At 32.3% G+C, this 72,089-nt stretch overlaps 1 protein-coding gene and 3 pseudogenes across 1 annotated transcript; 2 read left to right on the top strand and 2 right to left on the bottom strand.

The window, feature by feature from the left end:
- Nucleotides 1–8,006: 8,006 nt before the first annotated feature.
- On the bottom strand, nt 8,007–17,395 carry LOC114727167 (calmodulin-binding receptor kinase CaMRLK-like; annotated as a pseudogene).
- A 799-nt stretch (nt 17,396–18,194) lies between these two features.
- Nucleotides 18,195–20,639, top strand: LOC114727168 (CBL-interacting serine/threonine-protein kinase 12-like; annotated as a pseudogene).
- Nucleotides 20,640–24,392: 3,753 nt separating this feature from the next.
- Nucleotides 24,393–28,750, bottom strand: LOC114727169 (CBL-interacting serine/threonine-protein kinase 20-like; annotated as a pseudogene).
- Nucleotides 28,751–48,914: 20,164 nt separating this feature from the next.
- LOC114727171 (probable disease resistance protein At4g27220) lies at nt 48,915–64,740 on the top strand. Its single transcript, XM_028913887.1, has 7 exons — nt 48,915–49,506; nt 54,837–54,895; nt 58,201–60,672; nt 61,431–62,177; nt 62,870–63,589; nt 64,406–64,545; nt 64,665–64,740. The coding sequence occupies exons 1-7, from the start codon at nt 48,915–48,917 to the stop codon at nt 64,738–64,740; spliced, it is 4,806 nt and encodes a 1,601-aa protein (XP_028769720.1).
- Nucleotides 64,741–72,089: the final 7,349 nt, after the last annotated feature.

The raw sequence follows: 72,089 nt of genomic DNA on the forward strand, positions 1-72,089 counted from the left end.
AAATCTTCAAGTCTTTAGAAACATATAGAACGAAACCCCATTCCTCAATCTCAACGAGGTAGTGGCCGGTGAATTCTTCTTTTGCAACAGTTAGTAGTTGAAAAAAGACCAGTTTGCCATTGAATCACCCAATATTGCCACAGCTATGAATTGTCCAACTCACAACATTTAAGCACCATGCATACATATTAACCAAAAGAAAAAGACCAAAAAAAAAAAAACAGAAGAAATACTCAAAGAAAGAAAAAATTACCTCAAATACTTTATCATTTCTTGTACTAACTTTGGATCACACTTGTATTTGATTTGGTAGTGGACCTTCCTTTTCCATGACTTCTTTTCTTATATGTGGAAGATCATATTTATTAGAACCTCTGTCCTTCATGATTTCTACCATGTAACTTTGCAAGCAGGTCAGTTATCCTTACTAGCCAAGAACAAAAAGAAGATGACACAGATAGATAGAAAGAGAAAGAGGATATCCCCTTCCTTGCAAAGACGAAGCCAAACAAGCAGAACTCAGAGTAGGACACAACCTCTATATATATAGATATGATTACCACAAGAAGTTATAGTCTCAAAATTATAAAAGAAGCAGATAAAATTAAAACTCAACGATGGGGTAGCAGCCTATATATATATATATATATATATATATGCAAGTAATAATTGTATTGTATATAAAAAAAATACAGATACAAATATTCCAAGTCACGCGAATGCAATGTCAATCTAAAGATATAATTGGGTACCATTGTTTCGAGTGCATGAATTTGTTCCGTTTGTTGTTCAACATCATGTTCAAAGTTTAAAATTTCCATCGAATGAACTTCCACTTCCTGAAATTGACTAGGCAGTTTGTTCAGGTCCAAGAGAAACTTACCTGAAAGTGATCTCTCTCAAAGGCAACAAAATTAGTAACCAAATTAATGACATAAAAGCAAAGTGATTACGGAATTAGTAACAAACTATTGACTTATGCTCAAAAATTAAAGTTCTTAGTCTTTGATTAAGATAACATTTTTTATCTTTGTTGCGGTTTTAAGTGCAACCGCTACAAAGATGAAAACGGTTCACCTTCTACTTCTTGAGCAATCGCTAAAAAAAAAAAACTGCTGCAAACAATTTGTTGCGGTTATTATTACCGAACCGCAACTAATAAACCACTACAATTGTGGCGTCAATCTCTTGCCATGTGGAGCGAAGCTGGCACCAAATTTATAGTGGTTATTTGACCAAAAAACTGCTAGATTGTGTGACACAAAATGATAGTTAGGCAAACCGATGCAAATTTATAGCGATTTTGTTTAAAACCGCTACAATATTTGTGTTTTATAGTAGTTTAATGAAACCGCGCTGCAATTTTCAGTTTTTTTTTGTAGTGCAAGTTTATGGGCATTGAGTGATATTGATTCTCGGCAGCGACCATTTATAGCAAGCAAGTGGGATGCCACATGCACTTCTAGAGAGATAAGCTAGTAATCTTATCAGCAACACTAGACGCGATGATCAAGACAAAAATTTGTGAATGAATCTTAAACAAAACAATGAATCAATAAAAACACATTGAAGAACAGTAGAAGTTCCTAGATCAATGAAAATCTGAAATCACAAACCAGAAATTGAAAATCAAAAGTCCAGAATAAGAGATTGATATGTGCTATCAAGCGGAGGTTTGGAGCGGCTGGAAGAACGCAATGAATCCATAAAAACACTTAGAAATTCTTAAATCAAAGAAAATCTAAAATCACAAAGCAGAAATTAGAAATTGAAAATCTAGTGACATCAATTAGTGCTGTCAAACTAAGGTTTGGTGTGGCTGGAAAAATGGCACGGGAGATCAGGTATTGTGCAGGGCTATTTTTTAAAATTTTATAAGGGTATTTTTGGAAAATAGGTGATTTTTTTTTAGCCAGTAACTAGCTTAACTAAGTTTCTTAGTCTACCAAATTAGTCAACTGGATCTTATAATTAGAATCGGAGGTAATATTATATTAACTAATTTAACTAATATCCTTAATTTACTCAAATTAGTTCATTAGATTTTACATTAAAGATCGAAGAAGTATAATTTTTGAACTTAAAATTTGAGAATCTATTTTAGAGAAATTGCAAAAAGGCCATGACAATTACAAAATTGCAAATCAAGTATTTTATTAAAAAAAATACATTGTCATTTGCAATCTACTTATTGTCAGAACCTATGAAAACATTGTAACGATCCCAATTTGTGATTTTGTAATTTCCACGGTTTTTTTTTTTTTGCGATTTTCCCATCTATTTTCCCTCAAGAATAAGACATAATTATATAACTAATGTCCTAATCACAAAAATTACTAGAAAAATCCACTCATTCATAATTTTTTCAATCAAAAGATTAAGATTTAAAAATATAAATAATGAATATAAATAATTGTATAAAAATATGCACGTGGAACAAAAAGCAAAGACTAATTACACAATAAAAAGCCTAGCAAACCAAGTGGGCAACCAAGGTACCAAAAAGCTCAACTAAAGAAGCCCCTCAATCCTAGCAACAACTCATTTCTGAGTGGCTGTAAGCCAACCACACTCAAGTTCTCATTAAAAAAAAAAAAAAAAGGAGCCATTAGACCTTTAGATGATCGAGAATCGCTCGCAATTTCCATAACGTTCACTTTCCACCACTTTCTCAAGGATATTACACAGACTTCTGTTTCCCTGGAAATCTTCCCCTTCCCTTGCAATGCCACCCAGCTTCAAAGTCCCTGCCAACTCGAAAAAGATTGTTATTCCTCTAAACAGTTCCAAATAAGGAAACCAATCAACTTTTTTTTTAGTTTTATTTATATGTCAAACTTCTATACTTACAAGTAACTATGAGTTATATGTAATTGATTTTATTATTTAAAAACTTTGTGCAATTCTCCCGGGAATAGACGTGTGCATACATAACCTTTGATATCAACTTACACTACATAACATGAACTGGTTGATTAACCCTATATTGGCCAAGAAAAACCATTAACTCAACGACCTAAATAATAGTTGATCACTCCCATCTATCACTAAGAATGGAAGAAATTTTTAAGGTATTTTGTATTATAGTCTTCATGTACACTAAACGCAGATGTTCCAAAATTCTAACTGTTTGAGCATGAAATTTGTACACAACCAAACAATAATAATTTACTTAATTTCTTTTCGATCTGATCACTTTCTTATCTTTGAATTTGTCGATCCCCTTTTGTTCAGATGAACAGTCGAAGATGTGGGGATAAGTTACTGAAAAGCGAGGAATCAAAGCAAATCTTATTCATGTGTTAGAGAAAGCTTAAAGGCACTGGATCCCCTCATGAAGCTAGAAGTGGCCATTTTTTTAAGTAAGAGAAAGGGTTACATTAAAAAAAAAAAGTTGGAATCTATGAGTCAGATCTTGATGTTATGTTTTGAAACATGAAATAAAGCAAAAGAAAAGCAGTATAAATCCAATACTGAAACATTCCTGCATCAAGTGCCAGGGATCTTAGAATTGAATCTAGTTTTTTTTTTTAGCCAACTTAGTGTGAATATAATGGTGTGAGAAACGTAAAAATAAAATATTTTTGTGCATGTTATAGTTATAATACTATTGCAAAATATCCAAAAATAGTTGCAACTACTCAGTTCAAAATTCTTTTATTTAAGGAAGGATAATTTTCTGGATACTTATATTGTAACTCAATTTTCAATTCGGTACATGTAATTTTTTCATTCTTTATTTTTTGATATATTTTTCACTTTTCATCCTTTAATTTTATTCTATTAACATTGCTGATAGGAGTTAACGGTGTTAACAAAGTAAAGAAAGAAAAATATATAAATATCAAATTAAAAATTAAAAAAAATGAATAAGTACATGCAAGATTTAATAAGTACTCTTGAGCGGAATTAATTAATAAACAATTAAAAAAGAAGAGAGAAATAATTAAAGTCTTAAAAACTGTGAGGAAATCTCAATAATTTCGAACCAATAAATGATTCCACAATTACACGCAAGAGCTTATTAGCATGCCTGGGCAGGCAGACAAGCTAGGATAAAAGCTGAAAGTCGACAATGACACGCCCATGCAAGACGAACACCTTATGATGACTTATCCATTAATACAAAAGTAACCTGAAATTTTTGTAGCCACATAGTTATACGATATTGAGGAAAAAAAAGAAAAAATAAATAACAGGTCTTACGGTTTAAATAAAATTTCATATTACATTGAAGAATAATAAATAAATTGATTTATTATTCAAATGATGAAGTATAGTTTTTTGGTAAACTTTATTGACCTCACAATTATATTTTTTAAATTTATATTCAGAATTTATAACAAAGAAAAGTATAAAATTCTCTCATCGGGGCGGAATAGATCTAGAATCAGTATTTTTATTCAGGAATAATAATTATCTAAAAAGAAAAACAAAACAGAAACTCAAGCTTTAATTTAATTAAATTTAAAAATAAATAAAAATAAAAATGACTAAATAGTGCAAAACTGCTGAAGTGCTAATGCTACAGGTATATCTAACTGCTCCCCGAGTCCTCGAGGACAGGAATACTCTTCTCCAAGGAAGAGTTAACTAATTTAAAAGGGAACAAAGGAAGAAGGAAAAGGAAAAATGAAAAAAAAATACTCATTGAAATTGAAAAAGACAAAAAAGTGATCCAAATAAATAAAATGACCAAATGGCATGAGGTATGAATTTGGGATTTGCAGATTTTGGTAAAATAACTAATACGCCCCTAGAGTAAGACAGAAAAAACAGTTGAATATTTTCACATACTAACACTTTGATTAAAATAGGTTGCAAAACTCATTACATAAATGGTCACTTTCATTTTGTAAGTTGTTATTTTCATTATATATTTAGTAAAATTGTGGGTAAAATCATTAAAAATAGTTGCAAATAAACAAGTTGCAAATCCCTAATATAAATGGCAACTTTCATTACGCAAGTTGTGATTCTTTTTACTTGTTTTGCAAAAATGTCGGCAAATAGGTTATAACAAATTGTAAAACTCTTTAAACAAGTAATCACTTTTATTTCATAAGTTGTTAGTAAAATTATATACAAATAGATTAGAAATGGTTACAAATAAAGAGATTGTGAAACACATTATGGAAATTGGTATATTTATTTTGAAAGTTGTTAATCACTTCACAAATGCCATTAAAAGCTACCTTCATTATAATGAAACCTAAAGGAAAATTAAATCCAAGTTCCTCCAGTCACCGAAAAGGGTTTTTCAAAATCACATTGCCCTTGTCGCAGGAGTAGATTGCTGTCGCTGAAGTTGGTTACCATCGTTGAAGTACATTGCCCTATCTAAAATAACTCGTACTCTCTGAGATTGCCACCATCGAGGAGGTCGCTGAAGTAATGCCAACTATGATAAACAAATAGGAAGCTTGAATATTGTTCTTCATAAAGCATTTCTGATGTGTCCCCAAAACTTAAAATGTTATTGTTTAGCATTCCTCTTTCTAATTCCGTCTCTGTTCTTTGCATAAAATTGTTTTCAGGGAATATGAAGTTGTTTGATTTTCTAGTATTATTAAACTATTTGCATTGAATTTTACAAAACATACACTGGGATTTACAACTTTTGTAATGAAAGTGACCACTTTGTTAATGAGTTTTGCAACATGTGTTTCAGGAGATGGGTAACTTGTTTCTGAAAACCAATAAAATTCTGCGCTAAATTTGACAAAACATATAATGGGATCCACAACTTTTGTAGTAAAAATGACCACTTCTTCAATGGGTTTTGCAACTTGTTTCTAAAAACTAATAAAATTCCACACTGAATTTTACAAAACACATAGTGAGATTTACAACTTTAGTAGTGAAAATGACCACTTAAATGGATTTTACAACTTGTTTTCAAGGGATGGGCAACTTGTTTCTAAAAACCAACAAAATTTCACGCTAAATTTTACAAAACATATATTGAGATTTACAACTTTCATAGTGAAAGTGACCTCTTTGTTAATGGGTTTTGCAACCTATTCTTGGAAGATAGGTAACCTGTTTCTGACTACCAATAAAATTTCACGTTAAATTTTACAAAACACATAGTGGGATTTATAACTTTCATAGTGAAAGTAATCACTTCTTCAATGGATTTTGTAAACCTGTTTTCACCAAATAGGCAACTTGTAAGCATAAATAAACCATTTAATGGACGTGCACATGAAATACATCACAGTAAACATTGAACCATTAACTTTCATAATTAACTACATGTGCAATGAAATATACCATTCAAGTAATGGTATTTACCAAAAACCAGTAGACATATGACTGCAATTACATTACGTAATTGCTTGCCATCGGTCATTTTCTGATTTTTGCTACATTATTCACCAAATACTAAATATAAACCCTCAAACCCAATAATCCTGTCCCTATTTCACCATGAAGCAGCTACAAAAATGAACAACCCAAACCCCACCATCAACTTCTACTCACTTACGTAATCCTACAGGTTCACTCCCTCTCTTCTTCTCTCTCTCTCTTCCCTGTTTTTCTTTGCTTCTCTCTCTCCCTCCCTTATAGTGTTGGTGATGAGATTGAGAAGGGAAGACGAAAGACAAGAGGTACCAAGTCTCAAACCCCAAGCATAATGAAATATTCATTCGGAACATACCAGAACGCCGTAGGAGAGATCACATCTTCTTCTTCTTCATCGAACCCTTTGACAGTTCATGCCTAGCCTTCAGTTCTGCCGCCGTTCGAAGAAGAAAAGAACCTGAAGAGAGAGAAAAGAGCTCTCTGAACATGAAATGAAAGAGAAGACAAAAAAGGATGAGAAAAAGGGCATTGAGGTAATTGTTAAAATTTGTAAATCCTAAGTTAATACCTCTAGACCTATTTGTTCTTTGTGAAATTAGAATGACTAATCTGGAATTTCAAAATTCAAATGGTATTTATATGAGATTTTCCCAAGGAAAAAAGGCCAAAAAAAGGAGTAAACCAAAAATAGAAAATAAAAAGGAAAAAGCCAAAAAGGAAAGGCAAAAAGAGAATAATGTGAGTGGGATTATATGTACTGTGCCCACAGGAAAATATTGGGGAAATTTTGTTAAAATATCCTGTTTGAAAATTTAACTGACTAAAAAGACTTAAATTTAAGCAAATGTAATAATGATCCGTGAGTGTATATATTTTTTACTATATGTAGCATATCACCAATGATGTGCAACAATCATTAAAAAGAAAGTCATTTGCATGCAGCAAAAATATGTTAGACACAATAAAAAATATGTTACACTCATGAGTTATAGTTGCATTCGTTCAAATTTATGTCCTTTTAACCTGTTAAATTTTTAAATAAGGATTTTTTTTACCAAATTTCTGAAAATATTATCACCAAAAAAAAAACTCTATGCAAACACGACCTAGGGGCTTCTCCCCACTCATCAACATGGATATTATCCGAATTGTAAATATAAGAGGCAAATAATAATTTATTTTAGCTTTAAATATAAAATTTTAATTAATATTTTATTTAAATTTTGTAATTATTTTTATACTAATATTAAGAAAGTTTTCAATTAAAAAAGGTATTTTAAAAAATCAACACATATTCATTACAAATAATTAATTTAACTAATTATTCTATTCTTATCAATTAACTCTTTAATTCTCATGTTAAAAGCATAAGATGTAGTAATAAATTAGAGTGAGCATGTTGGATTAGTACTTTTGTATTTGTAAGAAATTTGATATAAAACGCATGTTACGCTATTTTTCTTTTTTAATACATAACGCATTGCAGGGTCTTTTCTTTTACTACTTCCATGTGCAGAATAAATCTCAATCGTCACAAGCATGCTCATCCAGGAGCAAGAATTTCCTTCACGCCACACGATGCCTACAACAAATTTTACAAAATGAAAAATGTATATTTGAGGATTAAACTGCGTATTTTTTAAGGGGGGAAAATAAAAGCAGAAAAAAGAAATTATGGAGAACAAGTTGTTCAGAATTCAGACTTGAGATTGATGGAGTCCACCGCAAGGATGAATGTCTTTGAGCAACCCCAAAACTTGTCGCATCGTGGGCCTCCTTGCTGGTGACTCCGCCGTACACAAGAAAGCCACTCGGAGGCTCTCCGCCATATCCCTCTCCGACTCGCTGCCCTCATCTCTCAACCTCTCCTCCAACACGCCCACCCCATTCCCTTCCCTCACCATCTTCCTCACCCACACAGTTGTCTTTGCCGTGCCGGCCCTCCTCGTCAAGAGCTCTATCAGCACGATGCCGAAGCAGTAAATGTCGTCTTTGTTATGCAATTTGGCTTATCTTGTTGCCTGATTTTCCGAAACCCAAAATCCACGATTTGGGGTTGGAAGTCATCGGCTAGTAAAATATTAGAGGTGACTAGCTGGCCATGTATGATGGGTTTTGATCAAGCATGGTGGAGATATGCCAGGCCACGTGTTATCCCGACGACGATACGATGTCGTGTTCGCCAACCCATGGTTTCTGATGACGACACCTGCGATCCAACATCGTTTTGAATCTCCCATGTGTTGCTACTCCAATCCTCCATGTTAGTAGTCCCCGTTGCCAACGCGTGAAGCCACCTTCCCAAATCACCGTTCAGCATGAACTCGTACAACACCAGCTTCTCTTTTCTTGAAATTGCAAGGAACATAATCAAATTCCAGTTTTAATTAAATTCACCACATTTAATTACGCTCATATTTAAGCAAATTTCTCATTTAGACCAAACATGAATCAAGTTTGGCAACTTCCATAATTTTTTCAAAAAAAAAAAGATTAATATTAACAGAAAAGTTTTGTTAGGCTAAAACCATTTGAAATATTTTGCTTATTTCCAGAAACAGAGATTTCAATTACGAAACCGAAATGTACGACAGGACGGACACGAATTCCTATACGTAATCATTACAAGAGCATAGATTTAGGAAAAATGGGTGCACAACAAGTTAGTGAGTGCGACGTCATAAGATTAAAACCCGTTAAGGCAGTTAATGCGAGCAGGTTCAATTCAATTTCAGAATGTGCTTTTGCCAAAAAAAGAGTTAAAAAAAAAAGTAAAACTTGGAAGAAAGCATTTGGATTTTGAGAGGGAAATGTTCAAGAAATGAAGGGTACAAAGACGAGGGAAATCACAAGGGAAAGTACCATTCAAATCGTTATTTGAGAGGTCCAAGTAATTTAGCGACTTCAAAACATAGATAGGTTTAACATTTCCTTTGATTTTACAGTTGGACAGGCCAAGGTAGTTCAGGTTGGTGAGCTTCTGAAACCTAGAAGGGAGGTATTTCAGATTGTTATGAGAAAGGTCAAGAATTTTCAACTTTGAAAACCCAGAAAGTTGAACGTGATTTGTGAACCAATTGTGTGATAGATTAAGCATTTGAAGAGAAGAAGCGAAGGAGCCATGAATGCTACCTCTGAACCTGTTATTGGAAAGACTGACCTCCAGTAAGCTCGAGCTTGCCCAGAACCAGCCAGGCACTTGACCTTGAAGAGAATTCCCAGAGAGATCAAGAACCTGCAAGTTTGAAACGTTCCTCAGAAACTTCCATGAAATAGGGCCACGGAGATTCTTGGAAGGAAGCCTTATGGCCCTAAACTGATTGCCGTCGGAGCAGTGGGATAACCAAGAAACGTTGAATCCGGAGACTGATTTGAAGGCCTTGGACAGAAGGTCGTCGTCTTCTTGATTAAGTTTGCAAGAGGAGGAAGAAGATACAACAAAAGCAAGTAGGGCCAGAAGAAAGAAGAATCTGAAAAAGGGTCTTGTTTTAGCTGGAGCAAGTGCGAGACTCGAATAATTTCTGTCATATATACTCTGTTTGTTTCAGTGAGAGGCTTTGAGGGGGGAAAGTTGGAGTTGAAGTTGAAGTGGGGCAGTTTGCGCGAATATAGAGAATCGACGACATCATGGTTGACAGAGAACTTAACGGCTCGGGAGAATGGAAAGAGGGTGAGGTGTTGACTGTTGACCATTGCACTTAACAAATTATTATAGCTTCTTCTCTCTCTCTCTCTCTTTTTTTGCCTCAAATTACTATAGCTTCTAATTACACGCTGATTGGTAATCATGTGAATCGGAAGGTATAAATGCGTGTGAAAAATAAATTATACTATTATTATATTACAAATAATATATTTTTATATATGTTTATTTATGATGTGTAGTAGTTGCAGTCCTGCAGAGTAGTTAATCCATTCAATATTTGTCATCTAAAAGAATAATTAATTACTACAAGACATGATGTCATGTGAATAAAAATGGTTACTTGTAGTCTACAAAGTTATGGATTTAAATCACAATCCATTGCGATAACTTTCTTCAATAGGTAATCTGTGACTATAATAATCTCTATAATAAGTATTATTTGAGCTGCAGGACACATCCTAACCCTACTAAATTTGTAAGATTAAACTTATTTTAAAAAAGTTTTATAAATTTTTTTTGAAAAAACGATGTTATATGTAACTTTTATAAAGGAATGGTGCTGTGTTTTTTTTTCTTCTGGAAAATAAGACATATGGTAGCGTTGAATTTAATTAGCAGAACTAACGAATAATGGAAAGAGAGTTGCGTTGCCGGAAATTGAAGTCCGAACGAACGTAGAAAGCAGGAAGGTCAAATAAGTAGCTGGGAAGTCAGATGGTCCCAAAATAGTTGTGAAGGCGACTTCTCAAGATTTCAAACTCAAGGGGTCCTACTTTTTATTTCTTATTCGTTCAGAGAGTTACAGGCATCATGTTCGGGTAGTACCGGCGGATGCAATCGTACGTGACCTTGTGATAGACGAGAACTTTTTTCAAATAGTCAAAACACAAAAATATTTTTAAAAAATAATTAAATCGGTAGTGATTTTTTTAAAATATCATTTTTAATCATATGTATTAGATTATTAAAATTATCCCCTTGGAAAAGCCTCTTACAATCAATAAGAATATTTTACAAAAAGATAGGAAAAATACAGTGAATTAAGATATTATATTTAGAATCAAATCTACCTCAAACTAATTTTTATATTAAAAATCAAAGGTAGTATATGGGATCATTAAAGGCCAAAAAAAATTCCATAATAAGTAAATAAACAAAGTTTCAGTACAAAAATGATAACAAGGTCCATGCAACTTCTTTATTATTGAGATTTTTTGGTGACATATTCTTTTCTTCGAATCTTATAATGAATTCCCCTAAATACTAGCTTCTAATTAAAAAGCTTTTATTGAATATAATGTTATATTTTATAAGAAATAATTAATTTTAATAAACTTTCTTGCGCAAAGCAATTAATTGAATATTATAAAAAAAGGGGATAAAGTATTTTTTTTCCCACATATATTTTTTCATCACTCTACTCTTCATCTATAAATATATTTTATGCTATTTTTTGTCATTTTTTTTTTGTGATAAGCAAGGGTGACGCTCTTTAATTTATATGTTGTATATTGACTCATATCGATATGTATTGTTGTTAACGGCATTGATGATTGATAATAATGATGGTAGGAGTCATTCTTTTAAGAGTAAATATTATCTCTACTAAATTGATAAATTAAAATAATAAAAAGAACAAGAGAAAGACACCATTGCACAAAGATTATGAAAAGACCAACGGAGGCGAGGAAAAAAGAATAGAAAGAAATAAAATATGTATATATGAATATGGCATTTTGGTCTGTAAGCAAAAAGTACATTAAAGACAATAATAGTTAGTTATTGTATAATAACAACAACAAAATAAAACGCATCTCATTTTATGCGACTTTGGAAGGCAAGTTTTCCCTTTATCATTATTAGTTTTAAATTTTAAGACCGTGCAATGTATGGACATATTCGCTCTAAATTAAATACTTAACAAACAATTCTTTATTGGTTGACTTTTGAAGAGCTCTGAGAAGCCATGAATCATGATGCCTTCACTTTAACTCCATTCGTTGGGTAAACCAATCTCTTCATATGTTCAGTTTGGTCTTTAATTAGAATGACGAATCATGTCTGAAGCTGAAAGTAGCAATAAATGGTTACACCAACTCTGTTGAACTTCTAGTAGCAGTTGACGTGAGTAGGGGCTATACGCCCACACATCTCCAGTTCCATTAATGATAATAAATAATACTTTAATAAAATATTGGGAAAAAAACTATGCATGCCGTGTAATATAGGTCAAATGCAATTAATTCATGCTTTCTAAGAAATACTTGGTCATTTATATTTCTTGTATAATAAAAAATATCATTCCTTTTCGATTTTCATTTAATGCAATAAATTACCAGCATTATATTAAGTGGGCAACTAAAAACAAACAATAATACAATTAAAACAAAAATTCTCAATTCAAACTAGTAATAATTGGATAAGGTTGGAAAAAAAATATAAATACTTCACCATAGGTTGCCCTAGATTTTGAACCAACCGTAGCTTAAAAGTTGTCTTGTATTTACTACGAGATATAGCAATGTGAGCGGCAAAAGGAAAAAAAACAGAGATAGATATAGTAGCGTGTGTGTGTGTGTATAAAGGAAAATTTCATCTAAGTTTCGCACATGAAATTTAATTTTCAATAAGTTCCAAAAAATTATGACCTTTCAATTTAGTAGTACATGATAAAAATAAAATCTTTTTTTTGGTTAATCACCAAGCCATCAAACTCATTTACTTATATTGTGTAAAAATCTATACAATACACTAAGTTTCCTAATTTACATCCTAATTCTCTTATGCATTATTGTTAATTTCCTTATCTATACTTGTTAATTTGCTAATTGTTGTTATTTCAGATTTCCAAAATTTCAAAAGAACAACTGCAATTAGCAAATTAAAACATACATTTAGAGGAATTAACAATAATCAACAATTCCTATTTTTTATATTCTCGAAATTTCACATGTTAATCGTTTTACATTAAAAAATAATAATTTTATGTTTATCCCTTATAAATAGCAGATTGAAATTTCAAAATCTTTTCCAACCCACTAAAAATTAAGCGGCATTTGCAGGACTCAAATGAAAATTTTCATTTGAGAGGAGTATATTCCATATCACAAAGTGACAATTTACATGCCAATGACGTATCAATTAATCAAATCAAATTAAAGCAAAAAAGCAGTAATACAAACAAAATGAGGTCAAAGAGACTAAAGACTGCACATAGTTGATAGCCAGTGGCGTCACCCCTGCTCTGCAGGTGATCTTGGCTTCTACCGGTTGCTCTTATTATCAGGTTCATATAATTTTACTATATTAATAGTAATATTATTATAATTATGTTTAAATTTAGTGGGGTAAGTTAAGTGGGTGGCATCACTTCACCACAAGCATACAAACCAAAGCTCCAAGAGAATGACACGTCAGCTTTAGTCTAGCAATAATATTCAACTTACAAAAACACTGAGTTTCTGATGTAAAATTATAGTAAGATCCCACCAACCCTCAATTGTGGGCATTATGAAATTGAAAACTACTCTACTTAATATACATATGAGAACATCTCGGAGGTAGTTATTTGTTCCCTTTAACTGGGACTGAAATGAGAGGCTATAATAAATAATACTTGTAGTATGTTGACCCAGTGATGTGGGTTAAGCCCGCCAAAACCGAACCCCCAGTGGGTTAACTCATAAAGTTGGCGGATCAGCCTATTTTACTTTCTTTTTTTTTTCCGTTTTGAAACCCTATCAATATTGAGTGATAGCTTATAATTGAACACTTGATAATGATTTGTGCAGTGATACATTGTGTTTATGACTTTGTGGTATTGTTGATTTGGATTTATGTTTTAATTTGGGATATTTGTTAAATTATTTAGGATGTATCATATAATTGTATGTTTAATATTTTGAAATATTTGAAAGTTAAAACTTTGGATTCCATGTTTTACTTATGATAATTTCTCTTTTCATATTTTATTTTAGATATTTAGGAATTTGAGTAGATTTTATTAAAAGAAAAAAAGTTTTAAAAAAAACCAGTGGGTTGGGTTGAAAAAATTTTAGCCTGCCAAAGATCGGTTCTAAAAAAACTGACTTGCTGGGCTTCAGGCTTTCTACGGGCCAGCCCATAGCCTGTAACTGGCGAGCTGGCCGATATCACCAGCTCTAAGTATGAGACTTAGCTCCCTTTTTGTTTAATTGTTCTATGAGCCCTCTTTTCTAACTGAAAAGAAAGAAAGAAACTAAGCAAACCCCCAAGGCAGAACATGGATGGAAATATGAGAAATTTCCTTAGTGGGCCAGCCCGTTAATCTTGTCTTGCCTTAAAATTCTACGAGTATACGTGTTATTTTTAATTCAAACTAGAGTCAGTCCAACATTGAGATTGCAGCTAGAAAGGTTAACATTCGAGGATGTACATACTTACCTCTTGCATTCGATCATTTTCCAGCAACTCCCTCCATAAAACTGATGTCTTATTAATTTTCTATTTCACAAAATCTATTACAACAACTTCACCTATACAAGTTATAGCTTATTTCATATTATATAATTAATCTCTTTTATCAAAAAAATTAAGGTCGGAAAAAAAAAAAAAGACAAAAAATATTCAAACCGAATGATCAGCAAGTCGCGGTCCATCCCAATTTTTTCTTGTCAATACCTTTTTAAGAATCTTATATGAATTTTTCAACGTTGAAATTCAAGTATCCGTTTGCTTAATAAATAATAATAATACTCAATGTATCAGTCTATTTTCTCTGATAATTCTTGTAGTTGTAATTTTAGGTTTTTAACTGTTTACAACTTTTTTTTGTGGGCCAAGAACTGTTTACAACTTTACACAGTGTGCTACGTGGTGACGGCAGGAACTCAAATCACACCCTTCAAGAAAACCTTGTATTAAAGACTTCAAATGGGCCGAATAATTTCTGATCTAGATTGAATTGTCTGCTCCTCGTTTGGGCCTAACATATTATCCAAAGTAAATGGCCATTTGCAAAAATATGCTCCAAGGCTCAAAATCATGATTTTGAACTAATAAGAGTTGAGTCTAGTGAAAAAAACCAATTCATCATAACATGATGAACTAATATTCAAATTCCTATTACAGGAGGTACTCACATTTAGTACAAACAATATTTCTAATAAAAGAATATTTATGATTAGAAAAAAACATCATGAATCTAAAACCCAATCCATGTTTGTTGAGAGTGGTTACCAAGTAACACAATTTTCAAATTCATAGTTATGAATTTTAAACCAAACAGTACCTTTTTTTTTTAAAACCACGTTTAAGCCCAAAACCTTATTTAGGAATAGAAGTAAATTGTACCTAATTTTGGGTAACTTCAGTTTTGGCCCCACTCAATTTTGGCCAATTTTGATTTTTCTTAAAGCCAAGTTTGCAAAGTTAATTAATTCTACCAATACACAAAAAACTAAACAAGCTTTAAATACGTAAATAATTAAAGCCACGTGATATTTATCAACATTCTGCTAGTTTTAGTTTTTTTTATTTTTTTGCCAATTGCATCGAGAAAGAAATCACCACTCTTCTGCATTCAAGGAGCTTCGTTTATTTATCTTTTGTTTGATCAGCCTTGTTTACTTATTTATATTTGTTAAAGCAGTTTCGTTTTGTGTTCTTGCGTGTCATTAAGGCATCATCATAAAGCATGAACTTGACTTAAGTTTCAATATTATATTAACCCTTTACGTACAATGTTTAGGTCAACTTATTTGCTTTTTCAATAATAATACTCCTCCGGTCCTTAATATAAGACCCATTTAACTAGTTTGATTAGATTAAGGAAGTTAGGTAAGTTAGTATAATTGTTTTATGATTAATCTTATCAAAGTCAACAATGTATAGTGGTTAAGTCACATGATTCATCGATCACATTTACAAAATGTGAAAGTCACTTCTTCATCATGTTAGAGATATAAGCTTTATATCTGACTTTAGAGAGTATCATGGTCTTTTTAGTAATGTGCTGGTCATTATCTCGATAAAATAGCTATTGATTTTAAGTACTCTTCCGATTTTTAATATAAGACCTAATTAACTAATTTGAATAGATTAATAATGTTATTTAAATTACTCCTCTGATCCTAAATATAAGACCCATTTTACACTACAAAATGGGTCTTATATTTAAGACCGGAGGAGTAGTTAATATGATTTTTTTTTCTAAAATACTCTAAGCATCTTTTTTAATTCCTTGCCTCATTCTCTTACTTGATTATTATCTGGAGAATACCAATAGGTTTAATTTAGGAAAAAATTTATAAACATGTGAAATAGATCTTATATATATAATCAATATTAACTTCTTAATTAACTCCTAGATTGAGGACGGAGAAGTAATTATTACAAATATGGGTTTGATTTATTTATTTATTCTTTTACGTTCATCGTCTTATTTTTTTTAATCTTTATTTGGTATTGTAAATAGATGGGAGGATAAAACTAAAACTAAGTCCTTAAGATTATTTGGGGGCAAAAATCTTAAGAAAATCTTGACTAGCTAAATATATGTTGGGTTATGATGTAAGGCTTCTCAAACTTGGCCTTGATCTTAGGAAACTCAAGTTGGAAGAGGAAATTGAAATAAAATCCCAAAATCCTAATGACAACTGAGCAATCTGTAATGACAAATTTTAAGACTACTTCTCACTTGTTATTAGGATTTTTTTATAATTATTTTTTTTATTTGAGATCTCACAGTAATTCTCCAAGTTGGAATATTGCTTTCATTCTGAAAATCCCTAAACCGAACAGGTCAAGGTTTTAAGGGGTAAGTACAAGTGTAACAAACCTACCATTCCCTTGTTAAACCTCGCCCATCTGAATTTTTACTTGGACTAGAATCTTCTTGGGAGAAACTCACATGGGAAATGTAGGATTAGGGATTGGGAAAAGGAATCAAGTTTCTTTATGGTTCGATAGATGGTCATCACTTTTTCCTCAACCTCTTGTTTGATATGGTTCTAATGCGGATGCAATATTTTTAATGCCAGAGTCACTAATTTTAAAACTTTAGTAAGGCGTTGGGACTTAAAACAAGATTATCCGTTATCCTTCTATGAATGTCATCAGCCAAATATTTCTTGTTCAACTGCCTGATTCGAATGAGGATGGATGATGATGATGCTCTTTGTTGTAGACCTTTGGTTGGAGGCAACTTCTTAATCAAATCTCTGCCTATAAAGCCACTGAAAATTCAAATTTAAAAAAAAAAAAATCGCTTCCAACCCTGACATTTGGACAAAAATGTGGAAATGGCTCACCTATGATGAGATAATCAAAACCTTCCTTTGGAAAGTTAGATAATTGCAGCTGAACTATTGGAAAATGAAAACCTTCTTCTATCTGGAATGAAAAGCTTCTACGAGAGTCAGTGTTTCCTACAATTCCTTGGAAGCTATCATCATCATTCATATAGAACAAGCACTTTCGAAGTTATGCCCCCCCCCCCAATTTTTTTGGATATGATTATGCATGAATCTTCTCATGCGAGATTGGATTGTCTCTTTCGATCATCCCTTTGGACAAGATAATACCTACTAACTCACTCATAAAGCAGACCATTATAGCTTAAATGTTACGATTTTAAATAACCATATCCCTCGAGCTATAGGGATTTGTTAATCTCTGATTTGACTTAATCCCTATTTTATGCGCACCGTCCTAACTGTGGCTTCAATTGTTCAAAAAGAAAAATTGTCAAACTAGAGCGTGGCTTCCCTTGAATAAAGTATGGGGTAAGCTATACTTTTTGAATATAATATACAGGTAAATACATATACATACATCTCCAACTCTTCAATAGCTCTTCGGAAAAATTGTAGTCTCTGCGTGTAAAGGAATATAAAATGGATTTTGGTGGCCCCAAGCAAACATGGGGTAAGAGAAGGGAACATGTGCCAACTGATTAAACAAAATCATGAATATCCCCTCTGGGCTCGAAGATTTGAAAACATAATGCCTGCAAAAGCACTCCTGGGAGACCTTCGGCCTTCAACACATTCTAACCGAACTGGATCAGTTGGTTATTCGAACATCTGGTAAAAGGATTCAGAAAAGGTACTGATTATCGGTCACCAAGTTTTTTTTTTTTTTAAAAAAACCTTGATGTATGTTTGGGAAAAAAAAAAAGTTAAGTGGGCCCTTTCTGTCCAACGATGCTATTTGTGTAGAGAAGAGAAAGTCAAGGAAGGAGTTGACTATTAGGTCGTAGATGGGAGTGCTTCCTGCTGGGGCGACGACCGTACGGTAGCCGCGATCACTAGTTCCCTTATAATATTCCACTTCCAGTTACATGCCAACCCTATAAACGGGGGGCTAGTTAAGTTGTTACTCAAACTAACTATGCTCTTAATATTCTATTTTATACCTCCCCATCCTTGGATCTCAAATCTTTAATTTGATCTTTCTTTTTCTCCTCTCTTTTCTTTTTGGCACATACTCTATTCAATCTTCATTTCAATTTAGTAATTTACCCGTAAGTTACTCTGAGATTGGCATGTGAGAAGTAAAATAGTTGATTCTCTGAATGCATCAATAGAATAGTAAAGGAACTTGGTTTTGATTCAAGCTAACCTTATCGGCTGATAATATCATCATTAATCATAATATATATATATATATATATATATATATATCATTCCCGTTTAAAGAAAATTAAATTGCATTCGTAGGTTATAATTTTCAAAAAATTCAGTTTAATTCATGAGAGGTATGTTAAAAGCTTCAAATTCAACGGCACGTTTGATATATTTTGCTTTCAGTATTGAATTAAGAGATTTATGTCAATGCAAATAAACAAAAGCAATCTGCAGGATTGGATTTGATTGACTAAACATATATTGCTTATTTGTTCTGATTCAACATTGTTTGAAAAATTATTTAAATATTTTAAACATCAAAATAAGATTAATTATTTTTAAAAAATGAAAAAATACAGTAAAATTAGAGTTAAATAAGTTAAAAAATAAAATTAAAATTAAAATAAAGTTATCACATTGAAATTAAATCAAAATAAAATTTTAAAATTATTACACACAAAAATTTATTTAGCCTAACCAACCCCGCAGACACACACACACACAAACAAACCTCAACAAATCAAAACCACATCTTCGCCTCCAAACAACTCACATCATCACCACCTTCAATGGCGGAGAAGCACGTCGACGCCTAAACCTAAACCAGAAAAACAGAACAACAATTTTGCAGCTTCTACATTTTTCACCACCGCATCCATGGCGGACGAAGAAGAAGAATAACGCCAATCTTTTACTCGGCCACTATGAAATAGGAAAACTCCTCGGCCATGGCACCTTCGCGAAGGTTTACTACGCTCGAAACATCAAAACCAACGAAGACGTCGCAATTAAGATCATCGACAAAGAGAAGATCCTCAAGGGCGGCTTAGTCGCTCACATCAAGCGCGAGATCTCAATCCTCCGCCCCGTCCGCCAGCCCAACATCGTCCAGCTCTTCGAAGTCATGGCCACGAAGACGAAGATCTACTTCGTCATGGAATACGTCGGCGGCGAGTTATTCAATAAAGTCGCAAAAGGCCGATTGAAGGAAGTAGTCGCCAAAAAGTACTTCTAGCAATTGATCTCCACCGTAGAATTCTGCCACGCCAGAGGCGTGTACCACCGCGATCTCAAGTCAAAAAACTTGTTACTCGACAAAAACGGCGATCTCAAGGTTTCCGATTGCGGACTCAGCACTGTCTCCGATCAAATCAGACAAGACGGATTGTTTCATACTTCTTGTGGAACGCCCACCTATGTTGCTCCTGATGTTCTGGCAAGAAAAGGATACGATGGAGCCAAAGTTGATCTCTGGTCTTGTGGCGTTATTCTCTTCGTTTTAATGGCAGGTTATTTACCATTCCATGATCAGAACGTTATGGCTATGTACAAGAAGATTTATAGAGGCGTTTTCCGGTGTCCCAAGTGGTTCTCGCCGGAGCTAAGCTTATTATGCACACGTCTTCTCGATACAAACCCAGAAACCAGAATCTCAATTCCAGAAATCATGGAAAACAAGTGGTTCAAGAAAGGGTTCAAACAAATCAAGTTTTATTTTGACGACGATAAGCTCTGTACCAGCGTTGATGATATTGACAAACTGGATTTAAACAAGGATGACATAGAATCATTCTCAGACTATTCAGTATCGGAATCCGATTCAGAGCTAGAGGTTAAAAGAAGAAGCAACGCTTCATTGCCAAGGCCAGCAAGCCTGAATGCATTTGATACATATCGTTCTCTGCAGGCTTCGATCTTTTCGGTTTGCTCGAGGAGAAAGGGGACGAGGCGAGGTTCGTGTCCGGCGCGCCGGTGTCGGAGATCATATCAAAGTTGGAGGAAATTGCGCAGTTGGTGAGCTTTACAGTGAGGAAGAAGGATTGCAGGGTAAGTTTGGAGGGATCCAGGGAAGGTGTGAAGGGGCCATTGATGATTGCGGCGGAGATATTCGAGCGCTTACTCCGTCGCTGGTGGTGGTGGAAGTGAACAAGAAAGCAGGGGATAAAACCGAGTTTGAACAATTTTGTAACTCTGAATTGAAACCTGGCTTATGGAAGTTAATGATGGAGTATGAATCAGCAACTTCTTCCAAGAGAAATTCTTCTGATGAGACTCCTCAATCCGATTCTGATTCTTAGAGTTTTCCAGACTAGTTAACTCCTGGATATTGATTCATCATTTTTTTTGGTTTTAAATATAAGATGTATTTTTCATATTTATCAATTTTTTCTAAATTACTTCTATAAATACTCCTGCAACCATAATCAAGTATGTGGAGGGAGGATATTAAAAAAATAATTATAGTGTTTTAGAAAAAACATATTATGTTTTTTATAATTAACTAACTTATCTAACTTTCTCAATCTAATCAAATTAATTAAATAGGTCTTATATTAAAGATCAGAGGAGTATATAGGAGTATATATCTCTGCCGGACTTGTATAACTTCATATTTACTTCTCTTATTGGTTTGAAGTATAAGAAAATCTAAATGTGGTTCCTTGAAAGGACTGTAATGGGGTTTTGGTTGGATTACTCCCTTGATCTTAATTCTTTACATTACAAGTCTATATTCGTAAGATATATGGTTCATTAAGTATATATCTTGCCATATATCTCAACCTTCACTATAAAAACATGAGACTTCCTGTTCGAACCAAAGATATATTCATATTCTTTTTTTGAAAAAAAAATAACTCACATAACTATCATATCTTTTGTTAAGGATCCAGACTCAACTTTATGCAAGAAAAACTTTAAGAAAAATATCAACAAGAATTGGGTCTAGTGAAAAAGGTTAGTTCCCCACAACGTGACAAATCAAGATTTAAATCCTCGTTAGGAGAGATGTCCATATTTAATACTCATGTCTCAAATAGAATTGCCACCAATAAGAAGATACCTATATTTTAACCCCAAAAAAAAAACTCTTAGAAAGATGCTTGGTGTTAATTGAGTTATAAGGGCCAAGCTCCACATATCCATATCCAATCCAATTATCAAAAGAATGTTTTGTACTTTAATTTCTACCGATATTATTATTTAATTAGGGTAAAGTCTTTCTTCAAGACAATTATTGAAATTACATAATTTTTATTTTTTGTCAAATTGAGAAGAAACTATACCTCAGTCTTGGGTCTTGTGCGTAGATCCTAAGGCTAGAAACCCCGTGACCTTTATTCTGCCGCTCTCTTTCAATACGAGAGAGTTTCGGAAAACCTCATTTTGGTCTAAACGATAAGACAGGAAGAGCTCAAACCTGTAGCATCAATTTATATTATTGTGTGTGTATATATACACGCATATGTAAAATTGAATTATTATTTATCACTATAGAACTAGGTCCATGCTAGCCTTAGGCGTGATTTGGCACGTAAAATAAAAGCAAAAAAGGACAAAAATTTAAGGACTAATTTGTCTGCTAAAGAAAGAAAGCTACCTCTATTATTGCAACCTTAAAAGGGGAAAAAAAAAAGAATGAGAAAAGAAAATGGATATAGAAAGAAAAGTGGGTAGAAAATATTTTCACTCCTGATATTAAGATGAACAGAAAAAAAATCAAAGGAAAAAAAAACTAATTTGTGCTTATTTTTATTGTAATTATTTAAATTGAATTGAAAATTTAATTATAAATACACTATCAACATAGAGCAATGTCATTTGAGCCAAGACTCATTTGCATTCGAATTGAAAACTCAATTATAAGTACACTGTATAACCATAACTAGGACACTACTTCCGGTTCTAAATATAAAAGCTAATTGACTAATTTGAGTATAACAAGAAAATAAATTAAATTAGTTATTTGTAATAAATATATATTATCTTTCCTAAAATATCTTTACTAATCAAGTTTATTTGCTAGGACTATTATTGTTAGAAAGACTATTTTGGAAATAAATAAATAAATATGAGAGATAAAATAAAGAAAAATTAGTAAAAAATCCCTGTTTGAAAGTTTAATTAGCCAGAATAACTTGAATTGTGCAAGTACAAGTATGATCTGTAGGTGCAACATATCATCCGCTGTGTACAATTTGCTAGAGTAACTCCCATAATATGTGCAACAGGGATTTTTTACTAATCTTTCTTAAAGTAAATTGGGATTTTATATTCAGGACTAAAATAAAAATCAAACAAGATCTTATATTAAGAATCCAAAATGGTACTTTCTAGAAACAATTCCCCCACCTCCTCAATAAGGGGGTAGAGCGATGTCATTAAAGTCAAGGTTGATTTGTATTGAAAATGATTCTCTCGTAAATAACTCCCATAATATGTGTAATTAATTAAAAAAATTAAAGAAGTATAAATTTAGAAGACGAATTAAATTGAAATATTATATTTTAGACTAAAACAAATATTTTTATTATATCTTATATTAAGGATAAAAGAAATAATATACAGTACATGATAACAACTTCATAACCGGGTAATGAGGATTGAGCTAAAAAAAGGTTAAATTAAAATTCCCAAAGAAATCGAATTTCAACGTTATAAGATGTAGAGACATATTCGGGAGAATTATAATACGATCCTAAGTAAAAAAAATATTTATCAAAAAGTCTCTAACATGTTAGAAGTTTTAATTTCTTACGCTATAACTTATCATTATGTGCTGCTGAGTTGTCATTAGGACTTTTTAGTTATTATGTTTCTTCTTTGAGACTTTGTTGCAATTCTCCTTGTTGAAATATGTGATTTTAAAAGTGAGTGATGAAATCTCCATGGTGCCAGCAACAATCACTATGCAGATCCACCGGCCAAATGTCCAAAAATTAATGAGAAATAAACCAACAAGGACAGGATAGGCGATATATGTGATTATGCCATTCTTTTGCTCTGGGAGAGACAAATTTTTTTTTAATTAAATGACCTATTTATATGGCCTTATTGATATTTTCAGTTCCTTTTGACCTTATTTCAATTTTGAAATCTAAAATTTAAAATTAATAGTTTTATTCCTTGAAATTTAATTTTTTTTTTCGGGTCTCCCAAACAAGTATGATCCTATATGTACATAACTCACTACTTGTAACTAATTGATCAAGGGTAATTATTATTTCACCCTCATATTTTCGCATATATCTGGTTCATTAGCTCTATTGCTTCTTTTGGAGGAGTGCATGTAAATAATTAGCATTATTATGTACTTAATATGGGAAGTTCTCACACGTGGTTTAACATAACTGACGAGCATTATTTGTGGTGACATAATTTTTTGCACGTACAAAGTTCGATTCTTAACCTCAAATAAGATTCCAATTATTTTCACTCAACTCTACTAATGCTGGTAAATTACTATTCTAAGTATCAACCAAAAAAATGAGGACCATAATGATGATGACCATAATAATAATAAAATTATTATTTGTACTTCTTAATATGATATCTACTTAATTAATTAATTTGGGTAGATAACAGAAAACTAGTTCAATTAATTATTTGTCAAAAATATATTTTGGTCTATCCAAAATACCATATTAAATCATTTGTATTGAAACCTTTCTTGATGCAAACTCCCCATTTATTGATGCAAACTCCCTTAAGACATGCAATTAGTAAAAACAGTTTGGAGAAAATAATAAATATGAGGAATAAAATAGGAGCTAGCAGTAGCAAAAGCACTGTCTTTAGAGGCATAAAATTTGAACTCTACAGTTACAGTTCCGTACAATATTACTATACACAACCTGGACGCAAGAAAAGAAGAACAAGGTATGCAATAGAGACAACCTTCACAACTTTGCAGCAAGTGATTCTGCAGAGTGGAAGACCATGTATCTGAACAAAACAGAAACAGAAACAGAACGTTTCAAATTACCTATTCCGCAAGCAAATTAAAAACATAAACCATATCTTCTGGTATATATGGGTGCCAAATATTGCTGCTACTGTTCACCTCCTTGCCAAGCCCACACTCTATCCTTCAAGGAGGGCTTCAAGTTCTTATCCCGAAATTGGATATACTCAAACGTGTCGCCTGCAGTTTTCTTCACCTCCACAACATGAAACGTTGATGTCACCTCAAAAATCTCTGCATCAATACCAAGTTGTCCCTTCCGACCACTCTTGCTTCCATCCAATCTCACTAACCCATCTTTCTTCACAGCATTGAATTTTCTCTCTGCTTGTGCTATTTCTTCCAGTTTCGGGCTTCGTGGTGGTGAATCTAGCATGTTGTGTCCGACACGTATCTTCCTCAAACAGACCAGAGAGATCAAATCCTGAAGATAGGGATATTAAATCAAACGCATTGAAGGCAGATGGTTTCACTTTCATTGGGGTTTCTTTGGTTTTTTCCTCTGAACTTGATGATGAAGAAGAATCAAAAAGAGCCTGAACATCACTCGCAGGATTGGACATTGGTGATTCGGGTGGTTCAATCTGCTGGTACGCAATTTCAAACCAGCCACTTTCTATAATCTTAGCAATACTTACTCTTGTTCTTGGATTTGGATCGAGAATTCTGGTGATAAGTCTTCTGGTTTGAGGTGAGAACTATTTAGGCCACTTGAATTATACAGTAGAAATTTTCCTATACATTTCAATCAGATTCTTATCCTGAAATGGAAGAAAGCCTGCAAGAACAAACAGAATAACCCCACAAGACCATATATCAGCTTTGGCTCCATCATAGCCTTTCTTGTTGAGCACTTCGGGGGCCACATAAGCAGGTGTTCCACAAGTTGTATAGAGAAGACCATCGTTCTTTCTTGGTTCATGCAAAACACTCGACCCAAAATCCGAAATCTTCAGATCCCCATTTTCGTCCAGAAGCATATTCTCCGGTTTCACATCTCGGTGACAAACTCCTCGGCTATGGTAGAAATCGACGGCATCAATTAGCTACTAGAAATACTTTCGAGCCAAATCCTCCTTCAATTTCCCTTTCGCGACTTTGGCGAAGAGCTCGCCGCCTTTCAAGTACTCCATCGCGAAGTAAATCTTGTTTTTGCTCGCCATTGCTTCGTAGAGCTGAACAGCGTTTGGGTGCCTCACAAGGTGCATCCGGGAGATCTCGGGCTTGATTTGGTCGATCAAGCTGATGCGAAGAATTTTCTGCTTGTTGATGACTTTAATGGTGACGCTCTGGTTGGTTTTGATGTTTCTGGCGTGGTAGACTTTGGCGAATGTGCCTTGGCCGAGCAAACGGCTCGGCTCGTATTTCTCCATCAGAATTGTTCCTTTCTTCTCCGTTTGCTCTCAATCCATTGGGTTTGCAAAGGAAGGAACTGTGGGTTTCAAGGTTGAGATTTCAGAATGAAGAGGAGGGAGGACGACGACGACGAGGAAGAAGAAGAAGAAGAAGAATTGAGTCAGGCGGAAGCCAACAGATTCACAGAATAATTATGCTGAAGTCCGTTATTTTGCTCTATTTGTAGAAAATCAGTATATAGATATTACTATTCAGTTTGTAGAAAATTGAGAATGCTGTCCGTATTCAGATGTCATTGGCTCATCGTTTTAGTGCCAAGTTCAACTGCTTAAAGCTTGGTGAGTATTGTATTTTTGAAGATAAATGATTACAAAAAGATGAAAGAAATTGTAATGAATAAGACTAGTGAAGATGTAGAAGGTGGAATCACATTCAACCATGGAGAATTGGACTTACTGATATGTCAAGCTTGAAGATGTTTTCTTCACGAAGTCGCACCTTCAAATTCCCAGAATTAAAAGTGATACAAATAACTAGATATCCTAAAATAAAGAAGTTTTGTCCAGGGGTGTTGGAAACACCAAAGTTGTCTAAAGTGAAAATAGAAGAGCATGAGATGGAATGGAAGGATAAAGGAGGCCTTAACAAAACGGTAGAAATGATATCCTCAGCAAATGCATGATATACCATGCTAACAAATATTGTTTCGAAAAATGTACATTTAATTATAAGGAAATAGAGAATTGATTATATTGTGCTTATGCCAATTCGTCTTTCTTCAAAATTACATATTTTCAGGCTAACCAACCCTATGATTTGGTATTGCAGGATAGTGTTAGCTGTTAATATATAGAAAGATGAGTCCATCATCCATGTTATCATTTTCAGGTTGGTTAGTTTTATGATATTTTTCTGCTTATTGTCTATGTTTTTCTCTAGTAGTTATTGTGAAATCAACAAAAGCCCCATATATGAAGGGAGGAAGCATTAAAAAACTTGCATCTTTTTTTGTTTTTAATTATTTGTATCTTTTTGCTATATTTGTCCGTGCTTTCCTACCGCTGAAATAGTAGTTACTATAATATCAACAAATGCTACATATATTAAGGGATGAAACAGATAACTCTTTTTATATGTCAATTTTTCTTTGTTTTTCTTTGTTTTTGGTTGACACATTGGCTACAATATGATTATGCTACTATATATGATACCATGGATACACTCAAAATATAAACATGCCTTTTTACTTTCCTTGCTTGATCAATGCAGGTATACGTTGTTGGCAATGATGTTGACACTTGATGAAGGATGTGGACAGAGGTTTGTGCAATGATGCTTTTGTTGAATTCTCAAATGATATGTTTTGGTAGTTATATAAGTTCCATTATATTTGATAATAAATGACACTCCGTTTTTATCATAAACAATATTCCCAGTTTCCTACCAATAATTTGGCTGATCAATGGCTTGGCCATGGTCGAAACTCTATTCTTAAAGCGTGGCTGCTTAATTATGTACTATGACTCCAATGTATTGAAGCCTCAGAAAATTGGTGTGTTGTGATTGTGAAGTTTTTATTGAACAACTGTGTGGTTTCTATTAAATAATTGTCTAAGGTGCGTCCAGTATACTTGTGTTGTAATTATTTCGGGTTTATATTAAATTTCCTACTTGACAAAATTATGTTGTTAATGATATCAAAAAAAATTATGTTGTTAATCATAGATGAAGTATTGATGCCGCTATATGTTGAAGGTTGACATGTTTTGCTGACTAGACGTACAGAGAAAATTATATTCAAGGACCAAATTAACAAAATTTTTATCTCTTAATAAGGGTCTCGAACATGTAAAATCATTATGAAGGTACATGGCCTTGTTTGTAAAATTATGTATGAAGACCAAATCCTTGTGTTAAAAAATGGAAGTGGCAGATATACATATAAAAATTCTTGACGAAGTACGAGTGTTAAATAATGAAAGCTAGAATTATAATTTTTTTGTTGTTAGTGTTGAATAGTAAATAGAATCTGGTGAAGAGTGAAGCATGACCCGTTGCCCTCTCCTCCGATCACTTCCTGTGAATGCTTTAGAAGAGAGAGCAAGGAAAACACACGCCCGCGCAGCACACACACACACACATGTATATATGACAACTTTTCACTTACATAGGAGCAAGATTCACACGATGAATTGTTAGGAGTCAAAATGCTCCGTTTTCGAATGAAAAGATGGGTGATTACAGAGAAATGATGAGGTATTTCTGAATTTAGTCTTTCTGAAAATTGCCTTGATTCGTTACTTCACAAATAAGACAATTCTCAATTTTGTGAATGACAACATTGTCTTCTTAATTAGGTTTTTAAGATATAGACATTTCTCAATCAATCCCCTCCTAAATATAAATATAATTAGTGGTCCATCACATAATGTGTCCATCTGAATTTGATAGAAAAACAGATATTCGATGATAGATTTAATTAAAGAAACCAAATTGAGATATTATCAGAATCGAGAAGCAGTTTAGGCATAAGGCGAGGACTGAATTGAAAAACAAACAGGGAGATGGATCTTACATAGTGAAAATATAATAGCAGTAATCCTGTACCATTGCCCAATAACTTGCTTCTGGGTTGCTTCATTTATCATAGGAACTGGCAGAGACATGAACTCGAAGAAGCATTTTGGTTTCTGGAAATCCAACATTCAAGTGAACCCAACCAGGAATTATAGGAAGCAGGTACAGAGCCGACCTTAGCAACTAAGGCTAGTGAGACGATCACCACTTTCACCAACACAGGTGTTGATCATGAGGGCGAGTTTCTGGAGTTTGATTTCCCTCATTGGGTTCGAACACCTCTTTTCCGAAGGCCCACATAGACATTCATATAAATAAACACATTCACAAATCACTGGATTTACAGGAGAAGTGTACCATTACGACGATGCAGAGGAAAGAACAGATGAGAGGAGGGAAGGTTGAAACTTGAAAGCGATACGACGGAGTGCCACCGAACGGAGAGGCTGATATATAGATAGACGCAAGCATGCATGTATCTATAGTTGCTGCTTGGGCTTCGGCAAGAGCCATGAATCTAACGAAAAGACTATAATGCTCCCGCGACGTTGGTAGCTGCTGAAACACAAAACACAAAAATTCTTTCCGTTGCCGGGAATCCAACACGGGTCTCTCGGGTAAGAGCCGGGTATCCTAAGTCCTAACCGACAAGACTACAACAGATAACTTCTATAGTTTTAAGATTTAATAATAACTAGGTCTGATATACTAACAAAGCATATAATTACATGCTAGGTAGCTGACCCAAGCAATGTGAGTCCAAGTTGTGTAACAAGAAGTCTTCTCCCAAACTTAATAGGGTACCTAACGTTTGGCAGCCCACACGCGACTTTTGTCACTTCCAGAATCCATACTCCACACGCCATTTTATACCATCTCCATGAATACTTTCAGGATAAAAATATGTTTAGTCTTAGAATCTTTATTATTTCAGAATTATAAAGAAAATAATCGTACAAGAAAATTATTACTCCCTCCATTCCTTTTTATAAGATGCAATTGTTGGGTATACTTTGTTTCATTTTATGAGAGACTCTTAGAGGTTATTTGAAAATTAATTTGTAAACTTTCAATTTTACCCTCATTTAATTACACATTTTCTTTTTTCTAAGATAACTTTCTCTTTCTCTGTTATACATTCTCTCTCCACTACATATTATCTCTTCCACATGAATGAGGGCATTTTTAAAAAATAAAATTTATTTTTTACATATTAATTGTACTCAACCAGTTTTAACTAACTTTTAAAACAATGGGATTTGGTTAATTATATCTTATAAAAAGGAGTGGAGGGAGTAGTATGCAAAAGTGTGATATTTTAACTTCAACAAATATACTTTAGTTCGCTTAATCCTAATATCATTAACATAAAATGATAACAATTGAAATAATCTTAAATATTGAAAAAACATTCTCTAATACTAAAATATTAAGTTTAATTTTCAAAACAACTATGATTGTTACAAAAACTCATCATTTTAAGCCTAACAATGTTAAGATTAGAAGAATAAATGTATTTTTTTTCTATATATTACGATAAACTTGCGTTAGTAAATGTTAATATTATTAATTAGAGTTGGTGTTAGTCTCAATAAATAAAAATCTACAAATTATAATGGATAAGATTATCTCTAGAAAAAAAAGCAAAAAAAAAAAAAGAGATAAGATTATCATATGGTGGGTACGTGGCTCCAAATTAATTCATATAATTACTCGAATATGGGATGACAGTGAATACAAGGGTTGTTATCATCCTGTTCCCTTTTTCATTCAGTATTGTTTTTCTTTTCGCCCACTTCAATAATTCTCTTAGGCGAAAATTCAAAGTTGCCCCGCGCAGTTAATTGGACCAATAAGAAACCACACAACAAAGTAGTGCCCCAGGCTTATTAGTTTTCCCCTTTTTTTCCCCTTTTAACTGATTTTCTAAATTTTACAAGTTTTTTTATTTTTTACCATTAAATTATGTTTCTATGCATTATTTTTCCCTTGATAAATACATAAAGAGGTCATCACGTAGAATGACAATTAAGTACTTCATAAAAAGCTAATGTTAACATTTAAAAAAAAAACTAAATATGAGGAATCCGAACATGAGGAATTTGAACTTTTGAGTAGTGATATTAATTAACTTGTATAAGGTCATAAATTGTCATGCATTATCCCCATAATATAAACCCCACAGCATTGATCAAATTGTGTTGACTTGAATCCTTATCTAAACCAGAGAATTTGCAGCCGCTCCTCCCAAATAAAGCTTCAAATCTTCTTTTTCTTCTTCGTTTTCTTTTCCATAATTTCACAAATCTACTTTCTCCCTTCTCTGCTTTCTATTTCTTCTTCGTTTTCTTTTCCATAGTTTCACAAATCTACTTTCTCCCTTCTCTGCTTTCTATTTCTTCTTCGTTTTCTTTTCCATAGTTTCACAAATCTACTTTCTCCCTTCTCTGCTTTCTATTGCTTTCTGGGCTTCTTCTTTTACTTCATCATCTCTGCAATTCCCTTTTTCTTATATATTTCGACTTTCTGATTTCCATTTTGCTTTTCTCTTTTCTCGACTTAAAAAAAAAAAGGAAAAAAAATTCCTGAATTTTACTGCTTTCTGAATTTTTTGGCTGGTACTTCTCTGTTGTTGCTATCATTTTCAATTTTATTTTGCTAGTTGTGATATTTCTTCAAGAAGGAAAAAAAACCCAAAAATAATATTAAAAAAAACTTCCTATTTCAATTTGTGATGCTTAGATCTCAAAAAGAAAAAAAAAAGGCTAGTAATTCTAGTGATAGCCCTTATATTTTTCATTTGGCACTACTCCTCCGCTCCTAACCTAATTATTATGTTAATTTTGATATTAAATATAAGACCTATTTCTCATATTTATGAGTTTTTTTTTAAATTATACTTATTGATACTTTCTCAACCATAATCAAGTAGAAGATGGAGGGAGAATATTAAGAAAAATAATTATGGTGTTCTAGGAAAAATTATCAAGCTAATGTTAAAATTATACCCATGCTCATCTTCCATGGTCCTCCATACAGAGGTGATTTATATATCGAAGTATAAATTTTAAACCTAAGTAAACTTTAATCTAAACATACACAGATATATACATGTATATGCAGTCTGGAGTAACTGAAATTAATATTTAAAATAATAATAGGTTAAATATTTTCTCTTTCTCTTTCAGGAATTTGCTCCTACTGTTAATACATGGGAGAAGAGGGTGATTAATGGCCTGGGCCTACAAGGTGATGATGCTTTTGTTGAATTCTCAAATTATGCTTTGGTAGTTACATATGCTCTATTATTTGATAAGCGAGACTCTATTCTTATCATAAACCATATTCCTACAAGTAAATTGGGTGATGAATGGCTTGGCCCTCCTCAAAACTCGACCCTTAGACGTCGTTTGTTTCATTGAGTACCATGAGTCTATGACTCCAATGTATGAAAGACTCAGAAATTGGGGTGTTGTTATTGTGAAGTTTTCGTTTAGCGACTGTGTGGTTTTCTTGACTATGTTACATTAAGATTATTTAGTTCATTGAGACTGTTCACCATTGAAAAGTTTTCCGAGTCTAGATTTGTCGGGTGGCTCTTTTTGGTCGAGAGATTTTGTCAAGTAAGGAACCATATGGAAGCCATAATTATAAGACCCTTTCCTTCACTCAATATATTCTATCCAGGACAATGACAGATACTTTGGTTCAGGTTGGCAGAGAATGAAAGGTTTTGGAACATCAGTCTTAACAGACACAATCCAGCAATTGTCTAAGGGGCGTCCCAAATATTTCTGTTCTTATTATCATTGGAATTCTCTAATTAAATTATCCATCTGCCAAAATTAAATTTTTATCACTGATATGAGGTATCGATGCCCCTATATGTTAAGGGTTGAAATGTTTTTGTGACCCATTAATTACAGAGAAAATTATGCTCAAGGACCAAATTAACAAAATTGTTATTCCTTAAGGATCTTGAATGTCTAAAATTATTGTGAAGGCACATGACCTTGTTTGTAAAATTAAGTAATACATGAAGATCAAACTGTCCTTATGTTAAAAAAAAAAAAAAAGGGAAATGGTAGATATAAATTCTTGGCCGAAGCTGGAATTATAAATTTGTGGTAACAGCTTTAGAATCTGCATGATTTAGACCCCCAACTGACAAATTCAGGGTAGCTATGAAATTAAAGACTTTATGAAACAGAGCGGGGAGAAAAACACGCACGCACACAAACAGCTTTTCACTTGCTTAGGAGCAACATTCACAAAATGAATTCTCAGTAATCAAAATGTTCTGTTTCTGAATGGAAAAATGAGTGGCTACGGAGCAAATGAGGTATTTCTCAATTGAGTCTTTTTCAAAACTTCCTTCCTAATTGTATTTGGTACTTCACAAATAAGGAAATTGTCAATTTTGTCACTTACAACATTGTCTTCTGAATTATATTTTCAAGATATAGATATTTTCAATCAAGTCCACCCCAAGTAAAACTATCATAAGTAATGGTCCCTCACATATGAGTATATCTGAATTTGATAGAAAAAAGAGATGTTCGATAATAAATAGGTTTATGTAAAGAACCAATTGAGAAATAGTCAAAACTGAGAAACACTTCATGTACGAGGTGAGGGTGCTGAATTGAAAAATAAACCAGAAGATGGATTTGACACCGTGATTATGTAAGAGTTAATATTGTACCACTGTACAATAACTTCCTTCGGGGTTGCTTCATTTAAAACGGGGTGTGATGCTTCATTTAATGAGTTATATTAGGAAATAGCAGAAACATGGACTCGATAAATTATAAAACATTTTAAGTAAAATATAATCTGAACTCCAGTGCCTCAATCAATCTTTTATTTTAAAAAAAAAAAGTTATTATCAAGAAGGTTGCGTCTGGTTCACCGAATACTGCCTACATGTTTTACTTAAAAAAGATAATTATCTAGGACGACCCTACCTCCTCATCACGAAACACGTTTTTTATTTTAAAAAAAAAAAGAAAAAAGAAAAAATAAGCCGTACCAAACGCTCTCTCATTAATATTTTTAATGATTAATATAATCTTTGACAACATACTTATCCTTTCTTGCATCAAAATTCCCCATTCAATATGTGACAAGGTAGATTCATTATGTGCTAATTTTTTCTGGGATTCGGTAGATACCAAGAAGAGGATGCATCTTTGGGCTAGGAATAAACTTTTCCAGCCTGTGGATACGGGTGATTTGGGGTTAAGACCAGCTAAGATTTGTGAACAGAGCCTTTCTTGCCAAGTAAATCTGGCGGGTAATCTCTTCCCAAGATTCTTATTTGCTGGCCATAGTCTTAAAAGTCAAATACTTCAATTTAGATAGCCAGTCAATTATTAAACTTCCATATAACTCATCCTAGATATGGAAGGGCATTGCAGAATATGCTGATATATAGGACGAGCATCCCAATTAACCACCACCTTTGGTGGCCTATTCAGCAGGATCTGATACAATATTTGAATATTAAGTTTGTATCGCATCCGTTATTGCATACTCCCCCTTTGTGGAATCCAGTTTCATGGAATTCCTCCCTCATTTTTAAGATTTATCCACCAGATATAGCTCGTTCCATTCTTGCTCAGTCTATTTCCCTCTTAAATCTTCCTGATCAAATTATCTGGTCTGGCAATAACAAGGGCATCTACTAAGTTCGAGATGGAACTTATTTACTTTGGCAAGCTGATTCTCACAATCTGGCTCCAACTGTTGATGATTTCTGGCTACTACTTTAGAGGTTGAAACTTCCTCTCAAACAATTGTTATTCATTAGGAAATTGCTGCATAAGGCCTTACATTCTGTTGATATTCTAAGGCAGCATCATCTTAACATCTGAAGCCTCTGTGTATTTGGCTGTGAAGAAGAAAAGAATCTTTTACATCTTTTTTTAACTGTTCTTTTACTTGGGCTCTTTGGTTTGGAAGTTTATCCATCAGAATTTCTTTCAATTCTTCTGAGAAATTTGCTTCTTGACTAAAAGTTACCTTGGCACAATTGTGTCAAGATCAATTGCAGGATGTTGCTTATCAAATTACATGTCTGCTCAATATTATCTTGAAGACTCGGAATGATATTCTTCATCAAGGCAAAGTGGCCACACTCTTCTCAGTACTTTATGATGTCAAGCAAATTTGTTCCATTTCCAGGTTAGCTTTTGTAAATTGCCACAGCACTCAGCATTATCCTCAAAATAAAATTCAAATTATCGAGGATTTTTACTTGCATCCTGATGTTCGGAACATAATTCTCTTCAAATATAGAAAAGTCCAATATCATTTTTGCCATGGAATGATTTATCATCAAGCTACATGTTATTATTTGGAGAAGCAATTTATTAGCAGGTCCAGTTTTTCATTCCAAATGCCTTAGAGCTAGACTGGATAAAATCTGTTGGCCTATTGGACGGAATCACCAAAACTTCCATTATTTATACATTGTGTGCAGAAGCAGCCCATTCAGCTTTCAGGGACAACTCTTCTTCTTCTTCTATTACTTGGCAAGAGATCCTTGCGCTTCTCTATAATTTTAGTTCTTACGATGTTGATGTTGTTTCTAAATATTTCTTTTTTAGGCTTAACTCTTGTAATGTAGGATATCTTAGTTACTTTACTTTGTAACCTTTCATTATTAATTTTATCATTTTGTTGTGTTTCAAAAAAACAAAAATTTGATCCTTCAAATTTACCCTCATTTTGATGTTGATCTCTCAAATTTCAAACAATAGGCTTTGGTCCCTTTAAGACAAAATAGTTCAGGTTCTTATTGAATTATAAGAATATTGTTTTAAATGAAAAGAAAATTAAGAGACCAAAACATATGGCTTAAAACTTAAGAGATTAAAATTAAAATGAAAACAAATTTGAATGTCTAAAAATTGTACTCCTTCAGTTCTTAATGTAAGACCTATTTAACTAATTTGATTATATTAAGAACTAAATAAGTTAATTAATTATAAAAAATATGACATGTTTTTTATGAAACATTATAATCATTTTCCTTAATATCCTTCCTCGCTTTCTTATTTGGTTATGATTAAGGGAGTATAAATAAAGATAATTTAGAAAAAACTGATATATATGAGAAATAGATCTCATTTTTAAGTCTAAAATTAACTTAACAATTAGGTCCTATATTAAGAACTGGAAGAGAATTAACCATTTTCTTTATTAAAAATAATAGCAGACACTTAGCTTAGCTTAAACAAATTTAATCTTCAAAAAATGCCTTTACCTTACGTTACCTTACATCTACCTAAAGACAACAGTCAATGCTAGGAGGAGCCACCAAATACTACGTCATTTTTCTTTTTAACTCTTCATTGTCATCAACTCACCCTTTTTAACTGCCAAAAGCTTGATGAGTCTTTAATAGTTGGAGACAAACGATTGCTAAAAGATGGAGACAATTGTATTGAATGAGACTAATGCAAATGTAGAAGGTGGAATCACATTCAACCAATTACGAAGAATCAAACGTACTGATATGCCAAGCTTTAAGATGTTTTCTTCACAAAGTCACACATTCGAATTCTTAGAATTATAAAAGATAAAAATAACTGAATGCCCTGAAATGAAAATATTTTGTCCAAGACTCTTCAAAACAACAGAGTTGTTTAAAGTGAAAATAGAAGAGCATGATGTGGAATGGGAGGATGAACGATGCTCAGCAAAGGTACGATATGATCCCCCTGACAAATATTGTTTAGAAAAATGTATATTCAATGACCAATGAAATAGAAAATTGATTATATCGTGCGCCTATGCCAACGTCGTCTGTCTTCAAAATTTCCCTTTTTCGTGAGGCTCTAACTAATATTATGATTTGGCAATGCAGGATGGCGTTAACATGTAGAAAGATAAGTCCATCATCCATCTTATGATGTTCAGTTTGTTAATTTTAGGATTTTGTTGCTAAAGAATTTTCTCTTTTCTGAAACTGTTTGTATCTTTTACTTACTGTCTCTCTAGTTTTCTCTTGTAGCAACTTACTATAATATCAACACTGAAAGGACCAAACATAAAAAGAAACCTTGCATTTTATTTTTAGTCCTCTATATGCCAACTTCTCTGCTCTTTAAATTATTTGTATCTTTTTGCAATGTTTGATTGTGCTTTGTCACTTAAAAATGGAGTTTCTCATTGGAATTCATTTCAATACTTATTTTCCAGTTGCGATTATTGTAACACCAACAGAACAACTTCATATATTAAGGGGTGAAACAGGGGAGCTATCTTTGCCTTGCTTCAAATTGATCATACTACTATAGCTAATGACATGGATATACGTAGAATTTAAACATAGTCTTAGTAGTCTTCTTCTTGTCCTTTTTTGATTAATTTAGGTGTTGTTGGCGGTGATGTTGACACTTGAAGAATGTAGACAGACCTTGGTTCAATGATGCTTTTGTTCAGTTTTGAAATTATATATTTTAGTAGTTAAATATATGTTTAATTATTTGATAAACGAGATTCTTTTTTATCACAAACAATATTCCTCCCGGTAAATTGGCTGACGAATGACTTGACCCTGATTAAAACTTTACTTTAAGGCACGGTTTCTTTTACTGTGTACTACTCTGATGTATGAAGACTTTGAAAATGGTGTGTTGTGATTCTGAAGTTCTACATTAAGCTTACTTGCTATGATTTTATTTGGAGGTGGAAGCGAGAACCCGCTAAGGTACAAATAACGAACTATTTAATTTTAGTTTTACTTTGAAACTTTTTTATGACATTTCCTATCGGAATAAATATCCGGTTTGAAAGCACGTGGCAGGAGATGTTTATGGTGGTTGGCGAGATATGAAGTTTGATACTCTACGAGAGAGATCAAGGAAAAACGTATTAAAAAAATGAATTCTCAGTTATCAAAATGCCCTGTTTCTGAATGGAGAAACAGAGAAGAACAGAGTGAGTAAGTTATTCTAGGAGTTTTCATATGAAGTGTACAAGAAAAACAGATATCCGATGATAAATAGGTTTATCTAAAGAACCAAAATTGAGAAACACCTCACGTAGGAGATGAGGACCGCATTGAAAAATAATTAGGGAGATACACATGCTTCGCCAACCTTAGTACAGCTAGTGAGACGATTACCGCCTACTTTCACCAACAGAGATGTTAAGGACGAGTTTCTGGACTTTGATTTGACTCATTAGGTTCGAAGACTTCTTTTCCGAAGCCTACATAAACATTCATATAAAACACAATCCCAAATTACCGGATTTGATCGTACGCCATTGGTGCCTCCATGTTTCCATTTTTCAAGCATTCTAGTTTCGATATATGTATGCCTTAATCTTTATGCCTTAATTGCCGATGAGTGATAGGCTCTACTATTGTCTCATGAATTTTTCAAGCGTTCTTGTTTTGTTTTGCTCAACTTTTCTACGGCCATACTTCGCTGATGCAATGACATATTCTTGACTTTCATAACAGCCCAACAAAAGAAAGGAAAAGAAGCAGCCTCTTCTTGTTATACTACCTTCTACCTCTCATATTTTTTCTCAATTCATTTTGTTTATCATATTTATCTATTTTTTAAAAAATAATTCTTATATTTATAATAATTATATATATTAAAAGTCCTTTTAAATAATAGTTCTAACTAATACACGTGATTATCAAGAAAATTTTAAAAAAAATAACACTTTTTTATTACAAATAATTAATTTAATAAATTTTTTTAACTTAAATTAATTAACTAACTATTATATTATTATATTAAGAATCGAGATAGTATTTAAAATAACGGTGCGTGCGGCACTCTTGTTTTATTGTTTCTGCAAGTCCTCTGTTTGCTAAGTAGGCTCTTCTTTTGTTCTATTTTTTTCTTTGTTCTCACTTTCAGTTGGTGTAAACTTCTCTATTCATTCTCTTCAATTCCTCTTATTGACTCTCAAATCAAAAGGAAGAAAGAGAGCTCACTTAAATAAATATCTGTCTCTATCTCAAAGGCAGTGGGAAACAAATTAAATATGCTAGCATCATTATTTTGCTACATACGTATCTTTTCTATTATTCGTTTTAGTTGGGGGCATTACTCTTTTGCTGAATAGATCTTGGATCGTAGGGTAAATGTGGTTGGGGGGGCACCTTGGATATTTGATTTTCGCCGGTGGGCAGCACTAAGGATCTGAAGGAGAAAGTGAAGGAACTGGATGAGATAACAAGGCATATATGTATAACAATTGTGTGAAGAAGAGATAGTCAGCCATAAGGTGTGTTCAAATTAATTATTTATGCACATTTTGTCTCTTGTTTTAACCTGTGTTCAAATTAATTATTTATGCACATTTTGTCTCTTGTTTTAACTTGTTACAATACTTCAGACTTATGCTATGAAAATCAATTTCACTAGAATTACTTTGTTGATTGTTCTTTGAAAAAAGGGAGGGAAAAAAAAGAGTTACTTCGCTTAGGATCCTATTTTGCGGCTTTTTATTCTTTTAATTAATATAGTTTTAATAAACTTGACAATTTACTTTCCCGACAGTTATGGCTTTAAAATTTTTTTACTTATCCCGAACGAATTCAGGATGTTTGTTTTCTTAATAGAGTTATTGTTTTCAGTATTTACGACGCTTGGATATATCAGGAAACAAATTCCAAAGAATGTTTCATCTTGTATAGATAGTGTTGGAAGTATTTGATCTATATATCTGAGTTAAAACGAGAATTTCTTTCCGGTACTGAATTAAAATGCGAAGTTGATTAAGAATGTGTTTATATTGGATGATTAATTAATTACTGGGGTGATTTTTCTCTCGGACGCAAAAAAAGTGCTACTAACACGAAAATAAAAATTGTAATAATACAGTTACCATCAATTAAATCATAAAAATTCTAACAATGCTAAGGTGTAGTGCATGTTTATTATTTAGGTTCTTAAACAGCTCATCAAAGTTATTTTATTTTTATCTTATTTCCTCTTAATAGGCGTGAATTCCAAACTTAGAGATGTTGGAATTATCTAATTTAAACAGCTCAATTCCTTATTCATAGTGCAAAACTGTGGATTTCACGCGCTCAAGTTCTTAATCAAGATTCTGTTGCTTGCTTCTACCTTTGCGGAAGAGGATACTCCCTCAGCGCCCAAACTGCAGCCGTTGAGAAGAGGGCATAATGTGCCACATCATTATGCTATTGAAAATATGAAAAATTTACCAGCTTTGAAATATTTTTCAGGAAAAATCACCAAAAAAAAAACCCTTAAAATTATGAAATTGCAAAACAAATATTTAAATTAATAAAATTGTTGTCAAAAACCAACTCTTAAATATGAATTATAAAATGTTAGAGAAAAGACCAAAATACCCTTTTCTTCTCTATTTTCCAATCTCATTCTCTCCTCTCCTCTTTCCTCCTCTTCTCCTTCTTCTTCCTTCTCCTACTCTTTTTTCTCTTCCTTACCACTCACCAACGCTCATGATTTTTATTTTTCCATCTATGTTCTTGCATTTTGATTTTTTTTTTAATCGATGAGGATATAAACCCACTTAAAAATTTGTTATGAATATGTTGGTTTATATTTGTTCTTACTGTAATTCCGGACTGGAAGATGTTTTACATCTTTTAAGGGACAGTGAGTATGCTAGAAGCTCGTGGCAGCAGGTGACACTATTCTTCTTCTTCTTCTTCTTTTTCCTTTTTGCTGCTCAACGACGTGACTGGTTTGCCATCAATTTAAAAAGACTCGGAATTAATGTAGATGGGCCATGGCATTTGTTTTGGGAAGTGCCCAGAAGTTATAGACTTGAAGAAATAATAGTATTTTTCATGAGAGTTTTGTGAAGCCTTCGAACACAAACTTGGTCATTATGCAATCATGGAAGGGTTTTGTACTGATTCAGGAAATGAATTACTGTAAAATGCTCAAATTGCAAATCATAATTTACTCATTAAAAAACCCGCAAACATGAACCACATTGGAATAATTTGTCTTGAATTGATTTTTATGTCTAAAAATCTTGAATTGAATTGTTACTGAAGCATCAAACTATTAAGATCCTTGTTTTGCTTGAACAAGAAATTCAAAATGATTGCTGTCAAACACATACTGATTTTCTACTATCAGTGATCACATTATTGTTATTTCCCAATAAAGACAGGTCATTGATAGTTAAATTGTGAAAATTGATATTAACTTATGTTTTAGTAAAAATTCACATTATTTTCACAATTTAGTTGCCAATAACAAGTTTAGTATCAAAAATAATAAGTGTTAAAAAGCTATTCACAACAACTTAAATTGAGTCGAAATTGACATTATCTCTACAATTTAGTTATTAATGATAAGTCTAATATGAAAAATAACTAGTCTATTAAAAATTAGATACTAACTTAAGCTATTCACTAAGCTGTAAACTACCTTATGTGAATGATACCTACTCATAGTTCAACTAATAAATTTATTTTATCTAGAATAAGCTTGAGGTCATTTTAATAATTAATTTAGAAATTTGTTCAATCATTATAGATAAGTATGTTAGCAAAACAGATAAGGCAAAAGCTTGGCAATATGCTAAGACCTGGTTCTGATAATAAATTTGACGACTGTGAGATCAGATGGAAGGCTATGGCTAAATCTTCGCAAATATTTATTGAAAAAAATATTAGTAAAATTCGGTGAGAGTTTCTAATGTTTTAAAAATTATTAATACTTTTTTTGTGGGGCCAACAAATTTCTGAATCAATTATTAAAAAGGCCTCAAACTTATCCTAGATTACATAAATTTATTAGTTCAACTATGAGTAGGTATTATTTACATAAGGTAATATACAACTTAGTGAATAGCTTAAATTAGTATTTAATTTTTAATAGACCTATTATTTCTCATACCAAACATGTCATTTACAACTAAATTATGAAAATATTGCTAATTTCTACTAAAATTTAAGTTCTTATGAATAGCTTTTCAATACTTATTATTTCTCATATGAAACTTGTCATTAGCAACTAATTTATGAAAATAATGTTAACTTCAGCTAAAACTTGTGTTATTGTGAATAATTTTTTCATACTTGTTATTTCAAATACTAGATTTGTCATTAGCAATTAAATTGTAAAGATAATACTACTCCGGTCCTAATTATAAAACTGATTTTGTAGTGTAAATTATATTACAAGATGAGTCTTATATTTAGGATCAGAGGAGTATCAATTTCTGCTAAAACTTAAGTTATGAATAACTTTTTAAACATTTGTTATTTTTCATACTAGATTTGTTATTGATAATTAATTGTGAAAATAATGCTTTTAAGCATAAAATATCTCTTAAACTGTTTAATATTTGTGTGTGTTCGTATACGTATAGCAGAAAGCAGTTATCATTTATCAACCTGAGCGATCATCTCGTTCAATTTTCCAAGGGGTCGAGAGAAAATAAAGGAATTTTAGTGTCCACTTATCATGCATCTCTATATAATTCGAACAATCAATGTTCCAGATTTAGCTCTCGCAGCAGGTCGACCTCGCCAATCAACACTTTCATTAACAATGAACACTTCTGCTTCTTCTTCGAACTTGTTTTGCATATTCAACAACTTGACAAAATTACTACTATTACACACACACTTCTGTGTATAATTAATGAACGAGGTGCTGACGGGTGTACAAGGTCAAATTGAACAGAGAAATACTGATGAAGAAAATAATGAGAATAAAAGGATCTTGATAAATAAGGAAGATCGAGCTAACACAATTGTTAGATGTTAATACAGAAGAGAGAAGTGCAAAGGTCTTGATGAAGCACAGTAGCACCGGAGGCCTTGAATGTTTATAGATTGCAGAGAAAAGAGAAGGATGAAAAGAGGGAGAGGAAGAGAAAAAAGAAAGAGAAGAAAAAGGGGGTGTTTTAATCTTTTTCCTAACATTTCATAATTCATACTTAAGACCCAGCTTTTGACAACAATTTTGTTAATTTAAGTACTTATTTTGCTATTTCATAATTTCAAGGGTTTTTATTTGTGATTGTCCCTATTTTTTAAGAAGTTTTTAGCATGGAATATCCAGTTTTTTTTTTTAACACCTGCCAAGGATTTATGAGAGGTGCAACCTCTCCACGAAAACACTCAGACGAGTTCAGAACTATATTTATCTTCAGGAAAAACTCAAGTTTTTGTATACATAAATATGATAATTGAAAGAAATTCATATGAACAAATATATTTATCCAAATAGTCATATGAAATTCTACAATAATCAGAGTAGCAGCAAAAAACTAATAAATACCTCTCTTCATGTTAGATAGTTTGAAAAAGCAATTCATAATGCTCTTGGTCTTGATCTGGATTAGAGTAAAAATTATTCAAATATTGTCAGTAGAAAAGACACCAGGATCTCTTTTAACTGGGAGGTGGGCACAATGATGAAACTGGGAAAAAGCCGTCACCAGTCGAGGAACCTCAAGAGCCATGAATTAGGGTTTTTTTTTCAGATGCTCACTCACTCAGTCAGCTGTCAAAAATTAACCCACCATCAAAGTCAAGAAATGACTAAAAAGAGCTGAATCTAAAACTCTACCTGAACTAGACCTAACAGACTAATAGGCCATGCTTAGCATATTTTAATTAACACAAAAAATAATATAATATAATACATATAATTAAAATATGTTAAAGTTGAAACATGGTAGCGTTAGGTGCACCAAACACCACCTCATTGTCTTATTTAGGGGGGGAAAAAATGTCAAGACATAGAACCAAACGCTTCCTCAGTCAAGGTTTGATGAAAAAAAATTACACTAGGAGGCTGCGCCTGGCTCCCCGACTACTGCTTCCATGTTTTATTTAAAAAAATAATTATCTAGGCCGTCGCTACCTCATCATGAAACACATTTTTTCCAATAATAATAATAATAATAAGCCGTCCCAAAAGCTATCTCATTAAGATTTTTTCAGGGTTAATATAATTTTCAAGTTTATCTTAATTTTGGTTGTGGTCTTTAAGTTCAAACTCTAGGTTTTGATCCTTTAAGGACAAAATGATTCAGACTATTATTGAAATATAAGAATCAATATTTTAAATGAAAAGAAAATTAAAGGATCAAATCTTATGACTTAAAATTTGAGGAACTAAAATGAAAACAAATTTAAAAAATTAAATTTTTTAAAAAAAAAATAGCAGAGCACTTTAGCTTAAAAAAGCTGAATCTTCAAAAAATGCCTTTACCTTACGTCTAACTAGATAAAAGACAAAAGTAAATGCTACAAGGAGTCACCAAATACTACGTCGTTTTCGTTGTTAGTTGCTGTGGGTTTCACGCTTCATAATCATACAACGTGATTTTGCAGTACCTTATGTCTTAATTATAAGTCTTATTTATAAACTATAAATAAAATCTTAAGAACCGTAGGTAGTATTATTTAGCTGTATTCAATTATAGTCGCTATATCATTGAATCCTCTAGCCCCAAGAGACCTTGGCGTCCCCAAAAAAAGCTTCCTATCTACGTCCTCTTTTTTGGCCAGAAAAAACAAGTCAAAACTCTTAGGAAGGAGCACCCAACATGAATCTTAAAAAAATGCCCACGTTAAAGCTACCTTTTTCTTTTTAATTGCTGTGGGTCTCACACTTCATTGTCATACGACATTCAAATAGGCCATTTTATTTTTTTCCTTTATACCCTCGTCTGTGCGTGTGTTATTTAATTATATACCATGTGTTTTGCTTTTTTTTTTTAAGAACTATATTGAGATCCCAAAAAAGGAAAAAAATTACTAAAAACTTTCAATAACACTCTAAGCAGCTTATAATGACAAGTTTAGAGTATAAAATGATAACTTCTGGTATTTGTTTTGTAATTTTTTTTTTGGAATCTCATTGTAATTCTCCTTTCTTTCTTCCCCTATTGCCTGTGTATTTCTTTTATTAATATATAAAAGACAACCACTTCAATTGATATTGGACTTGATAACTATACAAAATTTGAATTTGAATTTTCATAATTAGGTAGTATTATTTGATTTAAAAATTTTACAGTATTTCTAATTTAAATATATTTTATCCATTAAATATAATTTTTTTGCTATTATGATAATTTAAAATTATTATATTTTATAAATTCATATTTTTAATTATTTTTTGTTATTTAATAAAAGTCATACTCATTTTGGTCATACAAACTAAACTTACTTATCCAACCATAATCCAAACAATTTTCCTTCTTTAAAAACTAACTTTTATAAAAGTCAATCCAAACATAAATTACGTTATTCAATCTAATATTTTTAAAAATCAGATTGAAAATAATTTTTTTTTACCACCAATCTAAACGAAGCCGTAAAAAAAGGCAAGCACTAAATGTGAATTCGAAGGGGATTATGGATTTTTTCCCCAATTTAATTTAGAGTAAAGAAAGGGGGCTGTGAAGTTAATTTAAAGGATTTTTTTAATTTTAGTATATGGATGTAATTTTAATATGAAATAATAAAAATTTTAAATATTAGGAAAAGATGAGTGATCCATTTACAAGTTCTTGAAATCAGTATTCTTGATGTAATTTACTAAGTCACCTACTCATTATGGTAATTCTTTTATTAATTATAATTTTATAGGTAATTTTCACAACCCAAAGCATCACTTTTAAATTTGGAGAATATCACCATGATAAGGGATGTGTTTTTCCTAAAGTGAAAACTCTTTATGTAGAAGGCTCTCAGAATGAAGGGATAACCTTTCCCTGTAACTCTCTAAGAAGATTTCCCAAGTTGGAAAAGCTTTATGTGGAGCATTGTTCCTTTGAGGAGATATTTCCCTCACACAACCATATTCTTGATTTTATGGGGAAAATCCCACTATTTCAGGAATTATGCATTGCCTATTTGGACCAGCCCAAGAGCATATGGAAAGATGATTCTCAACTACCAGTAATGCATCAAAATCTGAAATACACTGAAATCAAAAGTTGTTGTAATTTGGTCAAGTTGGCACCATCCTCTGCTTCATTTCAAAAATTGAGAATGCTGTTTGTACCCATATGTGATCGGCTCATCCATTTAGTGACAAGTTTGACTGTTAAAATTTTGGTGAGTCTTCTATTTTTTAAGATAAATGGTTTGCTAAAAAATGGAAGAAATTGTAATGAATGAGACCATTGAAGATGTAGAAGGTGGAATCACATTCAACCAACTCCAGAGAATCGAACTTACTGATATGCCAAGCTCGAAGATGTTTTCTTCATGAGGTTGCACCTTCGAATTTCCAGAATTAAAAGTGATACAAATAATTGGATGCCCTGAAATGAAGAAGCTTTGTCCAGGAATGTTGGAAACAACAAAGTTGACTAAATTGAAAATAGAAGAGCATGAGATGGAATGGAAGGATAAAGGAGACCTTAAAAAACAGTAGAAATGCTATGCTCATCAAAGGTATGATATATCCACACTAACAAATATTGTTACGAAAAATGTATATTTAATTATTAAGGAAATAGAGAATTGATTATGTTATGCTTATGCCAACTTCGTCTTTCTTTAAAATTACAGTTTTTTAGGCTAACCAATACTATGATTTGGTACTGCAGGATAGTGTTAATATATGGAAGGTTCAGTCCATCATCCATGTTATCATTTTCAGGCTGGTTAGTTTTATGATTTTTTCCTGCTTATTGTCTATCTTTTTCTCCAGTAGTTATTATGAAATCAATAAAAGCCTCATATATGAAGGGAGGAAGCATAATAAAAACTGGCGTCTTTTTTAATTATTTGTATCATTTTCCTACATTTGTCTATGCTTTCCTATCACTAAAAAATAGAGTTGCTTGTTGAAAATTATTTAAATATTTCTTCTCCAATAATAGTTACTATAATATCAACAAATGCTACATATATTAAGGGATAAAACAGATCGGGGCCAACTTTTTGTGCATGTGTTTTTTAAACTTTATATATGTCAATTTTTCTTTGTTTCTATACATTCTCTCTATTGTATCGATTGAGTTAGTGAAAAAAAATAAAGTGAACATATTTTGCTCATTTTGAAAAGATTAATTGTGATTAAGGAGAAAAGAACCAGCTGGCATGTTTTTTCCCCCCACAAAAGATTATTTTGATACTATTTGACCCAATTTTTTCACTAATATGCTACATATTTGCAGACTAGAATCATAAAAAACATAAATTTTTTGACACATTGGCTACAATATGATTATGCTACTATACATAATAACATGGATATACTCAAAATATAAACATATGCCTTTTTACTTTCCTTGCTTGATTACTGCAAATATACGTTGTTGGGAATAATGTTGACATTTGATGAAGAATGTGGACAGATGTTTGTACAATGATGCTTTTGGTGAATTCTCAAGTGATATGTTTTACCAGTTACATATGTTCAATTATATTTGATAATAAATGAGACTTTGTTCTTGTCATAAACAATATTCCCAGTTTCCTGCCAATAAATTGTGTGGTCAATGGCTTAGCCCTGGTCAAAAATCTCCCCTTAAAGCGTGGCTTGTTTTATTATGTACTATGACTCTAATGTATGAAGGATCCAGAAATTTGCTGTGTTGTGATTGTGAAGTTTTTGTTCAACAACTTTGTGGTTTCTATTAAATAATTGTCTATGGTGCGTCCAGTATATATGCTTGTGTTGTTATTATTTCGGGTTTATATTAAATTTCCCATTTGACAAAATTTAAGGTGTTAATCATAGATGAAGTATTGATGCTACCATATGTTAAAGGTTGACATGTTTTGCTGGCTACTTGCAGAGAAAATTATGTTCAAGGACCAAATTAACAAAATTTTTATCCCTTAATATGGGTCTCGAACATGTAAAATCATTATGAAGGCACATGGTCTTGGTTGTAAAATTAAGTAATGTATGAAAACAAATCCTTGTGTTATAACATGGAAGTGGTATATGTATACATATACATACATATATATATAGTCTTGACGAAGTGCGAGTGTTAAATAATGAAAGCTGGAATTATAATTTTTTGTTGTTACAGCATTAATTAGTATACTACCTCTGGCCCTTAATATAAGACCTTGTTTGACTTTTATTTTGATTCTAAATATAAGACCACAATCCACTTTGTCTATCATATTTATGTATTTTTTGCCAAAATAATCCTTCTAACAATATTAGTTCTGATCAGTACACTTGATTAGTAAGGATATTTTTGGAAAGACAACACTCATTTATTTCAATTAACTAACTTAACTTATTTCCTTAATCTTCTCAAATTAGTCAATTAGCTTTTATAATTAGGACCGGAGGTAGTACTTGCCAATTTCTCTCCAAGTTATTTCTATAACAGCGTTAGAGAATTGAGAGCAAATTCCGTGCTCATTATAGTGATGAGTATGAATTGCTCATTTTAAATCGGACCATCCAGATTCATTTTGAACGGTCTAGATTGAATTTGAATTTTTTTATATATTTTGATTAATGTTTTATGTTAATAAATACAGAATTCAAAATAAGAATAATCTTATAGCTAATATTTTTTTAAAAAATAAATTTATCATTGAAAAAAATTATATATTAAAAATTTTAAATCTTAACCATCCATTTCAGATTTTGAATCATTTAGATTATATTACACTGATGAGCATTGAATGAGGACTCATTAGAATCTGGTGAAATGTGAAGCATGAACCATTGCCCTCCCCTCCCATTACTCCCTGTGAATACTTTATAAGAGAGCAAGGAAAAACATATATATATATATATATATATAAAAACTTTTCACTTACTTAGGAGCAAAATTCACATGACGAATTCTTAGTAGTCAAAATGCTGTGTTTTCGAATGAAAGAAAGGGTAATTACAGAGTAAATGAGGTATTTCTGAATTTAGCCTTTCTAAATATTGCCTTCTTAATTTGTTACTTCACAAATAAGACAATTCTCAGTTTTGTCAATGACAACATTGTCTTTTTAATTAGATTTTTAAGATATAGATATTTCTCAATAAGTTTTGTCAATGACAACATAGGTGTTGAAGGCGAGTTTCTGGAATTTGGTTTCCCTTGGTGGGTTCGAACACTTCTTTTCCAAAGCCTAAATATATAAACTTTCATATAAACACATTTACAAATCACTCGATTTACAAGAGAAGTGTACCATTACGGGGATGCCGAGGACAGAACAGATGAACAAAGGGAAGGTTGAAACTCGAAAGTGATCCGACGGAGTGGCCTAGTTCAGGTTCAATAATTCTTTTCGGCGAAAATTCAAAGTGGTCCCCCGCACCGCTAATTGGATCAGTACGAATATTAGTATATGGTCGACTCGTGGCTCGTTAAGGTCCTCTACTTAAAAGTATCTGCAATTCCCTCGGAAGCATCTAAAGTTGCATGGAAACCATGCAACAAAAGAGTGCCTACAAGCATGTTCGTTTCTGCTGTGACTTAGTTTTTTTTTTTTAAACTGATTTTCTAGATTTTACAAGTTTTCTGATTTTTTTATCATTAAATTATGTTTCTGATCTAGTGAAGGCATTTTTATTTTTCTTTAATTTATAGGAACCTTAGCCGTTATATATATATATATATATATATATATAATCTTACAAATTAGACGTACTTATACATTATCATTATGTTCAAAATAAGTTAGTTGCTTGTCATTTTTGAAAAGAAGGACACGGATGCTTATGAATGTGTGGGCAGAGCAATGAGATTGGTACGTGACTTCTGGGAGGCTGATGCTAGGAGGAAAAAAAGGTGTGTATCAGGTGGGGTTGTGGCAAGGAAGTTGAACTGGATATTGCCTGAGAAAAATACTATTAAATTGAATATTGACGCAGCTTTTAGTAAAGAGAGAGGAAAAGCCTCCGTAGGCATGGTTGCAAGAAATGATGAAGGTAGCTTTGTTGGTGGTTTTGGGAAGGAGGTAGTAGCAGATTCTGCGTTCATGGCCGAAAGTATGGCTCTGCTTGGGGCTTTAGAATGTTTTGATAAATTTAGCAGTGGGAGAGTAGTGGTGGAGACCGACTGTCAAATGCTATTTGACAAGCTACAGAAAAAGGAGATAACAGGATGTGAGTGGAGCTGTGAGGATATTCTGCAGAAGTGTCTCGTTTTGCTTGAGGATAGGTATAATTGGGTTCTGTCTTTAGTTGCAAGGAAAGGGAACAAGGCTGCTGATCATCTGGCGGCTGGAGTTTTGAGAAGAGTGGTACCGCAAGGATGGTTCAATGAACCACCACCTTCTCTGGAACCTTTGTTGCAGTTAGATTTAGTGCACAGATTGGATGAGGAGGAGGGTAGGTCTGGAGTTGGTTAATTGCTTTCAGTTTGTTTGTTGGCTTCTTTTCCTTTCTGTTTCAGTTTTTCTGTCTTTTGGTACCTTCTTTTGTCGCTTCTGTTTTGGCATTGTGCCAGTTAGTATGTGTTCTGTTTCGTGCTTCTTAATAATATGGACTATTCAGCTCAAAAAAAAAAAAGTTAGTTGCTTGTCATTTTCCCCTTGATAAATAAACCTTCACATCTGCTTCTCCGCAGTTTCACAAATCCTCTATATTCTCCCTTCTTCTTTCTATTGCTTTCTCAGCTTCTTTTACTTCATCATCTCTGTAATTCCCTTTGTATTATATATCTCCACTTTCTGATTTTCTTTTTCCTTTCTCTTTTCTCAACCAAAAAAAAGAAAAAAAGAAATCCTGAATTTACTGCTTTTTGCAGTTTTTTTTTGGCTGGCGCATCTCTGTTGTTGTGATTATTTTCAACTTTATTTTGCTGGTTGTGATATTTCTTTAAAAAAAATCCCAAAGATAATTAAAAAAAACTGCTCTTTCTATTTGTGACGGCTCATATATCTCCGGAAAATCTGGTTAAAAAAATATATATCTCCGGAAAAAAAAAAAAGAATAGTTATTCTAGTGATAGCCCTTATATTTTTCAGTTGGTACTATTTTTTAATGCAACCTAATGCCCTAACCTATTGCCACCTATTGGCAGGTGGTATGCTGGGTTGCCGGCTTCATTTTGTTTTTCATTTTTAAAAAATATTGATTATTATATTGATGCATGGTAGCGTTCGGTACACCGTACACCAAGAGCCACCTCACTGTGTCTCATTAAAAATATATTTAAGAGGTAGAACCAAACGCTGCCTTCAATGTTTTGTGAAAAAAATAATTATCTAGGACGTCGCTACCTCTGGATGAAGCACCTTTTTTTAAAGAAAAAAATTATAAGCAATACCAAACGCTTTCCCATTATTTTTTTTTTCCAAAAAATAATAGAGCACTAGCTAAGTACTGCAGTTTAGCATAAAAAATTTAATTAATCTTTCAAAAAATGCCTTTACTTTAAAGCTACCTTGTTGTATTTAATTGGTGTGGAAGCAAAAGGACAAATTCGGTGGAGAATCAGTCCTTTGTTTAATCCGTGGGCGGTGAGCATACTAACATACAATTACATTACCCATACTATAAGGAGCCACCGTTGTCATACTACGTCGTTTTTCTTTTTAATTGTTCTGAGTCTCCCACTTCATTGTCATGTTACGTCGTTTTTTTTTTTTTTAATTGTTATGGGTCTCACAATTCATTGTCATAATAGGTCATTCTTTTTTTTTTGGGTAGTATAATAGGTCATTGTTTTTATTATTAGCTCTATTCAATTTAGACGCTCCATCATTGACTTCTCTATGCAATTGAGACTTTGCCATCTTCTCCTCCCAAAGCTTTTGATCTGCTTCATCTTTCATAGTTTCACATCACTAGCTACTACTTTCTCCTTCTGTGTTCTCAACTTTTTCTTCAACATCTTTTCTGCAATTTCCTTGTTATTTTCTGGATTTTTTGGTCTTCAATTCCTTTCTTCGTTTCATATTAAAAATGACAAGAAAAAACTCCTAAATTTGCTCCTCTTGCATTTTTTGCTGGGAGTACTTCTCCTTTGTTTAGTTCATTTTCAGCTTTAATTACTTTGCTGGTTTTGAATATTTCCTCAAGAAGAAAAAACCCTACAAAAACTGCACGTAACATTTCTATAAACTTATTTCTTTTCGGAAAAAAGCGTTATTTCCTTTGTTTTTATTTTCTTTGAGCTCGTCTTCTTCTCTTATTTTACTTGTTTAGTTAATGTTGTTTTCCTGTTTGTTTTTACAATATTCCTCGTCTTCCTCTTAAAATCTTTTATTTGTGTGGAGCATTTGGTTCTTAAAGTTATTCAAAACACCCAAAAAAAAAAAACGGAAGGGCAAAAAAAGGTGGGCGTTGATCTGTGTTGAAGCACTAGGGAAGCTGATTACTGTTGGTAGATCGGAGGTTTATATACATTCAGATTGTGAAGTTTCATATCCATTATTGTAAGTTCAAATATACACACACAAACACCCACATATCTTAGACTGCCAGTGTTTAATTGTTCAATGATATGCTTGCCTATGACCTTACTTCACCTACATGCTGACCTGTTCTAGAATTTCAAATATCTATTTGCACAAAAGGAGGAGAAACAAAGTATCATGATCATATTTTAGTATTGTAAATGATTTGACTACTAATAATTTAATATTGTCATTTTGTGATTATTGGAATCAACTCATTCTTTCTTAATTTTCACACGGTGAAGAAAAAAAGACAGAAGAAGAGAGGGAGATCAAGTTTTCATTTTTTTTAATTCAGATAAAAAAAAAAAGGTGAGCCTTTTGTTTTCCTGGTTGAGTTTTGGCTATATCTTTTTAGCACAGACAACAAATTAAAGTTTCGTTGACAAATACTAATTGATATAATGGCTTTTTATGTCATTTTTTATTCTAAAACTGTAATTTTGTTAATTAAGAGGATTCAATTTATTTATAAGGATTGGAATTTTGGAATAAAATAAGAGTACCAAATGAATATACAAAAGTATGGAAGAAATTTTTTGGCGAATAAAATATGGTAGAATTTTATTGCCGTGAGTTTCTTATTTACAAAGCGTACAAAAATTTAGTGATTATATTAAAATAATAAAAAATAAGTTACGTAATTAGTGTTGATTATTAATTTAATTAATTAGAATTATTGTCTGATTTTAAAATTCAAAATAATTTGAACTAATTCGAATAACTTGTGATTATTCTCCTAAATAATAGGAAAATTATAGGATGTGATGAGAGAATATAGGGGGGTCTGGATAGGAGAAATCTCAGCCTTTTTAAATTTATATTTTAGTATTTAGTACTTTTAAATAATTCCATTTTTTAAGATTCTCTCTAATAAATATCATTTTCACTTAGTCCCTCTCTCTAATTTTATTTTCCCAATTCAATAATTCTCTTCAGCAAGAATTCAAAGTTGTCACCGCACAGCTGATCGGATTTTGGATCAATAAGAATATTACCATATGGTTGACATGTGGCTCCTTGTGGGCTTTCATACTTACTATCTCCAGTCCTAATTAAAAGACCTCATTTATAATCTATAAAAGAAGTGTTATAAATAGAACCAGAGATAGTAATTAAAAGTAGGCTCAGAGTTACTACCTCCGATCCTTAATCTAAAGCTGGATGTAAACCATACAAGAAAGTAGTGTCTCTAGCTTATTCGTTTTTGCTTTGACTTAGTTTTCTTTTCTTTTGTTTTTCTTTTTTTTTCTTTTAACCGATTTTCTAATATGTTTCTGATCTAGTGAAGGTATTTTCTTTCTCTCTTTTTTTTTCTTAATTTTATATTAACCTTGGCCGTTATATATAATTTTACAAAGTAGGCGTAGTTATGCATGGTGATTATGTTCAAAATAAGTTAGTTGCTTTCAGCTCAAAAAAAAAAAGGGAAAAGAAAAAGAAAAAGAAAAAGAAAAGCTAGTAGCTGGTCATTCTCCGCTTGATAAATACATAAAGAAGTCACCATGTGGAAATAAGAAGTTAATGTTAAAATGACGCACAAATAATTCTCCTAAACCGTAGAACGTGTTTTTTCCCTACTGGTACCACTACTACTGATAATAATAAGAATTTTATATTATTTTATGATGGTTGACACGTGGCGCCTTGTGATTCCCAACCTCTACTCTTCTTTTTCCATCCCCTTCCTCTCTTCCTTTATTTAACTCTTAGATTAATATTTTAATGGTTTAAATTAATTCTAATGGTTTACAAATGCACTGAATGTTTTTATTTTTTTTATTTATAAATAGTTTATAAAACATTAAAATTTGAGCTGTTAAAATATATTAATCTAATAGTTAGAAAAGGAAGAGAAGGGAAGAGCATAGGAAGAGAAGGGGAGAGGTTATCTAAAGTTGCGTGGAAACCATTTATAACAAAGTAGTGAGTACTCAAGCTTATTCGTTTTTGCTGTGACTTGGTTTCATTTTTTAAACTCATTTTCTAAATTTTCCGATTTTTTACCATTAAATTATGTTTTCTGATCTCGTGAAGGCATTTTTATTTTTTATTTAATTTATAGGAACCTTGGCCGTTGCATGTAATTTTACAAATTAGACGTCCCTATACATTGTTTGGTTCAAAATAAGTTGGTTGCTTGTCATTTTCCCCGTCATAAATACATAAAGAGGACCGTGTAGAATGGCAATTAAGTACTAGTTCATAAAAAAATTAATGCTAAATTGGGATTTTTTTTTTTAAAAGAGAGTACTAAATATGAGGAATCTGACCATAAGGAGTTTGAAAATTTGTGTAGTGATGAGAGTTTGATTAGTGATATTAATTAACTTGTTTTATAAGGTCATAGATTGTCATGCAATATTATCCCAATAGTATAAACCCTACAGCATTGACCAGGTTGGATTGACTTGACTCCCATCTAAACCAGAGATTTTGTAAAGCTTCAGATTTGCTTCTGCTTCTTCTTATCTATGGTTTCACAAATCTCTTACTTTCTTCCTTCTGCTAATTTCTATTGCTTTCTCAGCTTCTTTGTTTATTTCATCATCTCTGTAGTTTCCTTTGTGTTGTATATTTCCACTTTCTGATCCCTTTTTTCCTTTGTCTTTTCTTGACCCAAGAAAAGAAAAAATTTCCTGAATCTACTGCTGTTTGCATTTTCTTTGCCAGCACTTCAATTCTTTGCTGTCGTGATCATTTTCAACTTTATTTTGCTGGTTTTGTAATCTTTCTTCAAGTAGACAAAAATCCCGAAAATAATTTTTAAAAAAACTGCTCTTTCAATGTGTGACGGCTCATATCTTTTAAAAAAAAAAAAAAAAGACTCGTTGTTCCCTGTGATTTTATCTTTGATGAGTTCGACTTATTTTCTTGTATTTTTATTGCTTAGTTGATGTTGTTTTTCCTGTTTGATTTCACAGGTTCATCATCTTTCTTCGAAAACTTTTAGATTTTATCGTTGTCTTGGATTTTGTAAAATATCAGTTTCTTAAAGTTGTCCAAAACACCATTAAAAAAAAAAAAAAAAGAGGTCTCTCATGCTTGATCTCCATATTGGAACACTGAGGGAAGCTGATTACTGTTGGGAGATCTGAGGATCATATAGCTTGAAATTGTGAAGGTTCACACCGCCCACTACTGTAAGTTTGAAAATGTGGATTTATGCCAAAGTCAGTCTCTGTTTAATTGATTTGTATTTACAAAGTTCAATTGTGTTTCAACTTTTGCAGCATATTCTTGTGTTTTTAAATATAGGGAGCAGCAGCAAGAAGAAGAAGAAGAAGCGTGTTCCAGCCATAGTAAAGATACCTAAGGTGAGTCTCCCTCATTTGAATATTTGAATTTTTTTCTTTCAAAGTTCTCATTTAAATATAGGTGTGGCTCCCTCAGCTTTACATGATGTCTATTGGTTTTGAAGATACTCTTTTGCATGTTTTTTAAGTAAAATACAAGGGGTTTTCTAACCAAATATATATATATAGGCTAAAGTATATATTTGGTCATTTAACTTTATGTAAATACAGTTTTGTCTCTCAACTTTAAAAAATATACTTTTAGTCCTTTAATCCTAAAATTTTTAGTTTTAAATGATGATTTTTTTTTAACAATCATGATTGTTTTGAAAATTAAACTTAATATATTAGCATCTAGTAATGTTTTATCAACATTCAAGAATTTAATATTATCATTTTTGTCACCAATTTTAGGGTTAGAGGACTATAAATTTATTTTTTAAAGTTAAGAGATCAAAATGAAATATTGTGTAAAGTTAAAGGATTAAAAGTATACTTTAACCTATATAGAAAGACTGAGTAATTAATTTTTTTGTAAAAAGTATCATTTTACTTCTTGATTCCATTTTTAACATCATTAAAAATATTTCCATAAAAATTTGAAAGTTTTCATTAAAGAGAAATATTTTGGTACAAAATGTGTAATTAATATTATTGTGTGCGAAAATATAATCTTAAAAGTATAAAGCAGGTTTGTTTTGTAAAAATTTAAATTTTATAAGTTTATACATTTTTTAAAAATAAAAGAATTCTTTCTAATTAAATGCAAAATAAAGGGGACGTCATGCATACTTTTTTAACTTCAACGACATCCATTGGCTAATAATAACTTGTGTCTATAAAAAATTTTTCCCCTTCATCTTTTATGAGATCGCTGGTGCATTAACGTTTTAAGAAAAGAAAAGTAATCCTTCTTGAACCAAAAAAGTAAATTTTCAACCCTGTTTTCCAGCTTCAGTGATATCTACTAATGATAGCTTATGTTTACAAAAGTATTTCATTTTTTCTTATTTTTGGTTTAAAATTTAAACCTTCAGCATTTCAATGTATTTAGTAATGCTATTTTCTAACTCCAGTTAAAGCTTAAAATGAAGTAATATTATTTAAATGAGAGTAAATAAAATTAAAAATGAAAAGGGAGGGTGAGATTATGCAAAATTAAAATAGAGAGATGAAACTTAAAAGTCATAAGCGAGAGAGAGAGAGAGAGAGAGTTGAGAGACAGAAGGGAGCGCGCGTGCAAAAGTAAAAGAAATATATAAATGTCTGCAATAAGTATGGGTCTCACCATGTGAATCGGACTATCGGAGGATATTAATTAGTCAAAACATAGGTTACATGGCCTCCTCTTGCAGAACCTAAGAATTTCTTAAGAAAAGCAATTTCTTTTGGGCCCACGAAAAGCGTGGTTTAATGCTTACAAATAGATAAGACTTTGATATTTTAAAAAATTTCATATACCTTTCTGTCCTTTTTTTTTTCCAATAATTTCATATGCTTCTAAAATTGCAATGATGTTTTACAAAATACTCTAGTATTAGCTAAAAAGAACAGCTAGTGATACCTTTGGACTTCTCATTTTTCTTCCCGACACTTTGAGATGACAAAATAGATCAGTTCCTCCAACTTTTTAGCCCAGTTTTTCCACCCAAAGTACAGCTTTTTTATCAAAATATGATAAACAGTAAAACTATATACTAAAATACTATACTTTTAAAACTATTTATCAATATACTGCACTTAAAATCGTTCTTGGCAAAAGCGACTTTCAAATTACACACAAGTCGTTTTTTGCGTGAACAATTTCAGAAATCGTTCTTGGCATAAACGATTTCACTTTTAATTTTTTTTTTAAATCAAAAAGTAAAATCGTTCTTGGCGTGAACGATTTCTGAAATAGTTCACGCCAAGAACGATTTCACTCTCTGCCTTGTATGTAAAAATAAGAATCCCAACAATGCTCCCGTGAGGCTATAACATATATAGTAAATATTACTTCATCTGACTTATATTGGATTAAAATTTGAAAACCCTAGTTTTTAAATTTTTTTCACATAGAGCTTGATGAAATTTTCTATCATTTCCTCTTCTTTTTATCTTTCTCATACCAAACAGTACGTAATAAAAAGAAGTTATGTTTTGATTGTAAATTTTTAATTGTAGCAATTAAGTTGTAAGACTAAATTATTATTATTATTATTATTTTGGTCACAGGCATAAAAGGCCCATGCCCAATACTTGATTTCTTGTCAAACCGAACAAATGCCACACGATAGGCTTTTTTACCAAAATACTACAAGCAGTAAAGTTATATATCAATATGCTGCACTTTTAAAAGTTTTTAATGATATATTACACTTAAAATTGGTCTTGGTGAATAATTTTTAAAATCATTTATCTAGTGAACGACTTTTTCATAATATGTCCTTGATGTGCGTGAGGTGAATGAAAATCGTTCTTCTAGTGAACAACTTCAAAACTTTATCTGCTGTTGAATGACTTCTCCCCTTCTCTCCTGATTAAAATGATTAGTATAATGATTTATCAATCATTTGAATGACAAAATCATGACTAAATAATGAGAGAAAAATGTTATAATGATGTTAAAACTAATTGTGAAATAAGTATAAGATGTATATTAATTAAAAATAAAAAGTAATAAATAAAGTTTAAGTTTATAATGATGCTATATTTTTGTTGGTTCTCTCTGTCTTCTTTCACAATTACACAGCATTCCTTACTTCTTGTTTCTTGATTTCTCAACTTGTTCTTAAACATTTTTTCTGCAATTTTTGTTTTCTGATTTTTTTTTTCTTTCTCTTTTTCTTATTAAAAAATAAAAGAAAATCGTAAGTTTTCTCCTTTTGCATTTTTTGCTGGCACTTTTCCTTTATTGCGATCATTTTTAACTTTGCTGGTTTTTTATGCTTCTTCAAGAAGAAAGAAAACTGCACTTTAAATTTATGTCCTAATTGTTTAATGATAAGCTTGCCTATCACCTTACTTCACCTGTATGGTGACGTGTTCTAGAATTTCAAATATCTATTTGCAGGGGGTGCAAAATTTAGTGATCATGTCTTGATATTGCATAAATGACAAAAATACTCTGACTGCAAATAATTTAATACTGTCAATCGCGATCATTTGAATGACCAAACTCTTGATTTGATTTCCACAGGGTGAAAAAGGAAAGACAGGGAAAAGGGGAAATCAAGTTTTCATCGTCATTAATTAAAAAAAGGTGAGACATTTGTTTGAAGGGTGCCAATATTTCTGCATCAATTCACAACCCAAGTTTAATTGAGTTTTGGCTATGTTTTCAACAGAGTGCACATTCAATGGATATCACTTGCGGAACATTGAGTAGTTTGGTTGACAAGTTCCGGGATCTAGTGATCGATCTAACTTGGGAGCAGCTTCGTTATCTGTTTCAGTATCACAGAAACATTGAGGAGCTCAATGAACGACTTAAGGAACTCACCCTTGAAAGAAGCTCCAAACAACAGCAAATAGATAATGCTAGAAACAATTTAGAACAAATTGAAGAGAAAGTTCAGCATTGGTTGCGCAAAGTAGATGAGATTTTAACGCAAACACAAATGTTTCATGAAGAAGAGAGTCAAGCAAAAACAGAGTGTAGCGTAACTTCCTGTCCCAACCTGTGGCTACGTTATAAACTAAGCAAAAAAGCAAAGGAAATGGCACAAGAAGCTGTTGAAATCTATGGAAAGAGAATCTTTGATAGAGTTTCATATCCTGTTCCTCCTGTATCGATGCCAGAATTACTCAGCAGAGAAAGCAATGAAGGGATTGGTTCAAGAACGCATATTGCGAATCAAATTATGGAGCACTTACATAATCCTAGTGTTGGTATTGTCGGATTGTGTGGGCTTGGTGGTGTTGGCAAGACCACTATAGCTAGAGAGGTAGCAAAGAAGGCGAAGAATCAAAACATGTTTGAAAAGGTGATCATGGCAACTGTTTCTAATGAATTCAACGTTGACAAGATTCAAGGCCAGATTGCAGAGAACCTGGGTATGCAGCTCAATGAAAAATCTGAAGGAGTAAGAGCTCGTCGTCTGTGTGAGAGATTGAAGCTAGAGAAGAATATGCTCCTAATATTGGATGATCTTTGGAAGGAACTTGATTTGGGCGAAATTGGAATTCCCTTTGTTGATGTTGGAAGTTATAGCAAAAAGAATGAAGGCTGCAAAATTTTACTAACTTCAAGGAATAAGAGTTTGCTGTCAAATGGCATGAAATGTCAAGAAATTATCGAAGTGGGTGTTTTGTCAGAGGATGAAGCATTAGAGTTGTTCAAGAGGATTGCTGAACTTTCTAATGACTCCAGCAGTCCTGACTTGATATTTATAGCCACTGAGATTGTTCGAAAGTGTCATGGCTTGCCACTACCGATTGCAACAGCTGCCAAGGCATTAAGGGGGAAAAATCTAGATGAGTGGCAAGATTACTGTGCACGATTGAATCATCCTTTAAGGAGAAACATCACAGGAATTAAAGAGGTGGATGCCATATTGAAGTTGAGCTACAATTGTCTAAGCTCAGAGAAAAAACATATTTTCTTGCTCGCTGCCATGCTGTCCCATGATCCCTCAATTGAAGACCTGCTCATGTACTCTGTAGGGTTAGATATTCTTGATGGCATAGAAAACATAAAAGATGCCCACGTTGGAATCTCTGCTGCAGTAAGCAAGCTAAAATCATTAAACTTATTTCTTGATAGCTTTTCTAGTCATCACGTTACAATACATGACGTCTTTCGAGATGTTGCATTATCGATTGCACCCAATGAATTAAATGCATTCATTGTTAGGGGTAGAAGCTTGAAAAAATGGCCAGACAAAAATAAGCTTGAAGACTACAAGGGAATTTGCTTACAAAAGAGTCACATTGGTGACTTTCCAGAAGAGCTGCATGGTCCAAGATTAGAATTCCTTCTGCTAGACAGCACAAAACGTGATTTGTCCATATCTAGCATGTTTTTCAAATCATCAAAGGAGCTGAAAGTGTTGGCATTTACCAATGTGCATTTTTCGTCACTACCATCACTCATTTTCCTGCAAAAACTAAAAACTTTGTGTCTCCATTCTTGTTTGCTAGAAGACATAATTGAGGTTAGAAGCTTGAAGAGGTTAGAAGTCCTAAGTCTTGCTTACTCTGAAATTCAACAACTACCTATTGAATTGGCAGAGTTAACTTCTTTACAAATGTTGAATTTAGCCCATTGCTCCAAGCTCAAAGTGATTCCACCAAAACTGCTATCGGGCTTTAAAAAATTGGAGGTTTTGCACATGGGAAATAGCTTTGACCAGTGGAAAGTTGAAGGATCTACTGAATCTAATGAAAACGCAAGTCTCGACGAGTTGAAGGGCTTGCCAATCTGTTCTCTAGATATTCATATTCCTCTTGCCTCTATGTTGCCGGAGAATTTGTTCTTAGATATGAATTTGATGAGATACAAAATTCTCATTGGGAAGCATTGGGACTGGAATGTCAACTATGAAAGTTCAAAGATATTGAAACTTGAGCTTAAGAGCAATGTCCATTTGAAGCCTGGAGTTCGAAAGTTGATGAAAGGAGCTGAAGATTTGTGTTTATATGGATCTAATGGGCTTGAAAATGTTCTACAGGGTCATGATGGAAGATCATTTCCACATTTAAGGCATCTTCAGATTGAAAGTAACGATACTATTGAATCTATTGTTTTGAACTCAGCACGTCATGAAGAAGCAACAAATAACGTATCCAATAAAATGTCTGAGTCACTTTTGAACAAGGTATGTCAGATTATTTTATTCACATTTTTTCTTATTATATCTTCCTACAAAACTTCGCTTCAAAGTTATATGTAAAAATCATTTTCACTAGAATTACTTGCTTTGCTGTTAGGCTATTATGGAAGGATGTAGCTTTCTATTTTTTTTAACGACTTAAAATTAGCTAATAAAAGAGAAAGCTAACTCCAAGTATTAAAATAAATAATGAAGCACTCAAATTATTCGTCAGCCTAAAAACAAATTAATTTGATATTTTTGAGAATTGTCCCTGTCACTAAAATATCTGAGAATGTAGCTCGTGGTTTTGATGACTAACCATTGTGATAAAACTTTGGAATCCCTTTTCAACAATATGGTATTTTCATGTTGCTTTAACTATTCCTTTTTTTTTTTTGTTTTAACTTTTCGACAAAACTTTGGAATTATTTACTTTGCTATCCGGCTATTATGGCATTTTTCAAGTTTGTTCTTCTTGTTTTGTTCTCTCTTTTTTTTGTAACATATCTACAAAAATTACATTCACTAGAATTACTTACATTGGCATCAGGCTCGCTACAATAGCATTTTACAGTTTTTTTTTTTAATTTTTCAATTACTTTATTTTTTTGTCTTGAATTTTCATATTGAACTTTCAGCAATCTCTTGAATAATATTGTGGTGGTTGAGAGTTTATCTAGATATTTAAACAATCTTTCATCAAAAGTAAGCCTACGAACTAAAAGTGATTTTCATTTAATCATATTTTTTGTGAACTGCAGGTGTTGCTTTCAAAATTAGAGATATTGCAATTATCTAATTCGATCGATTTGATTCCAATGATATGGGATGACCAACTTTCACACAACTCATTTGGGAACTTGAAAACATTGTTTGTGAAAAATTGTGGCTTTGTGAAATTGGTGCCTCTTCGTGTGATGAAATCTTTAAACACCTTGGAAGAACTAGAAGTTAGGAACTGTGACATGTTGGAGTTGGTGTTTGATTTTGAAGATTTGAGTGATTATACAGAGGTGGAGTCATCATCAGTGATTGTGCCACTGAAAAAGTTAACGCTATCTAGTTTGCAAAAGTTGAAGAATGTGTGGAGCAATCACTATGAAGCAAATGTCTCCTTCCCAAGTCTAAGGAGCGTGCATGTTTCCTCTTGTGAAAGCCTCACAAGTCTGTTTCCTGCATCTATAGCCAAAGGCATGCTTTGTGATCTTGAAGAGCTTCGAATAGAATATTGTGGTATAGATGTGATTGCTGCGAAGGATCAAGTTTCAGAATCTGTTGCTCCTCTGTTAGAGTTTCCTAGGCTGACTTTCCTTAAGCTTTCTGGCCTTAAAAATTTGAGGAATTTCTATCCACAGAGACACACATTAGAATGGCCACACCTTTGTCGATTATCTATTAGAAGTTGTGATGAATTGGAGATATTTGAAAAGGAAGTCTCAAGTTCATTAGAAATACACGAGGAAGGGAGCTCATTAGACTCAAAATATCCTCTACTGTCCCATGACAAGGTACATCTCTAAATTAGCTATTCATGTGTTATTTATTTTAAAAACAATCTAATAAAAGAGCAAAAAATAACTTTAAGCATTAAAATAAATAATGAAACATATTTTGTTTCACAATCCAAGAGCACGTTTGAATTTGATATTTTTGAGTACTCAAGTATGTGAATTATTCCTGTTACTAAACCATTTATTAGAATATAATGTAGTTTAGGATTAATTTGGTTATTCACTTAAAAAGCTAAAAAAGAATAATTCATAATAATTATTTTAATTAATAATAGATATTAGAAATTAATTAAATAATTTTCTATTTTTTCTTTTTTAAAAAAACTGGGACTCCATTTCTTGGCTTTTCATCTTCACCGAAAAGAGGTGTGTCATTGAATCAAGGGAGGAGATTTTTTTTTCTTCCTTTTTTCAAACCATTATTAGCTTTAATTTGATATTTTTTTTTTAAACAAACGAAGGAAGAAATAACTTTTGTATGTCATAATCAAAGATAGAAACTCCAGTCTAGAAATTTATATTCATTTTAACGTATCATAATTATTATTTGTAGTTACAAAATACATGTACATCAAAATTGTGGATGCATCAAATTTAAATTTGAAGATATCCTCCTAAAAAAATGCACACGGCTGGATTTTGACGCATTGATTAGTTGTACATTTAGTTATGATTTATGTATTGTGCAGGTCACTCATAATTTGGAGGAGTTGAGATTGGATGGTAAAGGAGCTGAGATGATAGGGAACGGCCAGCTTTCAACCTACCACTTCCCCAAAGTGAAGTTGCTTAGTCTAGATGTTGGTTATAAAGCAACGACTATTTCATACAAATTGTTGTTGAAGGGCTTTCCAAATTTAGAGGAGCTGAGATTGGCGGGTCACATTAAGGAGGCTTTTGGCAGAGGGGATGATGTCCCCCTTCCAATAAAATTGACTCTTGTCTGTATTTCCAAAATCACAAGCTTGGCACCACTCTTAGTTTCTCCACCAAATCTCACACATCTCCACGTGATGTATTGTCATCAGTTGACCACTTTGATGACATCATCAGTTGCTCGAAGCTTGGTCCATCTCACAAGTCTCTCAATTATCCATTGCTTTGAAATAAAGGAAATTATATGGAAGCAGGAAGGAGAGGATGACGACGATGAGGAAGTCGTTTTCAGCAAGTTGCAGTATTTGAACCTCGAAAGCTTACCAGGATTGAGGAGATTTTGCGGCTACAATTATACTTTCAAGTTTCCATTATTGGATCAGCTGATCATAACAGAATGTCCGAAATTCAAAGTATTCTCTCCAGGGCTCATTGAGACACCATCTCTTAAAAGAGTTCAAGTGTCACAAAATCGGAGGGTAAAACATCATGAAATTTGGGACCCCAATCTTAACAAAACATTCTACCAACAGGTACGTCTAGAATGCTCCATTCTTCCTATTTCCAGCTTTTACAAAAATATGAATCTATAAATGTTCCATTGTTATGAGATTTAATATAAATATACATGTTTCGGTTTTGAAGTTTCCACTAAAATTTTAGTTATCATTTTTTAATTACTTAACTTTAATTACAAAACACCCCAAAAACATCCCAAACAATTACATCATAATTAATTAATTAATGGGATACATAGCGAAATGTTTCAGTAATAAATGAATATTTTCCCCCAGATATACCTCTATTTATGAAGGAAAAAGTAAGAGAGAGAAAGAGTAATAATGAGAAAAAATATGAAAGATAAGATAATATACCAAGTTGTCAGCCTTTTAATTAATGCAATGTATAAAATTAATTAAAGACAAAAAGGGTAAAAACACATTAAATGTTCAGACAGATTCAACTTGGCTCTTGTAAAAAAAAAAAAACTAAGACAATTCAAATTTCAAATTTTTATAAAAAGAACAAGAGGGAGTAGTTATCATTTTTTTAATTACATAACTTTAATTAGAAAATATCCCAAACAATTACGTCAGAATTTAATAATTAATCCGATACACAGGGAAATGTGTCGGCATTATTGTTTTTTGTTATGGCTCATATAATTATTTCTTTTCCAAGATTAATTATGAAAAATAAATGAAATCAAAATGTTTCGCACTTCTAGTGAGCGCATTTGATCTTGGGACACAATTAAAAACAAAATAATATTACTGATTCAATAAGAAGTTGCGACATAATTAATAAATTAATATTACCATGCTTCTGACTCAATATCTGTTTTACAGAGATTTGTGACATCAAGAGAGATGGTGTTAGATGAGGATGATGTTAGCATGATAAGGAATGACCAATTTCCAGCGGATTGTTTTGCTCAAATGGAAATTCTGCGCATAGAAGGATTTGATGATGAAGGGGCAACATTTCCGTATACATTGCTTGAAAGATTTCCGCAGCTGAATGAACTTTGTGTGGGGGATAGTTCTTTTGAGGAGATATTCCCATCACCCATTGTTCATCAAAATCAACTTCTTCATAATTTGACAGTGCTGAATGTGTTCCAATGCCATCAGCTCATCTATTTAATGACAAATTCAGCCGCCAAAAGTTTGGTGAATCTTGAAACACTGCATATATATGATTGCGAAAAGATGGAGAAAATTGTAAAAAATGAGAATAATGATGATGTGGAAGGTGGAATCACGTTCAATGCGTTGAGAAGATTAGAACTCAGTAGTCTACCAAGATTGAAAGCGGAAGAGCATAAAACGGATTTCAACATTGAAGACCCAGCAACAAATAATCATAAGGTATGTTCAAATCAATTTACAGTAACATATACTAACTAGCCTTGTGTTTTACCAAGTTATAGAAACCTTCCCTTTGTTTCAAAAATATATGTATAACTCCCTTAAAATTAAAATGCATGTTGCACAAACCTTCCTCATATATTTGATTTGAAATTCCATTTCCATCCACCCCACCATAAGGTTACAGTTAAGTTTGACCTTTAAACTTTATTTTGACCAAAATACCCCTCCTTCACATAAAAGTTATTTAAACATTCATTTTTTTGCAAAAATAATTTTTAATACCACAAAAAATAATTTTAATACATGTATTTTCAGACTTTTTAAAATGTAATAAAATTTGTTAATTTTAATTCTATTATAAAATTTTATAATTTTAATTGTTTGTCGCGCATATTGAAATTAATTTTTTAGGTTTATTTAAATGGCTAAAAAATATGTTGAATACATATTCTTTTCGTCATATAATATAGATTATCTAAGTTTGATAGATTATAGAAATTATTTAAATTTATAGTTTAAAATTTTTAAACAAATGAGAAATATTTATAACTTATTTAGTCAATTATATATTTATTTAAAGAATTAACCAAATTTCCGCTCACTAAATTACTTATTTTCAATCCTAATATGATAAAAACGTTGAACAAATAACTAGCTGCAAAAAGTGAAAAAAAATTAAGGAAAAGAAAATATTTTAAATTTTTCAAAATTTTAATTAGAAAAGTATCTTTTTAGAATATTCTCTACAGATTTAACTATTTGGACTTGAGTTTATGCTTTCAAAATAGATGGAAAATTTGTAATTAGGGCAGAATATTTTACTCATCAATTTATTACTGTTTTTCTGGACAAAAATTCATTTTTTTTTCTTATCTAGTATATTCTTTCCTTGCCAAGCTTTTCTTATTTTATTAACTTCTTATTTTCAAACTTACGCTGTGAAAATTAATTTCATTGGAATTATTTACTCTGTTCAGTAAAAATATGTTCTTATTTTTTCTTGTCCCAATATATCTAAAAAAATTATTTCACTTAAATTACTTACTTTGGTATTAGGCTAGCTATTGTAGCATTTTATAGTTCTCTTGTTTTTCAGTTAGTTATTTCTGTTTGGTGAACTTGAAATTTGAAGTTGAACTTTTATCAATCTCTTGAAGAATTTTGTGGCACACAAGAGCTATACTTGCACATTTAAACGCTCTTTCATGAAAACTAAGCCTCACAAATCAACAGTGACTTCGTTTTCGTTTTTTGCCAAAACATTTTCGTTTAATTATATTTTCTTTCAACAGGTGTCATTCCCAAAGTTAGAGATATTAAGATTACACTCTTTAAACAGTTTGATTCCACCGATATGGGATGACAAACTTCCACACCACTCATTTAGCAACTTGAAAACATTGACTGTGAGTTGCTGTCGCTTTGTGAAATTGGTGCCCCTTCATGTGCTGAAATCTTTAAACAACTTAGAAATACTGGAAGTCATTTGCTGTAAACTGTTGGAGACGGTGTTTGATTTTGAAGATTTAAATGATTATAAAGAGATTATGTCATCATCGATGGTTGTGCCACTGAAAAAGTTAAGGCTAACAGATTTGCCAAAATTGAAGAATGTGTTGGGCAATAATGACCGCCAAGGAGAAATAAACTTAGTTTCTTCACTAGATGGTTCATGCCATCAAATAGAAGAACTCATGACGAAACAGAAAAAAGAGGACAATGAGGACAAGAAAATCATTTTCAGCAAACTGGAGTTTTTGGAACTTCATGTGTTACCAAGATTGAAGAGATTTTGCAGCCAAAATTATACTTTCAAGTTTCCATTATTACAATGTGCCATCTTAACAGAGTGCCCTCAACTCACAATATTCTGTTCTGGAGCCATTCATGCCCCGCTGCTTCAAAAGGTTCGAGTGACGACTCGATATGGACCTCACATGGATATTTGGATGACTGATCTTAATGCCACCATCCAACATCGACTTACTATTCATGAGGTTAGTCCAACATACTGATATTCTTGTTTTTCACTTTTTAAATAATTCCTCATCATCTCCAAAATTAGAGGTTCAGATAAATATCTGACATAAATATTAAAGTTTGGACATTCCGTCATCTACCCAAAAATTGTAAACTTTTCATCAAATTACAAGACCCTGATTGCACGCGAAAGCTGATAAGCAAATGATAATTAATGGATGTGGCAGACTGCAAAGAGTAATAATGTTTGTAGATCGCTGACTGGAAAGAAATGGGCCTACAAAGTGATTCAAAGAATTTTGTTTCTGTTTAAAGTGATTTTGAGGAGGGGAGGGGGGATTAATAATGAAAAATATAAGTATTAGAAAAAGATGACAGGTCAATTAAGAAAGATTTTATCTACAATTATATAAGAAATTATTATTTTAAAAAATATTCTGACTTGATTTATTAAATTGCCTTCTTATAATAATAATTTTACCAATAATCATTTTACATGTTATTTTCATAGTCAAAAAAGCCTAGCCTTAAATGTGAATTAGAAGGGGATTATGGTCTTTTTTTAATTTAATTTAGAGAAAAGAAAGGGGGTTATGAAGTTAATTTAAAGGATTCTTTAAATTTTAATGTGTGGATTTTATTTCATGGTGAAATGATGAAAATTTAGATATTGGCAAAAGATGAGTGATCCATTTAAAAAGTTTTGGTTCTTGAAAACAATATCCTGATGTAAGATGTAATCTACTAAATCGCCTACTCATTATGGTAATTGTTTTATTAATTATCATTTTATAGGTAATTTCCACAACCGGAAGCATGGCTTTAAATGCAGAAAATATCACGATGATAAGGGATGTCTTTCCTGAAGTGAGAACTCTTTATGTAGAAAGCTTCAAGGATGAAGGGGTAACCTTTCCCTATAGCTCCCTTGAAAGATTTCCCATGTTGAAAAAGCTTTATGTGGAGAATAGTTCCTTTGAGGAGGTACTCCCCACACAAGATGAGATTATTGATTTTATGGGGAAAATCCCACCATTTGAGGAATTACACATTGCCTATTTGGATCAACTCAAGAGCATATGGAAGGATGACTCTCAGCTACCACCAATTCATCAAGACCTAATAAAATGCCTGGACGTTGAAAGTTGTCATAGCTTGGTCAAGTTGGCACCATCCTCTGCTTCATTCCAAAATTTGCGAAGGTTGTCTATATTTGGATGCCATCAACTCGTCTATTTGGTGACAAGTTCAATTGCCAAAAGCTTGGTGAGACTTGAATGGTTGGGGATAAACGATTGTAAAAAAATGGAGGAAATTGTATTGAATGAGAACAATGAAGGTGTAGAAGGTGGAATCACTTTCAACCGATTACAGTGGATTGAACTTACTGATATGCCAAGCTTGAAGACATTCTCTTCAAAAAGTCAGAAATTTGAATTCCCTGAATTAGAAGTGATAGAAATAATTGGATGCCATGAAATGAAGATGTTTTGTCCAGGAGTGTTGGAAACACCAGAGTTGTCTAGAGTAAAAATAGAAGAGCATGAGATGAAATGGATGGATAAAGGGGACCTTAACAAAACAGTAGAAATGCTATCCTCAGCAAAGGTATGACATACCCACACTAACAAATATTTTTTCGGAAAATGTGTTGTTAATGACCACGGAACAATCGTGCTCATGCCAACGACGTCTCTTTTCAAAATTGCCTTCTATTTTAGGCAGCTAATATTATGATTTGTTATTGCAGGATAGTGTTAATATATAGAAGGGTAAGGCCATCAACCATGTTATCGTTCTTTCCAGGTTTGTTACTTTTATGATTTTTTCTGCTTATTGTCTGTTTTGTTTTTCCTAGGGGTTATTATGATATGAATAAAAGCCTCGTATATGAGGGGACAAGCATTGAAAATAAAAAAACTTGCATCTCTTTTTTTCTCCCTATACGCCAAATTTTTTCTTTTTCTTAAATTATTTGCATGTTTTTGCCACATTTGTCTGTGCTTTATTATCACTAAAAGATATGAGTTGCTTATTGAAGTTTATTTCAATTTCTTTTCCAATAGTAGTTACTATAATATCAACAACTACTACACATTAAAGGATGAAACAGGGAGCCATCTTTTTGTGAGTGTGAGTGTGTGTGTGTGTGTGTGTTTTTTTTAACTTTTTTGTAAAATTTTTCTTTGTTTCTGTACATTCTCTCTGTATAGCATCGGTTGAGTTAGTGAATCACTTTTGCTTGTTTTAAAAAGTCAACTGTGATTAAGAAGAAAAGAAACAGCTGTTGTATTTCAAAAAGGATGATTTTGATAATTTGTTTACCCCAACTATTTAAACCATGTTTTCAACTAAATATGATATATATTTACAAAATAGAAGATAAAAACAGAGGGGCTGTTTGTTTCTGTTTTTTTTATTTTTTCCTCAAAATAGTTTTATAAAATAGTTTTTTAAAACAAGTTTTGAAACAAAAAAAAATCTGCTTGGTTAATTGTTTCAAAAAACTACATTTGAAAATAAATATATTGAGACTGGAAAGTGAAGTTTCAGTGAGAACTCTACTGGTCAAAAAAAAAAATATGAGAACTCAAGTTTTTAAATAGACAAAAAGCCATTAAGTAGAGAAAAAAAGGTTTTCCAATTTTTCCAAACAAAAAAAATAGGAAATGTGAAAACAAAAAGAAGAAAATAATTAAAAGTCTTTTTCGTTGTTGAGTTTTTAAAAATATTTCTGTTTTTTCGTTTTTAACAACACTTAATTAACAACAAATTACAAAACAAGCCTTGTTAATTTTTTTTATTTTAAAAACAAAAAACAGTTTTCAAAATAAGAAAACAAATAAGGCTTTTTGACGCATTGACTGCAAAATGATTTATAGTTGATAACATGAATATATGTAGAATACACTCAATAGCCTTCTCCGTTTCCTTGCTTGATTAATGCAGGGGGCTAATCCGAAGTGTGGACTACAAAATCATTGACTACAAGTTGATGAATATGGACAGATGTTTGTGCTGTGATGCTTTTGTTGAATTCTCAATTATTTGACAAATGAGACTCTGTTTTTATCATAAACAATTGGGTGATGCATGACAAAATTGGTGTCGCGATTATGAAGCTTTCATTCAACATCAGTGTGGTGTGCTTAATTGTGTTATTTAGATTATTAATTAGTTCAATGAGACTGGTCACAATTGACCATGAAGTTATTGATAATTGTATGAAACAATATTCATTTTTATGATCTGTGAAGGCACAAAAGAACAATAAATGAAATTAAATATAAGGTTTATGTCTATCATTTACATTGTGTAATTGATTGGACCTAAACTGTGAGTAGGCTAGATAAGAGATAAGTTATTTCTTCACACCAATTTAGAGATAAGATTTAAATAATACCAATCTATCTATTACGGTCCAAATTTCAAAAGATAATGGTAAGCAATAATGAAGAAAAGTTTATTAGGTCAATATTGAACTGTTAGCTAGAATGAATGAAATACCTAGCATTTACATTCACCGTATTTTACTTTCTTGATATTAGTTAACAAAATCACTCTTGATGCCCTTTATTTTATCTTTCGATTTACTTGCTTATGCCATTGGCACCATTCACACAGACAACAGCGAGAGAAGAGCACGCTTTCTGGATCCAATAAAAACCCAAAACATCATTTCCAATGAAAAAGGTCACTTATATACTCTCTCGCATGCATTAAGAATTATCCAAAAAAAAAAAAGCTTATACATATACCACTATAAGGCGAATCAGTGGTGCATTTTGTAATGCCAATCCTACTTGAAATCCTGATTCAGTGTGCTCGCAAAAAACATTAACCAAAATAAAACCAACCATTTAGCTAACCAAAATCTTGTAGTGAGAATGACCTTTGCTATATCATAGGTAAACTAGGTTGCTTTATAGCCTGCAATGGGTACATTGATCCTTGGAACACCAGTTATAATTCCTGGTTGTGCTCCCCTAGAGGCAAATTCAACTTTCCTTGCTTTCTTCTCCTCCTGCTCTTTCCTGTCACTTTCACGTTTCATATCTACCTCTGTTTGTGACAGTTAGAAGACATGCAAAAGAGGAGTCAAAAAAGAATAATAAACCCTAAAATTCATCGATAATTTATTGATGATCGCAAAACTATTCTAAAGGACTTTACTTGTAGGTCTTCAGAGCATTTAATTTTGGACGGTGGTAGGAGAAATCTATCCAATGGATCTGCAAATTTGTGCTCTTCCTAAGCTCCTTCTCCCTGTTCTGCACCATCTGATAAGGCCACAGTATCAACTTGCATAGTATGAGAAGGCTCAGAAAACTGAGAAGTGTTGAACACGTCCTGATGATTCTCCATCTAGCAAATCACCTACAAAGCCATATTCTAGAAAGTTAATTTAAGGGGAGGAAACAATAGACGAAGAGTTAAAATGATAATCACAAAAAAGGAAAAAAAAACAATATGAAAGTATAAATTCTTCGACAATAGTGATTAATGACCCACTCTACGAAATCCAATTTCCTATTTTGAAGAATTTGTTCAAGAAATTGAATACCGTGCTGGAAAATGGAAAAGGGAGTTAAATTTAATTTGCAAGTCTATTGATAAAAGAAAATGAAAGGTAAAAAGCAATATTTAAACAACATTCAAACCTTCAAATATGGAAATGTATACACCATGACTTGCGACTGCATACAGTATGTTAGCATAAAGAACAAATGCTAATCACATAATCAGCTTAGCCCACAAGCACGCAGAGGCTGACGTTCAAACAACTTAGCCAGCTCTTCACTTAATTGCATTGATTTTAAAGTTAATAGCACAAGCCTGGAGCCTTTAGATGTGTGGCCGTGATCTTGTTTAAGAATGGATGAGAATTTCAGATACTAATGGTTAAGTTCCTTGTTCAACTTTGATAATATACAATATGCTTAATTTTTATAGATTATAAGATTTCAACAAGCAAGAACATCAATGTTGCCGACACAATAACATCCGAAAATACAGGTTAAAGTTCAAAATGTTCAAAAGCAGATTGTTCCAATAAATCGGACGAGAAGAATAAAATGGTCCAACAAGTACTAGCTCTCTCAATTTATGACTACAAAGCTCTATGTATTTTGACCGAGCATAGAAGACCCAAGACTTAGACCCAAAAATGAAGTAGTTG

The sequence above is a fragment of the Neltuma alba genome, unplaced genomic scaffold (assembly GCF_004799145.2).
Source record: "Neltuma alba isolate B1F8T4 unplaced genomic scaffold, ASM479914v2 tig00012452_pilon, whole genome shotgun sequence".
Classification (NCBI taxonomy): domain Eukaryota; kingdom Viridiplantae; phylum Streptophyta; class Magnoliopsida; order Fabales; family Fabaceae; genus Neltuma; species Neltuma alba.

What these genes read in the sequence shown, in the direction of transcription:
- LOC114727171 (XM_028913887.1), top strand. Translation starts at nt 48,915, where the DNA reads ATGAGATTGGTACGTGACTTCTGGGAGGCTGATGCTAGGAGGAAAAAA. An exon ending in CAGATTGGATGAGGAGGAGG is followed by an intron (nt 49,507 to 54,836) that starts GTAGGTCTGGAG and finishes TTTTAAATATAG; the next exon opens with GGAGCAGCAGCAAGAAGAAG. An exon ending in GATGAAGGGGCAACATTTCC is followed by an intron (nt 64,546 to 64,664) that starts GTATACATTGCT and finishes ATAATTTGACAG; the next exon opens with TGCTGAATGTGTTCCAATGC.